This window comes from Nelusetta ayraudi, unplaced genomic scaffold, assembly GCF_046127955.1.
Source record: "Nelusetta ayraudi isolate G7.1 ecotype Tasmania unplaced genomic scaffold, CSIRO-AGI_Nayr_v1 ptg000063l, whole genome shotgun sequence".
Lineage (NCBI taxonomy): Eukaryota > Metazoa > Chordata > Actinopteri > Tetraodontiformes > Monacanthidae > Nelusetta > Nelusetta ayraudi.
In genome coordinates, this window is record NW_027466113.1 from 1,474,235 (window position 1) to 1,535,182 (window position 60,948).

A 60,948-nucleotide genomic window follows, 5' to 3' on the forward strand; every position below is an offset into this window, starting at 1 on the left:
TTTGAACATGGCAGGAAGGAGGAAATTAGGGAAGGAAGAGTTGTGTCCTAACAAAGAGGAGGAGGCCGATTGAGATCCCTTGTAATGGTTTTAGGCTGTCATTACTATCATCATTATTATCATTATTACCATTAAAGCGCCTCTTCTACGAACTGTTTGCCTGTTTCATCAGCACACCCTGGGGTGACTGGTGCAGCGCATGGAGCCGGTTGAAAACGAGCATGTATGCAAACCCCGATGTGAGATATTCGCACGGCTAATTGAAAGCAGCCGCTGAAGGGAGGTTGAGGGAAGTGTTGAAATCCACCTCCTCTCCACCTGCTGCCCTGTGGACTGAAGGAAAGCCGGTGCTGGAGCGCTCGGCTCCGGGCGAGCTGTCCGCTCAATGACCATTGGAGAGTCAGAAGAGCAGGGGGACATGAATGAGGGTCCGGCAGCTCGTCCACACCGGGAATCCACTCCTTCAAACTCGTCATCGTGCGCCACATCCTCTGTGGCCGCATGCCCGAGTTGAAATTGTTCATTTTCTGCATTCTTCTTCCCATTCGCCGCCTCTGTTAATTGTTCGCAGAGTCGTCTTTGGCGGAGAAAGGAGCCATTCTCCACGACAATATGGGCGTCATTCCTCCCTCACTGGCCTCGCCGGGGGAACTTAAGACCCCTTTTCATCGTATCTTCACTCAGCACTTCCCAACGCTCCCGGGGAAGTACCCTCCGAAATTCTTCTCCCACCCAGCAGCTCTGAGGAAGGGGCATTGTCTCATGAAATGTCTCCACTCCGGTATGAATGCAGCAAGGGAGGCTTCGCTGCTGCCGCTCCCCCTTTGCACATTAAGTCATTCAGGCCAAAGAAGTTTAACGAATTGGAAGCTTGTCCACATTCATGGGAGACGGGAACACGTTTGCCGGACAAGCCCGGCCTGTGACGGGAATGAATGTTGAACTCACGTGACGTGGCTACAGTTGCTGTTTGTTTACGCCGACGCCTGCTTGCCCTTTCCTGTTTTCCCATAGCGTCTCTACATGGCGTTGACAATGGGCAAAAGCAGTTTGGCTGAAAGGCCAATGGTAGCCACCATCTTTTAATCGGATCCATAAAGAAAGCCCGCTCCTTGTTCTCCAGCTGGACATTACCAGGGCAACCACTTAGTTTGTTTCTTGGGCTGGTCACTCTGCTTCTACATTTTATTACATTCATGTTTTTGGTTTCACTTACTGCCAACCCCTCACAATGTTCGCCTTGTGTATTCGCCCCATGGAATGGATTTTTTTTTTATTATTATTATTATTTTTTTTTTAATAAAGTTAACGTCAACACAGCAATGAACTCTTTCCCTATTGCCAGCTAAACATTGTTATTTGCCGACAATGAACTTTATCTTGACAAGAGTCTTAATTTTGACAGCTTGTTTCAAACTTTTTCGACTCTGACAATAGCCGGAGTCATGCCATATGTTACCATCATGGTTGAGTCACCTGATGCTGTTATATCTGTGAAACAGACGGTGCTTCAGAGGGCTCAAAACGTCTTCTGGAAAGTTTTTTATTTTACTTCCAGATAGAGGAAGGTGGGGAAGGGGGGAGGGGGTGTGTCCCAAATTAGGGATACTGTATGTCAATGCTAGCGTCACATGGCAAGAAATAAGGCATCATCGAGGGGGAAGTGGGAGGCACACAGTGCGTCGCGTCAGCATTGTCACAGAGAGCGGCCTGTCCCCGCTGCACCACCGCAATGGTTGAAAGTTGTTGTGGCTAAAGGCAGGAACACACAATGATGGCATTCTGAAGGCTGGCTAAGGTCAAAGGTTAAAGACGTGACCTTCAGACTTCCATATCTGAGTCCGTACACATACGTTTGTCGCTGCCGGGCAGCTTCCACGCCACGATAACAGGTTATTTTTATATGAAACGCAGAAAAGGCGCACATGCCCACTTCTTCTCAGAACTTCTGATGTCTTCTTTGACCTTATGTGCTGGCACCGTCTGCCCCGTGAGGGGTGAGATTTTTCTTCTGCAGCCCCCAAAATAAGCAGGGGGAGAAGCTTGATATGCCTATGGAATGTTGCTGACAGGAAGGGCCGGAGCTGAAGCCAAGAAAACAGAGGCCTTGACACCGGGGGGCGTAGTTTGAAAGGACGAGAAATGAGCATTAAATGATGAAGCACTGAGACATATTACAAATGAGGATCGTCACATCGATTCATATCTCTGTTTGTTTTTAAATGCACGGGAACCTTTAAGGCGGCGAGCCTGGCTGTGTTTACGCGGCCCTGTAGTCACGTCTGTCTGGGGAAAGCACAGCTAACAGCGTCCCAGCAGCTGTTCCTACACAGCTAATCCGAGGATCATCGTGTCTTCCTCTGTAATTTCTTTTCTTTTTTTTTTGCTGGGATCTTTTGGGAATCAGAACGAGTTAGCAATTACCAGATAACAGGAACCGATGTTTGTGTTTGGATGGGTTTTTCTCACTCTCATGGATAATCCTGAAGTTGCTTTTAAGGCAAATTGACAGAATTTTTTTCTTCATCCAACCCCCCACACAAGGCTCGATGATTTAAATCCCTCACATCTCTCCCGGGACATTTTGAACATAAAGACAGGAAAGCTTCTAGACCGGAACTTGCTTGCCGTTTGAGGTTTCTTTGAGATGATTGAGAAACGCCTTCAAAAAGCAACAGAATAAGACTTTTATCAGCTGGTCTTTGTCATATTTTGTCAGTCATATGACCCCCGTGTTGACCAATACATTCCTGTATGAGCTCCGGATGATTTATGGTAACTTTTGCCAGTCTGTTCTGGAAGCCGAGGATTATGCAAGTATGGGAACCAACAGCTGATAAGTGGGGGCGGAGGGGCATGTGGAGTGTGTTCATACGTGATAATAGACACATTCGCGTGGGTGCGTGTGTGTGTGTCTGTGTGTGTGTGTGTGTGTGTGTGTGTGTGTGTGTGTGTGTGTGTGTGTGTGTGTGTGTGTGTGTTTGTCCAAAGGCACGCACACGATCTGAACGAGTACCAGGCAAACAAATGGAACGGGTCCTCATTGTGTGTACAATACATGTCATATCACACACACACATACTGTCTCTACAAGCCCCTCCGGTCACTGCGTCACAAAAGTAATAATGTGTCAGTATCAGCACTGTGCTTTGCAGGAGAGACAATCACTGACACATCAAACCCTAAAATTGGTACTATGATGAGGTAGTTTTTTGTTTAGAAGCTGCCCGTCAATAAAGAGAATAGCCTTCCTGTGGACTTAATCTCTTTTCAGTTCATCTCGCATTTCCTTTCCCACTTCACTTATCTGACTTTTCCTGGCACTGACGCAGGAAAGATAGACGTCAGCAACACATTGCAAGGCGTTGCTGGGAAAGAACCGCAAGGAGGGCAGGGCTCTTTAGAAATAGAAGCACAAATTCAGCTATTGTTTTTTTTTGTTCTTCTTGAGGAAAGCATTGAATTGCTCATTAATGTAAATAATGTAATGTAACATGAGATGATCTTGAGGTTGCACGCAAAAATGATACTTTAGGCTTCGCAAAGTCTCTCCTCAACTTTTGTGAAGGGGTTGACACAGTTTAAGGTAACTAGGTCATCTATTCAGCATCATCGTAAAAAACTGCTTTCAATTGGACAACGAGGTGAAATGTGATTATAGTGCATACATACATGCATACATGCAGACATACATACACAATCATTTTAGATGGCACATCTACTCTACTGTCTAAGTCCCTGCTGAACCTCTGTGCACCACTGCAACACTATGATCTTGCCTTCTTTGATGAGACTTCATCAGTCATGTTTAGAACAAGTAGCCAAAACAGAGAGAGTTGTTTCTCAGCTACAGTTTGTATAACCTTCCCACAAAGGGCAAATCTAAATAAATTATAGCAACAAACCCAAACGTCAAGAGAGAGAAATTATAAATAGCAGAAGTAATACTTGGGTTTTCTTCCAGCATTCAGTGTGGATAATTACAGGAATCTTCACTGCTATAAAATACAGAATTTGAAGCAGTTCCTATGCTTTTTTTCCCCCCACAGTTAACAATTATTTTTGTTTTTTGACTGGTAAAACTTATTTTTTGGATTCAAGAACTGAGTTTGTCAAAATAGACGAGTTCCTCAAATTGTGCATTTACAAAAACCAAGTCGTGGCAAAATGAAAACTTGATCATTTTACTTGTGGTGCGATGTGCCTGAAAAGTTACGTTTTTCCAAATGTGATGATACAGTGACAAAACTCAAGCGTCTGCTGCGTCATTGTGTCGCTTCTGACGTGAGAATCACATGGACTGAGGAGTCTGGAGGAGTCCAGATAAACCATTCATCAGTTCTGTGTCTGGATATTTGAATGGAAACTCTTCTGCTTATTAGTCCACCCAAAACTCTGTGGTTTTTTTTGTATATATAACCTTTATGGAAATAACCCTTATCTCTTACTGGAAAGTAAGAGAACGCGAGCTGCTTCAAACCAGACGTGAATCAATTTTTTTTTTTTTTTGAAGTACAAAGTGACACAGATGAGATGAGTGTTTAACTCTCCAAAGATCCCTGTGTTCTCAGGTAAGTGTGACACTGTGCCACTTTGAACTGAACTTCGCTCTTTGTCATTTTTGATGTGGCCACGGCTGCTTTTGGGGTTCCATGTTAACACCCCCGCCTCCTTTCTCAAGGTTGGCGTGTGTGTACGTGTGTCTTTGGTGTACCGCACACATCAGATGTCGCCGTGCTTCGCTTCAAGTGGTTTAGCCTTTCAGCAGGAAATAAATGATCCTGGTTTTGCTTTTGCATCCAGACTCATGGAGCAGAAATCTTACAGGAGATTGGAGTTAACGCAGGCCAATGTGTTGACAAGTGGGAACACTTTTCCATGGTTTAAAACATATGTAGCCACGTTCAAATAGGTCACTATCCTCTGTGACAGATGTAGCGATACATCCGTGTGGACGTCTCCACCAAGTCTCCTGGGTGTCACTGCGATCGCAGCTTCTACTTCAATCCAAAGACGTTTGTTTGAACTAAACAGGCACAAATAGGACTTTTCCATAGTTACAGGACGTTTCCTGCAAAAGACATTTTGAACATAGTACGTTCAGAGAGAGTATTAGCCAGCATTAATCATGCAAGGACCAGATGTTAGAAAGAATTCCATCTGCTCGTACGGCGTCATCCAAAAGTCTGGAGGACTAAGTCGAGAGATGTTTTCTTGTGATACTCTTGTGTTCTTGTCACGCTTTACCAAGTATAACAAATAAGTTGACGTAGCAATTCCCATAGTGCGCTAGCATGCAATGTTGAGTGCACAACTATGTGCATAAAATTACAAGTTTGCAGATTCTTCCCTTATAGTGCATACAAGAAGGACCTCAACACTTTGTCACGATGCTGCCTGTTATGTCTTCGGCAAAGTCTTTTTATACTGAAGCCCAATAAACAGAATTTTTAGCTTTTTAGCTTCTTGAAAAATGTATTCATTACTTTGAAATATCTTAAATCTAAACTGAAATGACCAAATAACTGTCAGTTGGAAGGGTTTGAGGAATTTTCCTTCTTCTTAATGTGTTCATATTTGTAACCCAATTTCTATTCCTATGGGTGTCAGAATTCGTATCCTGTCTCCTGAACACTTCAATGGCTGCTTCCCAGCACTACATCCAGTGGAAACACAAACATTTCCCCGGTGCTTTGGGTCCACACACACTCTAATAACCTTAAACTATCTGTGTCAACAAGTAACTGCAATCCAGTTAGCCGACCTTAGTCATAATTAATTCACAAAGCAAAACACCTGTGGGCGACTATTAGCCTCAGTTTCACAGGTTGTTACAGTGTCACTTTGGATGCTGACATACTTTATGGTCTCATAAGGTGAACAATGGCACCATTCATTTGCCGAGGCTGAGGTGTGTGACAGGGGCCAGGTTGTCGAAGTACAACACCACAGCTTGTAAAACGCTTCCTCTCATTTCTCAGGATGGCAGGACAGGAGAGCTCAGCTGGCAAAATCATCACGTGCACGCACGCGGCACATCTGCTCAAACACTCCAGAGTGCACAGAGAGAAAAGGCAGAGGTGTTTTGCTCCAAGGGACAGGAAATTTCGGATGTGGCGTTTTTTAAAGGCAAAAAGTTCAAGACCTGGGTTGAATAACCCTTCAAAAAGGAAGAAGTTTAAAACTACAGATGAATGACAGTGAAGCGCAACTGTCAAAAGACGATTTTGCTGCAGATTGCAAAGATTTCTGAACAATCGGAGGAGACTGGCGGAGCTGCGAGGAAGCAAGAGCTCATCAGTCAGCAGAACACGATCTGCACTCGGTGCCGCCCTGTGATTTCCCTGATGCCGCTCCTAATCTACTTCCTAACCTCTGCAACTCGGCCTCTACAGCCAAAACTAAACCCCAGAGAGGGGCGAGGGGGCGCAGAGGGGGAGGAAGCAGGAGATGAGAGAGGAAGGCGGGGAGGTGGTTCTCACGCTGTCTTCAATTTTGCTGCATATAGTTATAATTTTCATTTTTTGCCCCCCCCTTCTATAATACAAGGGTATTAAGTTGGTCTTTAATCATCTTTGCCTTTGATATCAATGCTCAAATGATTTTTGGGGAGCAGATCAGAGGAATTATGCCATGCACGGTAATAAATCACGTCTGGGGCCAGTTCATTAACGATAGCAATGTTTTCTTACATGCATGGAAACGCTGGCAGATGCATTTAATAATAACAACAATAATAATAATAACTTGAATTTATATAGCGCTTTTCATAACCCAAAGATGCTTACATAAGAAGGGGGCAGAGGGGCAACACATACATAACAGACATTGCATACAGGTGTGCACATACAGACACATAGATAACAAAAGAGAAACAGTCCATCAGAGAGTGGAACAATAAACGAGGGGGAGGGGGGGGGGTGTATTGGAATGTACTGCTGCTGGTGTGGGCTTGGGTGAAGAGGTAGGTTTTGAGGCGGGAGGACTTGAATACGGGGAGTGTGGGAGAGTCACGGATGGACTGGGGGAGGGAGTTCCAGAGTCGGGGGGGGGGGGGCACACGGGAGAAGGCTCCCGGATAAGAACAATCTCTAAATGAGAATCCATATCAAAGAACACACCATTGAGCAGGGTTGTCCTATTATTCGTCACATTGATCTTCTTCATTGGCCCATTCCTGTTCTGTGCATTCTCCTGAATGTGCACTAAGAACAACCCAAAACCGTGCATCTGTTAGAAGGCAAACTTTTTTTTGCCACTTGATGCTAAATCTGTTGAAACACCTTCTTTCACCCAGTGCAGTTACATGGATGCTTGGAGTATTGCCTCACTTTGATTAGAATCAGAGTTTTATCATGCATTTAAACACCTTACTGCGCTTAGGAACTGGTTCATCGGTAATAAAACAAAAAACCCGGGATAGAGTTCCGCCATCGTGACTATTTTCAGCCGAGGATTCATTTCTGACCGTGTCACTGTGAGCACACGGGGCTACAGGACGGAAAGCGTTACTCAGATTGGGCTCATAAAAAGATACAGTGTGTGTGTTCATGTCACACAGAGTATTATGTCCTATAGGGTACATATAATGGTTTTTATGGGTAATCACCCTTTTCTAACCTTCCCCAAGCAGGAGTTACAAATCTGATATGCAGCCTCAGATTTAGGTTTTAATTAAACAAGAGCACAAGTGGTGATGCATGACTCCTCGGTGCATCGACAGATCGGGCAACTATGGGGGGGGGGGGGGGGGGGAACACATCTCCTGGTATAAGATGGTGAAGAAATATACATTTTATTTACATCAATTTCTTGAAATACTTAACTGTTTTTTTTTTATTATTGTTTTTTAACCTGTATTTTCAGATTTCTTGACAGAAAATCGAGGAAGGCTTGTTGCAGTGCCCCGTTCTATAGTAGCTCTGAATGTGAATTAAGATTTCCTTTATAGCTATGTATTGAACAATTTTAAGGTCAAGAAACACAATCTTATCACAAGCGAGGTATGTCAGAAGCTGAGAAAGAAGAAGTTCCGACGAATTCAGGCCACTTAATCGCTGATAAGATAAATACAAAGAGGAAGTGAAACTCAGTAAAAGTCAGTTTTGTGCTACTGCTTTAATTTGTACGGCGTCAGTTGATTGAAAATGTGCAGGCTTGTCATTGGATGTTCCCATGTCACCTTCCTCTCAGCTCTCAGACACTCAAAGTCAGACAGATGTCTCTGCGAACACAGAGGACTGATCGACCATGTGTACCAAATGTAAAAATAGAGAATTTTAAATAACTGCAGATCTTATGCTTGGAAATCATGCTCACATGACTCGGTCATGCTGATCATATGTCCACACAGACATATCACAAATCAGACGGTGCCGGTGAGTCATTTATTTGTAGTGTGGATCCTAGTAGCACATTTACATGCGCAGGTTTGTGTATCTGCAGCTGTGGCATTGCCACCTAGACTTTTCCATGTCTCAGTATACAAGCATGGGATTGACTTGATTGGCGAAGAGAACTAACTGTGTCCACTGTGGCGGCACAAAATCGGTCCAGATTTTATCATTTCAGTTGTCAAAGTAATGTATTTTGCATTTCAACGGTGCTGTGCTTTTTTGATTTGTTAGTTTCATGAGCCTTACCCACTCATTATGATCACAAGCAGTATAAATAAACACAAATCATTCATTCATCTTCTATACCCGCTTATTCCTATTCAGGGTCACGGGGGTCTGCTGGAGCCTATCCCAGCTGTCTTAGGGCGAAGGCAGGGTGACACCCTGGACAAGTCGTGAGTTCATCGCAGGGCTAAACACAAATACTAAATGAAAAAAGATTGATAAAACTCAACTGGTTTTGCACATTTTATCTGTTTCAGTTTTTGCAATTTATGCTTTTTTGTTCTTGTCTACAACGTGAGTATTCAGTTTTTGGAACTGGGACAAACTGTTCATTACAGCTTAAAAACACAACTATTATACTGTAAATAATAACTTTTGGAGAGATGTTTCTATATTTCTTCTTTTTTTGGAGATATTTGGAGGTTTCAATTGTGAGTTACCCGACTAAATTAATGGAAAGAAACATAGAATGGTTTACTGTAGCGAGATTTACATGTTTGAGTCGCCCCAGGAATTATACATGCCAAGGAGCTTAGTTCAGAGTTCAGCATTGATGCTCAAACACGCCCAAATAAGAAAGTTCCAACAAATTCACTAAATGAAATGACACATGAATACATGAAAGAGTGTGGTTTTGGTTGAAATTTTGGGCCTTATTTAAGTTGGCCACCCTTCAACCGCCATCACTCTCAACAGTGAAATCATTGTAAGGCGTGTGCATGATTGCATACAGAAGACAAATTTAATTGTGTCTTGTTGTGAAAATGGTGAGCAGGCAGCCGTTTGAGTCTCACGAGTCGAACGATGGGTTCAACCTGACCTCCTCCCTGCGCTGCCTGCGTCGCTCCTCATCACTTGAGCACCTTGATGTTTTTGTCTGTTGAGCTGAAACAGATGCTATGCGGAGAATTTGCTCAAGATGTTGTTGAAAATTGAATGAACTTTGTTTTGTGTGGACCGTGTCATCTTGTGAGAGGGGGGAAGGGGGGGTGGGGGGCCTGTTAACAATCGTGTATTGTTGAGAACAGTTGGGTGGTTTTATGACAACATGGGCGTTGTTCAAGTCGCAAACATACGAACACGCCCTTTGGATTCAGCGGAACATTCTCTCATAAACTTATTGCTGCCTGGTGGACGTTTTAAGACTTGAACGAAAAAATAAAAACATGAAGCAGATCCCTTTGGAATCTATTATAGGAGATCTGATGTTGGAGAAGAGGTAGAATTGCGACTCTTGGCGGTGATCATCCAAGAAGTTGATGCTCAATTTCTTTCGATGATTTGTGAGCCTTTTCTTTGGCTGGTTTGGAAGCTTCATAGCGGCACAGAAATGAAAGGCGCCCACTTTAATTGTATATGGCTGCCAGCTTTTCTGTATAATTACCACCATCATTAGCCAGGCTGAGAATTAGGAGAAGACGCTGGCACAGAAAAAACATTTTTTTTTTTTTTTAACTTTCCAAGTTCAGCTCCAACAAAAAGTGGGGTGGGAGGTGTGTTGGATCTTCAAAGTCTGCAAGGCTTCCTACCATTTGACTGGCTTATGGAGGGCACCTATAGAAAGTCTACTCCTCCGCCCCAATGATGCTGCACAAGGCTGTTTTTTCTGCACTACCCTGTGTATGCAGTCAGTTAAGGGTACAATTAATATCCTTTAAACCCAAGTGTTGGCTGCTTTTACTGATGTCAGCATGTAGGGGTGAGTGTGCTGCAGTTCAAAAATGACTTCCTGTGTGTAGAAACTGCCTTATATAGCTAACCTGGCCTGATCAGTGATGTTCTATATCGTTAAGGATGAAGCTAACGCATTAGCTAGTGCATTGGCTAGCTAATGTGTTGGCACCAGACCTGCAGAATGCAAGATGGCGGCCCATACATTTCAATGATGTTGCTCAACCAGCGCATACGCTGAAAAAGTTTTTAAATTCCTCATTACTGGGCCCACAGAGCATGCACAGTAGCATCACTTCCCATCATGCCTCTGTGACTCATATGATCTATTTGGCCAATTAGAATGACTCTGGAGAACGTCACTTACAGACATGTCAGGATGCAGCCAATCAGAGTGAGCTGAGACGTCACGCTGGGAATAAACTCTTTTCGGGTGATTTTCTGGCCTTTATCATTTTTTAGACGGTTAAAAGACTACAATCTACAATAGAAAGATTTGCCATGAATCACGTTTTAAGTCAAATTCGTCTCGCCAGCCATTTCAAAGGTGTTCATTTTTGTATTGTGGTCTACGGGAAAAATGCTCTTCGGCCCATGGAATTTTTTTTCTGCAGTACCTTGGCCACCGTGGCCACTCGGAAAAATCTGCTCGCCTCCATACAAAACTATTGTTTACTGGCTTGCTCCGAGTGTTGTTCTGAATACAACTTTTTGCATGTGGCAGTTGAAACAACATAGTTGGTTTAACTTTCACTGCTGGTTGATGAACAGGGGTTAACATACAGTCTCTGATAGTGAGAAGCAAAACACAAACAACAACAACAACAACAACAACAACAACAACAACGTTATGCTTTCTTTTTATCTAAGTTGAAATACATAAATTAAAAAGACCCTCTGCAGGTGGTCTCAGGTTGTTATGGAAATGTCATGTCAAATAACACAAGTTGTTTCTAGGTTACTGCATTTTCAGCTGATGTGGTAAGGGCCTCTAAACTCACACCAACACACATTTTTTTTTTTTTTTTCCAGTTTCGTGTCGGCATGATGTGGTGTTTCCACACTGGCATGAATAATTTTTGTTAGTAAAACGGAAAAGGGAGGATGAAAAGTAACAAAGCTGCAAGGAAGTACTTGAAGTGGTTCAGTGGCAAAGTATCAGAATAATTCAGCGGTTGGAAAACTAGAAGTTGAGGCACACATGAAAGGTTAAAGAAACGTTGCAAATGTGTGTGGGAAAATATTTTTCAGAATACAACAATGATAATAATGAAAGAATAATCAGTAGCTTCCCTTTACTGTCCAGATTGCTGTGAAAGACAAGCAGTCTATTTAATGGTAGAAGACACTTCATTCCCCTCTGCCTGACTGAGGTGTGTAGCAGCAGTGAGGAGTGGTTTTGTTTTGGGTGGATCATCTCTCTTCAATGAGTCCCAGTCAGTTGGAAAGTTTGGCAAGTTCCCAGCAGTAATAGGTCCCCGTGGTGTTGTTGTGAAAAATGAGGACAGTACGCAACACTTAAAGATTGGTCACACCCCCCCCCCCCCCCCCCCCCCCCACCAACCAACACCAAAAAAATGAAAGAAATAAAATGTCAGCCTGTCATTTTTAAAGTTCTTACTTGTGAGAGAAATTGTGCATGTAATTATGAGCAAGCGGAGGTTTTGGCTTACAAACAGGAAAAATTAACAGCATCCTGAGTTTTCGGTCCAGTATTTTGACTGGCTGTGTGCTTGGCTGTGGCTCTTGCATTCATTCTCATGTCCTGCCTTCATGCGTTTTTTGGATACTCTACAAGTGGCGGAGAAGCTTCCCCTTTTCCTCACATTTCACTGGCCTGTGACAAACAGAGTGCACAAGCAAATGTGCTGTGCACGACTGTGGTGACTTGGGTGGTTTCATGTCACTTTTGGCAGAATGCTGGGCCGAATGTCTGTGAATGCAACATTCTTTGGGAGTCTGTGCGCGCGCGAGAGGGACGCAAAGCGGGACGTGGCTGTAATTTCAGCGCAACAATGACGGCGGTGGTTTAGAGAAAGAGCCTCAGTAGCATTTAGCTTACACTCGAGATTGTTTTTTTTTTTTAAAGACTGCAGTCTAGACAGTGTGAGCACTCGTGTCCTAAACATAAACACAGTTGTAATATTACGTAAACACACTTGTATATCACACAGCTGGACGGAACCTTCAGGGCAACAGTATCGAATGCAGTTTCGCTGGCTGATAAAGTGAGTAATTCCACAACAAATAAACATGGCCAGAAGTCTGTGGACACTCAGACAGAGTGGGAAACCATCCAGGCGCTAATCGCGTCATACGAAAACACGTTCAGCTATCTATAACCTTCAGATAAAGGCCTCCTTTCATCTGGTTCCACTTGATGCAGCAGATGCTGCTGAGGCCTGGCCTCTTCAGACGTTAGACTTTTATTTTGTCATTTAAAACATTCACTTCCTGTGCACATTAAATAACGAAATTCCGACGCAAGCGACTGCACAAACAGACACTGACAGATCTGTTGAAAGAACTCAATAATGGTAATATGTAGCCTATGTACAAGAATACATGTGGGTATGAATATGCTTAAAAGAGCAACAGGAGCATTTAAAGTGCAAATGGAATGACAGTGTACATAGTACAGGTGACCTGGAACCTTGTTGTTCTGGTCCGGAGGCTGGTGAACCTCTTCCCAGAGGCCAGCAGTGAGAACAGAGTCCGTGATGGGTCTGGGAGGAGTCACTGCTGATGTTGAGCCCCCAGTCAGGCAGCGCTGCCCGGCCGTGGCCTGGATGGGAGGGAGAGGAGTACCGACGATTTTCTCCGCTGTCTGCGGAGAAAGACTTCCGTCCAGCAGCACTTGCATGCTCCTGGGCCTCGGGGTGAGCTCCCAGACAGAGGCAGCAGCGTTGGTGAGGTTGGGTGCTGAATTTGCAGCTGGGTAAGACTTGCTTCACACCAAGCATTCTAGGACAACCGACTTCCAGCTGTTGTTGATGTCTCAGTCTGACCGGTCAAGCACCGGAGAGGCACTTCAGCCTTCACGAGTTGATCCCGTCGCTGTGAAAGTGAATGTCGCACACCACCTCCAGGCTACGAGGCAAGCAGGTCCAGGAGAAAAGAAAAAGAAATAAAGTCACTTATGAGTATTCAAGTTTTCTATTCTTCATCATTTCACTTGGAAAATCAAGCGAATACATGAAGATTACATGGACCATTTTACTCAGACCGTATTTGGTATGTTTGTGAAGATTAACTTTGATTTAATTGAGGTCATTAATTCCATATGCTGATGGATGATGGCAGCTTTGAAATTTGGTGCACAATTATATTAGCTGCATAACACAAGTGGATTTAAACTACAGTCATTAGTTAGTAGAAAGACATTAGTTCATACAATTGCCTCCATATTTGTATTGTGTGTTCTTTAGTAACCGTCTGTCTTTCCCGAGAGAGGCTCCATCTTCTCTGGCAGTGAGCCATGACAGTGGTCAGAGGCTTAGTGGAGATCAAACACTCGCATTAACCTGAGAAGACAAAGCAAAGCTCAATTAGCCCCTGTGTACACAAGCATCAGCTGACTGCAATCACACCACAAGGGATTTACAGTGAGGAAGGACTCGCCTGAAGACAACTGTGTCCTTTGTGCTTCTTCCTTGTGGTTTTTGGAGAAGTGAAGGGGACTGCAGTTGGAAATGACCATGTATTGCCCTATAAATGTTCCACTTGTCTACATGTACATGTGATATTCAGCCTGAGGAAAGTTTTATAAATATTAGAAGTACATTTTCCACGGGATCTGTTTTATGGTAAGTCGCGGCTGCCCTGTGGCTTAGAATATAAGCAATGTGTCCCTGCTTGTATCACTTTTTCTGCCTCTACCAACAAATTCACATATTAATGAATTAATTAAAGAACACATTTCTAACAACAACACAGTTCAACTATCAGCTTAAACTTTGCTCGATCTTCTTTTACACATTTTCTCCCCCCCTCAGAACCAAAACGGTTCAACGTTTTACCAAGTACAGCCCTGTAGATGTACTGCACATTATCCTCTAATGTCGTTTTCTACCCAGCCAGAACCTCGCTCGGATGCAGGCCCCTCTGAGAACCGCTGTTGTGGTCAGCTGAGTTTTCATTCTGGCACTCGCGCTGGATGCTCAGAAAAAAGGTTTCCTCCCTTTTGCGGAAAACTCAACAGAGGAATTTAATCAGCCATCATATTGTGTAAATGTTCTTGGCTTAGTGCGCTCATGCGTTCAGCATGCATAGATTCCCCCAAAAAAACTTTACCCTAAACACTGAGCACTTTAATTTGTTCCATGTTGCAGGCAGGCAGGCCCGCTTGCTGCTCGGCCCCTCAAGTCCAGTTGGCTTTGCACAAAAAAAAACATGTTTCAGTGACCCAGAAGGGAGTGTTGTACAACAATGGGGATTGGGAACATGTTTTGTGTAGCATCGTGATGAAAACCACCGTCGAGTCACTTGAAACTGAAGGCCGGGGTCTTAAAGTCAAGATCAAGCGTTGATTCAATGTGTTTAACGTTGAAGTGGCTGCGCGGCCAGCTGCTCAGTTCTGGGACGGTACCAAGCGTTAATAGGCAGTGGGGTTTGGGCAATGAAGTGTGGCAGGGCATCATGGTGGTCCACATGGGTGGACTGGGTGGGACCATCATGTTGCAGTCCGTGGATGGAAAAGAGACACGCACCAACGCACTCGGCGCTACATAGTGGTACATCATTACAGATGATGGATTAGTTCAGCCCAAAGAAAATAAAACACGACTTGCTTTGTATGCTGCTCTTTTAAGGTTGGTGTAATTGGGAGCGAATATGCTATTTTTTTTTTTCTTCTTCCCTGCTATTGTAATGGATATCATACATTTAACCTTGAACAGCACCTGAATTGCTAAGATTTCAACTCTAAAACACGTCTTGCAATGTCTTTCTTTCAGTCCTACACAACAAAATCCACCTTCTTTAAGTTGAGGCAAAACCAGGAAGTAAGAGAGAAAACAGGATATATTCAAAAGTTTTTTTCAACAGGTTTTTAACTGGTCCAGTTGTATGCCGGACAAATATTAGGTAGCACTACATTTTCCCCGCACAGTTTCTCTCTTTCACAAATTCCGTAAGTAAGCCGTCATAAAATTGTTTGAATTCTGCAAAGCTCGAGGGCCCTGAAGTAACTGGAAGAGATCATGAGCACTAACAGTAAGTGCTATCTTTTTATCAATTTCCCAGAATTGTGTCCCCTGGCAGAGAAAGGTGTTTTTCCTCCTGCATGCAGGCAGACTTTGCATCTGTTGCTGCTGTTTTGCAATTGCGCTTTTGTGCGTACGTGAGGAAAAAAAAAATCCGGTCTGACCACTTGCCAACAAAATCCAGCGGCGAAACAGACGTCGATGCGCACATGCGCATCATATCCGCATACATAGCGTAAGATTCATTCCTGTTTTGTTGTTTTTCAAATAGGCACTCCAGACTATTATGAGTGTGCTTGTACTGTTTCAAAGCTGCCACCTTTGAGTGGCTCCTGAATTAGATTAATAGAATTTTCGAAAGGCAGCCTTATCTGTGACATATATCTACACATAAAGGAAATCTGCGGATGTGTGAGTAATGCTTGATGGTAACTGTAGCGTGAAATTTAATGATGGCTTGCACAGAAACTTACAAAAAGTGGGTTCATAACAGACAAAGACAAAGAGAGACGAGCAGGAAATTACTGAATAAAAGCATTTTTTTTTTTACTCCATGCAACTTCACGGTATTTAAGACACTTGGGAAATCTATGTAAGCCTGAAGTTCCCAAAACAGCGTCACAAATGTAAAACAAAGTTGCTGAAAATCATTACATGAATGCTGCAAAGCTGTCTTGATGCCTCTGGGACGAGAGCCAGCCATGGAGAAACACTCTGAACAGCGGTGAAAACCCAGGGGTTCATCTTCCACAACATGTCAAGACAATGGAGGGCACAACCGACATTCATGTGAGGGTTGCAGTTTGCGAGCCACCGCTAACCCAACGCAAAATACAGCATCATTCTCTCCATTCCGTCCCATAATTGTAACTCATTTTTGTCAAGCGTCACGGAGCAATTTCGGGCTGCGGTCATGCGTTGTACACTTTTAGACCATTGTTACACAACTCATCAAAGTGTCGAGACAAGTTTCCGTTTTGTCTGCTGCACTGTTTTCTGTGCGGTGCAACGCAGGGGAGGCACGAGCGCGTAGCCTGCTTCGAAATGGCAGTCAGATCGCGAAAAAACAAAAAAAACAAACTGCATTTTTATATGTTTCTCAATATTTGTGCTTTGTCGCTGCACCTGCAGCAAGTTAAAGACATCTGAAAACGGTACACTCTGCTATGTAGTGGCAACACTAGCTAGCAGGCTAATTACAACTAAACATGAGGGACCGGTAGCGCACCCATTGTTAGCAACGGTAAAAATAGTTTCTATCTATTTTCCCCTAAAAATGATCTGTGACAACGGCTCTTTTTTTTTATTTTTTTTTTTATTTTTTAAAAAAGAGGTTTCAGCAGACGGAATGGCACAAATGATCAAGGTCTGCCTTGTTAACACTTGTTGCAAAGCACCTTCCCCAAGCCTTCCTGAGGGCCAAGCTAGCACCGTCAGGCCTTTCACACATGTGCAGCGTCAGCACTGAGGATCAGCCTGCGCAGTGTGAACACAACACACTGACCTGCAGCTGTGGCTTTCGACTGTAAATTATTCACCGGGCCGTTATTCCAGGGTGACCTGGAATTCAGCAACATTTTTAAAACCGCACTTCCACCTGTGAGTTGGGAGGGATTCGTGTTTTGCGTGTCTATTCTGTTGTTGTTTTGCAGTGAGACAGCTAAATGTGAAGAAGAGAACGAGCCATTAATGGAACGTTAAGTCTAAGTCGCTACAATTTTAAACAGGAGCGTAAAGTGGAGCAGCAAACACACATTCAGTGTCCAGCCTCACTCCAACCATGCTTGCACATAACAGCCCCAGTCTGTTGCACCGCAGCCTCTTCAAATCTGGCCTACTTTTGATGTCCAACCTCTGCTCTCCGTTGCCCTTTTCTCACTTGCCCTCTCACCTTAGTCCTCTTTCCATTGCACCCCTCCGTTGATCCCTCTCTCTCCTCTTCGTATCTGGTGTTTGTGTCTGTTGTTGGGCCCATCCCCATGGCGACCAGTGTCTGAGTCCACAAACACGTCGGCGGGGAAAGAGTGGAAAGGAAGAGAAGAGAGAGAGAGGGACATGGAGAGAGAGAGAGAGAGAGAGCGAGAGAGAGAGAGAGAGAGAGAGAGGAGACCGAATCCAACACGCTTTCAAGACATGGCAGCAGCAGAGTACATCTGTCTGGGAGAGCGAGTCCAACTCTCCAGCTTTAATTATCTTTAAAGAGGCACATGTGGATGGTGGAGGCTTCCAAGTCGCTGGGAAGAGGAGAGAGGCCAGAGAGGTTCGTCTGCGCGCCAACAAGAACAAATACTGTAGACGCACGCAGACAAAACTTGAAAGAAGTGGGGGATGATTAACAGAGGTGAAGGGAGGGAGACGGCGAGAGGATGAAGAAAATACATCACCAGAGAATGACATGAAATAAAAAATGGGGGTTCTGATTCCTGGAAGTAACCTCAGCCTCTTGTTCAAGGGTGGGCAAACTTTTTGACTGGTGGGACACAACGGGCTCTAAAATGTGACAGAGGAGGCCGGAGCAGGAGCGGATGGATGGAGTGTTGAGAAGAACAAAATACATCATGGGATATGTAGAAAACATGTGCTTTAATGTCATTTGAAAATGAACAAAAGCATTCTAACAAAATTTTTTTGTCTGTCTTTGAAGCCCCGTGGTGTTTAGCTCTTCATTGAAATGACTTTTAAAACACTGGGGGGAAAAAAGATGAAATCAAGCTATTTTATGACTTGGTTACTAATAATATTTCAAGTTTGATTAAAACGCTTAACAGGCCCCGGGCCACAGCCAGCCCATGCCTGCTCTAGTAGGAGATGAGAGCCGTTGCAGAAGCACCTGTTTGCCAAGGAGCAAGTGAAGCCTCCACCCTGGATCGGATCGACAATGAAATCATTGTTGTTCCACAACCTTCGCCTGTCGGAGCTCCGCTGCGTTTGGGAGGCGCCTGCCGGGGGTTTTACTGCACTTTCCAACGTCACTCCGTCTCCCTCTGATAAATCACCACATTCACACGGCAGCCGTTGTTGCCCTTTCGCATCCAGAGGCGGGGATGCAAATTTTGACGTGATTTCTCTCCCTCTTTTTTTTATGTTTTCATAAAAATTGCACCCAATGCAGTGTTCCAAGTCATAAACGAATAACTGCCGTCAAAGTTTGACTTACTTGAGCCGGTGTGTTTTTAACACGGCTTTTTTTTTCCACTGACAAGTTGTTCTTTTTTCCCATATAAATATGGGCTGATGCCCTAAATTTCACTCTCTGTTCAATATTCTGTTTCAGTTCATTGATCCGTCAAGAAAATAAATATTCATTTGCTGAAGCTCATACTGTTTATAATGAGGAGAAGTTGAGTTTGCGTACTTGTGAGAAATATATATAATGTAGAAGTATGTCTGGCTTTCCATTATATATGAATTAAAATAATACTCATCTGCTTCTACTGTTTCCAAGTAACAACCCAGTTATTTGATTTCTAGCTTGTAATCTCCTTCTTTCTTTCTTTCTTTCTTTCTTTCTTTCTTTCTCTCTCTCTGACATTTTTTGGCTGCCTTGATTCCCAATATCATACTCTCTCTTCGTGCAGGCTGTCGATCTGCAAAACTGTGGAATTCTAATAAAAGAATCCAGGCCCATAAAAACAACATATGGTTCCAGAATTCACACCCAATAATAACTGGCCGAGTTCACGCATTCGTAACGTGACTCTCATAGATCAACATTATTCACATAATGTAAACAGCGGTGGCACTGCCACGAGGTTAACAGGCTCCTAGAAAATTATCACCTGCTCCTGCAGCTCCCTTCAGCTTTACGAAGTGTTACATATGAGAGGCGAGCTTCAGCTGTCCAGCCCACCATTTAATTGGAGCTATTTAGCCACTTTCATTACATTGTGGCAACAAGCAGGCAGCTACTTTTAGAAAAAGAAAAAGAAAAAAAGGGTCCGGTGTAAGTCGACGCGAATCCGCCCTGGCAATGTTAATTTAAGCAACGGTGACTCATGAGCCATTGGTAAATAAATACATAAATACATTTCTTGAAAATAGCATTGAACAACTGATAGTGGCTCGTGTTGTGCGTCAGAACTTGGCAGGAAAGAATTGCAGCCTACAATAAACAATAACCTCACAATACTTCTCTGAATTACAGGCAGGAGAGGGTAAAGGGAGAGGAGAGAGAGCTCATTGAAAAACTAACGTGTGAACGCAGTCACGCTAGACAGGGTTTTGGCTGGGATTTTCCCCGGACCTGTCAAGGTACTAAATCATCTTCGCTCCTCCGGGTGTGAAAAGCATAAAGGAACTAATCTGATAACAGCTTTTAAAAAGAAATGCGTCGGCCGTTGTTGTCCCTGGTTGTGACTCACGGTCTAGTTGAGAATCGACGTCTCCTACTGAGAGAGTGCGGTCGACGTCGCTGCAGTTGCACGACCGCAGCGACGCTGACGAGGAAGAAGCTTCTTCTTTGTTCGAAGATTTTTGATTTGATTTGATTAGGACAATGCGCTTCAATTGACATGCCAGCGAAAGCGTCGACGTAAATATGCCGGAGTTGGCGTAAAATGCTCATTTTAATCCGTTGTCCTAAGGCAGATGTTTAAAAACATAGAAACAATACATTATACATACACAATACACAGTGACAAATTGATAAAACATGCAAAGTCGACAGTATCTTTTTTTCTTTTCTTTTTTTTTTTTCCAATTGCCCCAAAATTTCAAACATTTGTGCAAAGCAGGGAGCTCAGAGCGGGAATCGATAACAGGCCATTAATGTTGCAGATAATCCAGAGGTTAGAAGACAGAACAATGCTCACAATTCTAATATATACATATTTTTAGCTTCTGAAAATCAAAATAAGTAACAGAAAAACAGGATTGTGGTCAATCAGATTTTATCTCGGTAGCTGGAAGGAAGTCCACATTTTAATTTGCTGAACTCTAATCTGTGATTTCCTGATTTACTCATGTATTCCCTGCCCAGGCAGTGACTCTCTTTTCGGGTTATAAAGGGGAGGTGGTTCGCCAAACATTCAGTAATGTTTAGTGACAGTTTTAGCAACCATGCCTGGTTTGAGGACATGTGAATCTCTAATTACTGAAGACACAGAACGACGCTCTCACAGCATAGCTGTGAGGTATCTCGCCCTGTGGCTTGGAGAAACCTGCTCCTTCTGTTTCCTATATAAGGCCTGTACAGTCTCGCTGAACAGAAGGAAGCTCCCTCATGTGCTCTGCTCTACATCCACACACTGGAACATGTGATCGGACACACACTCGCCAAAGCCCCATGCGTGCGCTTCCATCGCACACAGAGCGCGCTGTTCACCGCTTCTTTTTTCCCTTTTTTTTTTCTCTCCATGCGACTGAAATCCCTTATGGAATGAACAGCACGGGGGTCGCGTGGCCGGGGTGTCGGGGTGGGAGGTCAGAGGTCGGCGGAGTCAGATGAAGCGGATGATTGTGCTTGCAGGAACAGAAGGCCCGAACATCAGAGCGGAGTGAGTAGGTGGCGAAGCGGCAGAAGCGGCTGGAAAGGGCAGCGAGTGCGATGAGCTAATAAACTCATCTTTGTTGTCGTTCACTCTCCCTCGCAAGCCCTCGAGCCCGGGCTACTCCAAGGCAAGGAGCGGAACTCGCACCGTTGCCCTGTGGCGCACTCTAGTGGTGCACGTGTGAGGCGCAGGACGGAAGGAAACTCTTCTGCAAAGGAACTTCTGACCGACGGCGCGCATCGTCTTGAATCAAACGATGACGTCACCCTCAGGCTGTTGATGATGACTAATTATTGACCGCCATTTCTTAGTTGGTGTTATGATTTACTGCATGTAGCTTTCATTACATCGAAATCAAATGTGACTAATGGGAAATGTACTTTTAGATGAAGTCAAATGATTTGAGATCGGGATGAAGACAATGGCTCAAAACTGAGTGGAAAAACAAAAACATTAAGTATTATTGGCCATCAGATTATCACAACTTGGTATTTTAAAATTTTAGACACAAGATTAGCATCGCTTTTCACAGTTTAAGATAAATAAAAAAAAAAAAACGCAATTCGGCATTCATCAAATGAATGAACGAATGAATGAATGAATGAATGAATGAATGAATGAATGAATGAATGAATGAAATCACTGCCTCGTCAGATATATTTGACACCACAAGAGGGCACCCTGACCATTTCTTTAGAATTAGTTGAGGCCACAACGCTGACACAACTCATAGCTCTAACATTTTACCCATCACATGTTGCTCCCGGTGCTTTCTTGTGTCACTTACAATATTTGTACCCCGCACCCTGCTGTGCTTACTCATTACTGGTGACATAGCTGTGCAGTGCTCACTGTAACCTTACAGCAAGAGGTGGGTTCTGTGCCGGGCCTGTGGTTTTTCTGAGTGGAGTTTGCATATTCTCTATATGTCTGTGTGGGTTCTCCCGTGAATTGAGGACTCTAAATTGTGTGAGTGCGAGGGGTTCTTTGACTTTCTACGCAGTCCTGCGATAAACTGGTGACTTGCCCCGGGGTTTAACCTGCCTCCACCTGAGGACAGCTGGGATAAGCTCCAGCGTCTACTTCCTGAGAAGTGGCGATATAAGGGATGGGCTCTGAGTATCAACGGAGCGTAACCTGCTTCTGACAGGATTATTTTCAGGTCATCAAATGTCACCCACGTATTTTTGTAGGTTTTCCAAGAAATAAACATGTTTTTTTTTCTAGCCCCCCCCCCAAAAAAGAGGCAAGGAGATCGGCCTTTGACTCTAGGAAGAGGGTTTTGATATTCATGGAGGTTGTTTAGAAACAGCAGGAACAGAACATGTAGTACAATGAATCAGCCTCAGTATAACATTTTCCAAATGACTTGATTAGATGAATTGGTGGTAAACGTATGCATTACTATTGCACTCAAAGCTGAACACATTCATCAGTTCCCACTTCATCTTGAAACAGATTAATCAGATATTCCTGTTATTTGCCTGCAGTACTTTATGAGAAGACTGACAAAACCTTTTTTAAAACATTTTTTTTTTAAATTTGTGCTAGATGTTCTGGCAGTGCTCAGAATAGAGTAGGCAATAAAAGGAAAACATTAGCTGTTTTCCCCAGTATTTGGTTATCAGGTTTGCTGTGGGCAGCAGCCAACACTCACACAGTGGGCTATTAAATATTGGTGGGGAAAAAGAACTCACTGTTTGAGTGGTTTCAAACTAATAGCCAAACTCGGGTTCATGAAAATGCTTCTTCGCCTTTTTGCAAGTGCAAACTATTTCTATTTTAGCTCTCTGCCTTAGAGGGATTTGTCCTGCTTTCACCGCTGAATGACTCAGTGCCTACTAAGTGTAAACCGAGTGTGACTCGACCCATTTGTTTGAGAAGTACGAGACATATTGTTGTATTATGGCTGCTGCCTTTCTTGCCAGGAGACATTTTCTAGACATTGTGTCTTTCTCTTTTTTACTACGATTATTTATCCAGGCTCACGTCAGATGTAAGTGAACACCTTTGTTGTAGAGTTAACAAGGCATGAACGTGACACTTTTGCATTGTCTTGTCTTCCCAACCATCCATCAGCGAATCACTCTAAGGCTAACTGTGTACTTAGTTGGTTGTCTTGACCTTTTAAATGTAATAATGTAATAATAATAATAAAAAAAAAAACAACTTCCAACGATAAAAAATAGTAAAAGAAAAGATATGTAACTTTTCAATGGACTCATGTATTCCCTACTAATGCAGTGATTTTCTTTTTGGATATAAAAGGAGGTGGTTTGCGAAACATTCAGTTTCACTTTCTTGCTTTTACTTGAGTAAAGACGTTGAATCAGTACTTGTCTGCTTTTTACCAGATTCTTTCTTTCTTTTACACAAGTCTCCATCATTTTTTTATAGTACAGAGTATGAATCATTTTGCCACCTCTGTACATTTCCCCTGTCGTCACAGAAAGAACACAGGTCGTGGGATCACGGGGACGGAGCAGTCACGGCCCTTCTCAGTCCAAGCAAACTGATCTCCTGAAACGGCCGTGCTTTTACTTTGAAACCCGTTCGTTTCTTTTGCTTTCTCACTCCCCCACTTTCTTTCTCAACACAGACGCGTGGAGTCGCGCGGTCCCCGGGGAGGAGAGGCCGGCGGGTTTTTGCTCCAGGCTGCCGATGAGCTTCAAGTCTGCGGTGGACCAACCAGACTTTTCAAATTAAACAACGTGTCTTGTGAAGCGCTGAAAGTTTTACTGTGCATTTCTTTCCCCCCCCCTCCGCCTCCCTTGACTGACAACTTTTTGTGAGAGGGTCGCTCGCTCGCTCGCAACTTTGACTGCACTGCAACTTCAGGACCACCGGCAGTCGGTGTTGAGGAGGACCTTCCTTCACCGCCCCGCGTTGAGAGGATGTCTTCGCGGTGAAGCAAGCACCGTGGACCGGCCGGAGTGGAATGAGCCGCGCCGGGGACTCGAACCATGGTAAGACCGCTGACGTTTCTCTTGACAGCCGAAGCGGTTTGGACTCAGCCAAGTGCTGAGTGAGCTCGGTTTTCTTTTCTTCTCTTTTTTTTTTTTTTTTTTTTTTTTTTTTTTAAATGTGATCTGTTGATGTGTTTCGAGTCACGACTCAGCCTTGAATTAGAAGCATCCACCGGCTCTGGATGAAAAAAAACAAACAAAAAAAAAACACAAAAAAGTTTGGCTTGTGAATCTGATGTCTGAAAATGAGCTGTGCATCTTCTAGAAAACCCAGTGCTGCTTCCTCACTGCAGTTGTGAACAAAAAAAAAAAAAGAAAAGAAAAAATTATTTCTGTCTTTTTTCTCGGACGCATCTCGCACCTTCATGAAAGCCAATCACATTCACAATGTGGACCTAATTAAGCCATGTCTCGATATGTGCCTCCAAACGAGGCAGAACGTAGCCGCCCGCTCATGGTATGTCTGCGTGCGTGCGTGCGTGTGTGTGTGTGTGTGTGTTCGATCGAGAGAAAACTGCCACATGTCCACATCTACAATCTACATTCCATAAGATGCTTTGCGGCCGTACGACGGAGAAACGCTGTTGGCTCACTGAGACTGGCTGAGTCCTGAGCTTCACTCTGCTGCAGCCTGGACTTCATTCTGGTGTTTTGAGGACCAGGACCTGGACCCCCGGGGTTCTGCCATTGCATCCATCCATCCATCCATCCATCCATCCATCCATCCATCCATTTTCAATACCTGGTTGCAGGGGCCTGCTGGAGCCTCTCCCAGCTGTCTCTGGACCACTCAAGCCTTCATTTCTCGTCACTGTGAGATCGCAGTGAACGAGCTAAAACAAACAGCCTGACACACAACGCCGGTAAAGATATTCATCTGACAGCCGGATGAGAACCGCTTTGGCCGACATCGTCCAATCCGACGAGCGGCGGAGTTGATTACATCCGAGAAAACAGCGGCAAAGTGGCGACAGCTGTGCAAACAGGTGGACAAAACACCGCAATATTGGCTTTGCCGCGCGCATCGTGGCGTCTCAAGACATTTTGCTGGGTTTTAGTGAAGAATCCTTCACTAAAAAGTTTTTTTTGTTTGTTTTTTTTTTAACTAAGCTCGGTTGGCACATAGAAAACAAGTTTTTTTTTCTCTCCCATATCTGCCGTCGGCCGATCGGCTTTCGCGCGTTCCCCACGGTCTCGCATTTCAAATTGGTACCATATGTAGAGGAGACGGGCTCCTGTTTTGAGCGGCCAAATGGAAACCAAGCGGGGGAACTCTCTGGCCTTTCATCTATTTTCGACGCATCAGACTGTTTTGCTCCTCATCATAACCGGAGCTCTCGCCAAAGTTTATTGTGGGGAAAACCTTGAACGATTCACGCGGCTGACGAACACAATGATTAGGGTCAACGACAGACTCCATCGCCGCCGCTTCATTTCAGCCGTATCGGGCTGTTCTGCTACCTTTTGTTTGACAAACCTGCCATTCTCGGGTCTAATACCTGTATTTACTCGGAGGCATGTTGGAATTTCTTCCCTCGGCCCTCAAAAGCCCTTCTCGCCAACGGCGTCGTCAGCGTTTGTAAGTTAAACACCGGGGACTCCGAGCTCGTTGTGTTCTCAGCTGGGCTTTCCTGTTCCCTACGCTCCGAGCCTGCCTGCGTGGGGACTGAAAGAAAAACACAAAACAGACATTCTTCAGCTGATAGGAATGATTGGGCCCTTTCTGAGGTAACTGTGCCCCAATGCGCTGCCTGAAGTATTGGAACTGGTGAGGGTGGAGCGCTGCTGCAAGCAGGCTTTGTTTTCTTTTCAATGGATTGAGGAAACAAGAACTTTAATTTCACGTGTTTAATTCATTATCAAACGTGTAATTCATTAATCTATCACTTTCTACCGTCATTTACCTGTTAGCTGCTTTACTTAAAACACAAAGTAGCAGCTTGTGTTTTTGTTATCATTGGTTCTGCAGACTTCATTTCACTTCAGTCGGCCTTGGAGGTTCAAATGCAGCGCGTCCCGAACTTCAGTTCCTGGTTGTAATGAACAGTTCAGCCTCAGGCTCCACCCCAGGCGGAGGGCGGCTGCTCATTTCCACACCTACACATTCTGCTGTATGAACGACGTATTCCTTCATTACATTTAATCACACGATCATGCTGACGCACACACACATATTCAGCTGGGTAGATGCTTGTTTTACATATGACTGGTAAAAAAAACTTTGAGTCTATCTCCTTTTGATGTTAAAGCCAGTTTTGTTTTGAAAAGCTAAAAGACTATTGTTAGTATTTTCCCCGTTAGGCACAGCATCATCTTCAGTCACATTAAGCTGCCTGTAGCAGCTACTTTAACTTGTCTATGTGGCATAAGCACAGTGCAGCAAATCAAATTGATGTTTATATGCCGGAGATGGGTGGTTGTTTGTGAGAAGATGGCTGATTATCCTTGAAATATATATTTTTTTCGACCTGACACTTGTGAGAAAGTCATATTTGAACGAATATTAAGGTCAGAGTCTGAAAGATTGAAGGGGAAGGTGCAGGGATGCTAAAAAGTTGGACCACTTGTTGAAATCCTGAGCGCAGAACTTAGTAAGGTGCGAAGAAGCACAAAAACATTTTCAGTGCGAGTGTCTGTTTTCAATTCAATTATCACATCAACATGCAAAAATAAGTTGTAAAAATGTGAAACACCTTGTGCTTCATTTCAGAACCAGCTTAAACAACAATGGCAAAAGATTTAAAATTGACAGGAGATGTGGAAATGTTTTGCGCATCACAATAAGCGTCCGTATGAAACACAGCAGTGGAACCAATGTTCAGAGGCGACGAAATTAGGGGAAAGAATCTTCCAATCATCCGTGAATGCAATCTAAAAACACCTCATCAAGCTTTAGGGCGGAATGTTTTTTTTTTTTTTTTATATATATAGGTAGGAAAAGAGAAAGAATGCACAAAGTCGCCTTGTGTGTAAATGTCAGATTGTCTGATGTCTGTCGGGAACTTTGCCACCGTCAGTCTTGCACATCAATAAAAACCTCCTGGACCAACAATGAAAGGAGAGGCGCCGTCTCAGTGAGAGTGACTTCAGGGACACCCTGTCTTCCCACTCGCTGCGGCGAGAGTGCGACTCGGCTTGCAAGGCAGTAACGCCACCTATACAACTCTCCGTGCGCGTGGGTGATTTGCGTGTCGCTGAAAACCTGTGACGCTCCGCTCGGGTTCGTCGTTTAAGCGGAGCGAGGCCGTGGGTGGCGCAGAGAAAGACAGAGGAGACAGTGGAGGCAGGGGGTGTTCACAGGGTATAAACAAAATGACATGGAAGGGCCGGGGTAAGTATAGTGAGTGTGCTGTTTATAGTCACTGGTGGTCTTTATGATGGGGCTTTAATAACAGCCCCCCCCCCCACTGAAAGACATTTGCCCGAACTTCAGATTGTGACTGCAGCCCCGTTAAAAAAGAAAAACCCTGCCCTTCTCCTCTTTCCTCCTGGTGTGTGTGTGTGTGTGTGTGTGTGTGTGTGTGTGTGTGTGTGTGTGTGTGTGTCTTTGCGGGTTTTTTTTTTTTTTGCCAAGCTTGGTCCGACCACCGTAAAACCAACATCTGTAAGAGTTTTACGTGCAGGTGTGAGAATTAACAGAGAGTCAGAGATCAGGAGCGTGGGACTGTCGCTCACTTCCAAAATAAGTCAAAATAAGTGACTGACGTCCGTCTCACTATTTTCATTTTTCTTTTTTCATTTTCTGTTATTTTTTTGGTTATAGTTGTACCTCCGAGCTATGATGATATACCACTGAATAGATCAGTACGTTTGCCGGCAGCCTCGATTCAGATGCACACTGGGATGAAGTGGGAAACCTTTTTTTTTTTTTCTGCAGACTTATTGTCTCTACAAGACATTTGTCTACATTCAGGATGGGATGTAGTCCACACATCCAGACCGAGCTAAACAATGGCAGTACTTTTTCATTATCAGTAGTATGGCCAGGGGGATTGCAAGACTTTTCGACTACTCCAGCAGTGTAAAAGGGAAAAACATCCTCATGGTAGAAATTATTAGCACATTCCTTTACAAAAAAATAAAGGCTTGTTTTTAGGAAATAGTTTTAAACTACTACTATTACTACGTACGGGGTCACGTGACCAGTTCACTTCAGGTAAAAATGGCGCTATATGTTTAGACGGAGGAGGAGGAGGAGGAGACGGAATATTTTTTTGTACAAGTAATCAAAAAGAAAAATAGGACAACCATTCTTGACAGCAAAGTCTTGTAAAATCTTGTCCCGTGAGACTTTACGAGAATTGCGGCTTGTGCGCTTCGCACCATTCAATGGAAACACCTGCAAATCGCAATTGTACTTTGTCGAATTTTTAGAAATATCGCTTTTATTTTGCAGAAAACTGTAATGAAAGCGCAGCTAAGAAAACAAGTTGTTCATTGAAAAGCAAGCAAACTATTTGCACTTGTTATGAGAATATGCCCACAACCAAACACAGCCAATTGTTGTGCTACCTTAGTTACATTGTAAGTTGCAGATGATTAGAATTCATAGCTAGCGGATCTCCGAGTTAAGTTCAGATCTTCTTCAGACCCTCACGACTGTTCAATGTAAGACCTTGTGGCTGCTCTTGGTATTACAGACTCGAGATCTGGATGGCTATCACCACTGACTGTATCCATTTACTTGCAGGAGTCTGTTCTGTTGATTCTGAATGCCTCAGGCAGTTGTCATAGAAATTTCAATGAAATTGGATTGGATATAAACTCGTATTATACCTCAATGAAAGCAATTCATGAAGAGCCTAGACTTGGAATTTTATTTCGACATTTATGAAAAAAAAAAAAAAAAAAGCTTTTTTTTTTTTGATTATGTTGAGAGAAGGCTTTGCTGGCCCTGATGGCTCATTAATGCTGTTGATGTGATCGAGCAGAGGTTGCATTAATTGAGGTTTTCATCTCCGATTTAGAAAGCGCACACATTTCCTCATGTTTCACTGCATAATTCTGCATCGATTTCCAATCGGAAACCCTGCAACCCTGCTGCCACCACTTTGTGACATCGTTATACTGTCGTCATCGTGTTGGTTCATCAAAATCAATAACGTCCTCTCGTTGTTTGAATCATAGTGAAAATTCTTCTCAAGAGCACTTGCTCCATTTATATGGGTTTATGGAAATAGTCGCAACATTCAGGACAGCCTTTATGGCTTCTAGATTGAATATTAATCTATTTGACATGTGTGCCAGTGGGAGTTGCTGAAAAAAAGATCTTGATGGAATGCCAGTGTGTAGAAATCTATTGTTTCCTGCAAATCCTTGATATGTGTTTTTGTACTAAGTGATACGTACTGGGATCCATTCAAACGGTTCCCGATGTTTTTCTGTACATCATCCTGGAGGTTAATTAGTCAGAAATACTTTATCTTCTTTCAAACACTTTCTCACCATGTTTTTTTTCCCCCTTTCATGTTGCACCTTCTTCTTTTGGGAATGGAATGTGCAATGGGAAACAGATTTGGCCACGTGGAGTCTCATGGCAGCCACATGAAGTGCAGATTTGTGCCACAAATTAATTACTTTCAGAGCTATGATCTGAAATCTTGGCTGCATTCAAGCATTCATACTGAACCCTTTATTCTTTTGTCAAAGGAGAGAAAAGATCCACCTTTATTTACTGTCAAAAAAAGGTATTTTAAGCCAAGGGCTTTTCATTGAAAGGTGAGATTGGTTTGGTTTTTCCAAACAAGGTAATGTTTTATTGCTGCTTTTGATAAAAAAAAAAAATGTTATTCTCAGGGAGCTTTTCGAAAGATGGGAAACCAGCCCCTACTTAACAACAAATGACTAATACTAATAAACCTTAAAAATAAATGAGGACCAGATGAGATGGTGGAAAAATGATGAAAGCTTGAGTATGAACTAATGAAGTGATTTTAAATGTATGTAAACCAAATCAACAGATGGCCGGCATGTTTTGGATGAGATCACTTCCTTGTGAACATTTATAAAATTCTGCAGCTCATTGTGATAACACTCAAAAAACTGCATTGTATTGCTGCATTTTATAGAGAACACAAGTATATATATATACATATGTATATGCATATTTATACACTCTACGCTTCTGCACTTCGTTTGACCGACCTAACATACAGTATACAGTATATGTGTATGCAAGCAGCGTCAGTCGCCGTATTTCCTGCCGCTTTTACCCTTACATGTGGTCTGTGGATGAGACACATGTTGTTTTGTGCACTGGTTTTATTCTGCAAATATTGTCTGGCCAACATTGTCTTAATTGCCTTTTGTTGGTTCCTTTAAAGTGGTCCATAAACTTCACTTTTAGAGGCTGCTTGACGTCACGAGTCTCACTAACACGGGTACACTTCTTGCGCATTGCTTCCAGTTGCGTCCAAATGGAGCCACATAGCAAGCACGTATATGTCCCCGGTTAAGCTCCAGCTGTAGAGTCATAAAACAGATGTTTCACCCTTTTGATCCTGGGGTGCAGGTGGGGTGAGAGTGACACGGACGTCTGCTTGCCACTGTCTGCTGATGCTCAACCAAAGAACTTGGCTTTCTTCCCGAGGGAAAAGAATCCACAAGGAGGGCGCTAGAACGCTGCTGTGTCAAGTCTTGTGTCAAGAGGAAGTCCTGAGTCCTGAGTCTTTTTGGGGTTCATTTTGAGATTTTTTTGTTCTAACAGTTGGAGTGTGTCCCTGTGTTCAATTTATCAAACATCCATCCAGCCATCCATTTTCAATACCTGCTTCTTCCTTAGCTCGGGGGCACGGGGGTCAGCTGGAGCCAATCCCAGCTGCCATAGGGCGAAGGCCAGTTCATCGTAGGGTCTTTATCAAACATGTAAAACCATTAAAAATCAGATTAAGTTGTTTGTCATACCTGGTAATAGTGTCCATAATCACTGACGCGAGGAATTTGGGAGTGATCCAACTTAGCAGGGCATCAAGCCACATACAGACATTCTGTGTTGTCTCAGTATCGAGTTCAAAACTGGCGGGTTGCGTGTGGATATAGGCCTCAGCGTTGGCCCGACTTGCTCTTGTACTTGCATACTGCATGCATTCGGCACATATGTGTGCTGACAAATCCTTACGACACCGACAAACACACACACACACACACACACACAAAAAGGTCCCCAGTGGACACAGGACCCTGGATGTGCACACGCGCCGTCCCTGTGGAGACACACTCCAATGCACCAGCTGGCCAGCCGAATGCCTCTCAGCAGGAAATTGCCAGATTGCAGACGGTCACACACCAGCTACCCGGCTGACATTTGACTGCAGACGGGTCACTGTGCAGAACACAGGTCGACGGAGGACAGCTAGGTTTCACTCCCACACTCTCCCTGTGCGGGGGAATATTCTGCATTCAACGAGGGAGAGGGGCCGTTCAGGCCAAATGACATATAGACCTCAGTGCTGCACTCATGATTAGTGTGACAGCTGGGTCTCCAGGGAAGGAAACAATAATAAGTTAGGCTTTTTAAAGATAAGCATCAGGAATGAGGTGAGTTTGAATTTAATTTAATATTTATTCATTCCTGAGAGAATAAGAATCGTGCTGCGCTGTTTCCCTGTGACAAAGGCCAACATCATGAATTGTAGTAATCAATTCTCACAGTCACAGCCATACCATATTTTTGTTTTACTTGCATATTTATAACAGTCCTGCATTCATTTTTCTTTTTTTTCTTTTTTTTACATTAATCCACAACATTCCACTTTGGAACCATCCCAAACTGATGGAATTCACCCAGGTGCTCAAAGGCAGTAGCAGACATTGTGGCCATCTGGTAAAGTGGATCCAACGAGGCCTGCTGGAGACTGATGGATGGCACAACATCACCTTCTCCATTCTGGATGTTGCGTTTTCCACTGCCTCGTTGTTTCCCTCCCGCGCCATTATGCTTGAATTAAATATTGTCATTAAATTAGGCACTGTAAAATTGGAAAGTCTGCTTGTGTGCGCGTGTGGCGGCAAAATAGATTCAACTTAATGCTTTCATTAAAAAACAATCAAGACCAGACTGGTGTTAATCCAGCTGGACAGCCTCCCACTTTTTTTGCATCTTTTTTTTTCATTAAAGACACCCAACAGTCCTGGTTCTGTTTCAATGAATCAAACAAAGTTACATAATGGAGCAGTGAGAAAAGGGTTTTTTTTGATACCCAATATCACACTGAAGTCTTTATGCGCAATTTCTTTGTGCAGTCATCCACAACCCACGTGCTCCCTCCTGCACCTGCACTGTTCCCTTCAGGTCAAAAGCGGGTGTTTGAGTAAAAGAATATCCCTTGCCACACACCCAGTGCAAGTACAAGACTCATTTGTTATTATTCTACTTTTTGATCATGAAAAACACTATGAATTTGCATTTCATTGTGTCTCATGCAGTTTGCTGCTTCAATGCTCTTTTGAAACACAAGATTTTTCCACAAATATTTCATAATATTTGAGATTATTCATTTTTTTTGGGTGTCCAAAGACATTTTTTTTCTTCCAAACAGGACTCCTCGGTGCACCTGTGGTAACTATAAATTGCCTTCACTGGACAGCCACTGCTTTATAAAAACCGCACCACTTTCCGTTAGAACCACGTCCCTCTGGAAAGTTCATCGCTGGCTTATACTCTGTCACATTTCACTGTCGCAACGCGGCCCTTCCTTCTGGGAGGGTCAAGGAAGCTGCAGGAGCAGGTCAGAGGTCAGAGGGCTGCTCGTGTTTCACTGGATGGATGGAGGGTCTCCGTTTCATCAGGGGTTGTGGTGGAAGTCATTGGACACAATTTTACCGCTGGATGGTGAAAGGTCTTCACTCTAACACAATGTACGGCAGTCTTTTCTAGCACATTGTAGCTTCCTACAATTGTAATTTCCAGCTGTGTGAACATTCACTCCTGCGAGTTCGTGCTCATGTCTTATATATAGCTTGATGTTCTTTCAGCTACTCCACATTTCATTGATGTGTTCATTCTACTGGGCTACTACATTTATCGCTTAGTTCCTTTGGCAGCGAAGCCGTCTGTTTGATAATACCGTGTTTTCAACTACATTTTCTGCCCGCTGTGGAAGCTCCGAGCGAGCTGTGGCATTACGTGTCTGGCCTTTGGTTTCACGGGGTCTGTCTCACTGAGCAGTGATGCGGCAGCGTCGCGCAAAAAGATGTGGAAAGAAACGGTCATGCTGGTTTGGAAGTGAGCTGGAACTAAGACGGTTAAAGAAACAAACGAACATAAACTGCTGAATGATGAATGGGAATGTGTAAATACTTATGTTGATGTCGACTAGATTTCTTCACACTAAAAGCACAGACTGAAGGTAGTTAAAGCCATGAGCCATGGGTTCTGTAGTGATTCAGTTTGACTTAACGTGATTTGATTCTTTATCGATACCAAACGTTAGCACACCAGGTACTTTTTTTTTTGTTTTTTCTTAAATCAAAAACTGAGTTTATTTAGTCAAGGACATCTTAGTGCTCACAGTTAAAGGGATGTGAAAAGACAATTTTTAAAATTGCGTTTTGAAATTGACCAGGTGCAATGTGCATTTACTTTAAACACCATTTTGTTATGCAGGCCATTCTCAAAGATACTACCCTAATTAAGTTTTCCTCCACAACTGTTGATCCAACCTCATAGTTAGAAAATGACACACAGTTACATGGACCCTTGACAGGCTGTGCTATGCCATAATGCCTGTAATGCATCACCATACCCATTCATTCAGAAGGATTTAGACCAGAAAGCACTCATAAGAATGTTGTCTTTGCTAGACTCTCTCTGGTGTACACGCCAAATAGGTTTCTACTATCTGTCCACTTGATATCAGGCTGCTTTGTAACGCTGTCCACCCACTTGCTAATACTGTAATTAAAGATAATTAAATCAAATGTCAAGACACAAATGTCCCAATGATTGATGACTTGCAAGAGAGAACATCACCAGAGCTGCATCAAGAGCTCATGCTCCTCACATCTTTCTAAGCTGCCATCTCCAGAAGTTTTCCCTTTAAATTCGTTCTCGCCCTTTGATGCAAATATTTCAGTCCGCTCCGCGTCGCCCAGAAAACACGTTGCAGTATTAATAAGACAAGATCTTTAACTCTTGTCTTCTCTTCCTATGGCTGAAGTGCGTTTGAAATCGCCCGCGCGGAAACACTAAAGGGTTTCCAGCAGCGATCTCCCTGGAAAGCTCCCCTCCGTTATTTCACATCTTTCATGTGTTGTCGTCATCCCCCGGACTCGAGCAGGGGGAGGAACGCGCGGCACTCGCTGAATACGATCTACACCTCCCGACATCAGTTTGCTTTTGTTGCGCGGCTTTTGCATGTCTTTTATCTTCCTTGGAAGCGGCGCTCCCGACTGTATCACTGCGTGAACGATGGAGGGAAAGAGGCGACCTGACTGCTTCCATTATGGTTCGCTCTCGGCTGACAGGCAAGCTCTGACAGCTAAAGGCCACACAGGCACGCTCACGCACGCACACACGTGCACACACGTGCACACACGTGCACACGCACGCACGCACAGTGTGGCTCCATTTCTTTTTTCTTTGAATCTGCCTGGTAGTTGTCTGCCTCTGTCGGCTTTATCCTCATTATTCAGTCTAAGATTCAATAATGATCTTTTGTTTGAGAACAAAAAATAGATTCAAGATTTTTGCACAAACAAACAGCCTTGGCACATAGGGATTCTTGTGTGGAGCCAAGTTAAAAAAAAAAAAAACGAGCTAAAGAGAAAAACACGTCTCAAAATTGAAAGGTGCTTAAAACGCTGAACAACAGTAATAAAATCAAATAAAACTGCTGCCGCATCTGAAATGTAGAACCATAAACTAGGACATAATCAATTCTGTGAGTGTGGGTTTTGAATACACGATAAGAAACCTTCCCTCTACATACATTAATGTTTGATTGTGTTTGACTGAGCATGTCACTTCAGTGTTGTTCAGTCGTACAATATGTGGGAACAAAACTTGAAAAGTAAAACATATTTTTCTAACCGCTATTTTAACAAAATTCTTCAAGAGATTTTCTCTTTAGCGTTACTGTGGTACACTTGACTAAAATTCCATTTTGTGCTCTGTTGGTCTCTATCATCTCTTAACACGTCTTAATCTGGCCAGTAGCCCCAGTCTTATTGTTCTCAGGGAAAGGTTTTTTTTTTCTCTCTCTCTTTCTTCAAATAGCTGGACAAGTTTAAAGGAGGAGTTTAATCACTGGTACCGAGCACCGAGCGGCTCCAATTGTGGTGAGCTTTTCTGAGCCAGCCTCAGTTAGAGGGAACTCCAGCTCCACAGACACACCAGCCAATTCACACACATCACAAATTAATGCAGACTCTTCCGCTGGTTAAACTCAGTGCTTATTAATGTCCCATGTTCAATGTCTCCATGCAATATGTTGCTTTTACTTTTCTTCCATTTGGGTTCTGCAAGCAGTCGCATTGCACTTTACCGCACAGTCACAGAGCAGCCCATCTGTACTGGTCCTACTGGTCCTGCTGGGATTGTTGCTTTTCATTTTCATTTTCATAAATATTCCAAAACCTTTTCGTTCTTACAATGAGAGTGAGAGAGTACGGCAGGAGAAGATGACTTCCTCATCCAGCAGTGCCTATTGGTCCGGTTCCATTCCTATATTTGGGTCAGATTGCATTCACACCTACAGGGAACTGAACTAGGGTTCACTTGGAAGCACTAATTCCAATCATTTTTGGTTGTTTATGATGTGCTGCTGACCTCTTGGCCAGGTCAAAGAGTGAGCTCTCAGTTCCAACAGGACTTACATGGTTAAATAAAGGTAGGAGGGAAATGATTAGCATTCTGATGTCAGCTTTGCAATATTTCAACTCCTGGCTATCAGCAAATGTTAGAATGCTAGTACTTTTGATTCCTACTATATGCGTTGGGCTCTGCCTTTCCCATGCCGGTCTGTGGTCCAGCCAGAAGTGCAGAGCTGCTGGCAGACATATTCAGGAGGAGATAGATGAGGACTTCAGGGAAGAAGTGGGAGCTATAAGCGGAAGGCGGATTCGATTGATCTGCAATTTATCATCGGAGTTGTGTGGACTGTTTCAACAGATCTACCTCCAGTTCGACTGCAAATTCTGAGTCCGTGCGAACAGTGTGGCTTTCAAAATCTTTGAATTATTTGTAGGAGCCTGGTGCTTGTTGTACAAACTTTTAACTGCAGATGGAGTGGGTAACTAGCTGCCTCAAAAGCTGCAAATGAGCCACTAAGGGGTAAGGAAAAGAAAATTGTTTGGCCCAAGTGTGCAAGGCAGTGACATTTTCAGGAATCGTCACTGCACGTATGAAAAACACAGCCTCACAATGTGCAATGTTCTACAGTGTCAAAAATCGACAGGCTTACAACAGATAAGCCAAATAGTTTACATTCATTTGTCGGGTGTGCTCCGGATTGGTAAGTGCTGTGTAACCTGAATTCGGTTATCATTTGTTCATTGGTTGTTTTTACGATGCCCAATTTTGCGCTCAATTGGGCAATGGAAAAAACGGATAACGGGCGATTATATAATTTGGATACCCAGATTTGAGGCTTGGCATGTAAGCTGGAAGTTTTGTATTACGTCTGTGCTAGAAATAGCAGCAGACATCACAAAAATGAACACCTTTGTGTCTTTCAGACAAAGTGATGCTGAGACCGGAAGAGATGAGCACAGATAAAGTTGGTTTTATCTGCAGATATTGGTTTATTATACACGGACTAACATGCAGGATTCTCGACATCTCTTACTCCATGTCACACACAACACGGCCTGGCACTGTCCTCCATGCTACAGCACCCCCATTAGCTCGAGGAAGATGCCCATTAATACGCTGATGATGTCCTTCTCTCCAGGGACTACAGTGTCTCACAGATTGAATTAAGCCAGACTGTGTGAACCGATTATTCTCCAAGTCTGTGGATCTCCTTTGATCCATTTGCAGAGATGCTTTGTGTGTCCGTGCATCAGCGGTTGAGAGTGTGAGTGTGAGTGTGCGTGTCCTGGCTTCGTGTGCGCTCGCGAATAATTGAAGTTAGCCCAGACAGAGACCCTCTGACCTCATAAACTTCAATGGTAATTCCAGCTTTGATGCTTCTATTACGGTAATCTTGACTACCAGCTCATTTAGACACTGGTTTGTAACAGAAGCTCTCAGAGGACCTTCTGTCTGCTCATTTGCATGGCGGCCTACATACTTTCTAATGTCCCAGATATTATCGGTCCACACTCAGTAAATCCCATGGCAGAAACTCAATGGACTGAAACTCGTTGAGGTGTTGAAAGATGGCTCGCAGAAGTTCACAGTGAGCAGCAGAATAGGTTGGTTGCGTGGTTGTCGGTGTTGCTGGTGTTTGACTACTGTGATTTTCAGACACCACGATCTCTAGAGTTTACAGACAATGGAACCCAAAAAGAGAACATTTTTATTTATAAATATAGTAGTTGGTGTAGCTGGATGGAGACCATAGAAAGGCAAACGCAGCTCAACGACTGAAGTGTTCAGGATAGCTGCTATAAATGCGCAACCAAAGAGCTTAAAGCCGCCTATCGATACTTTATCGTTTTGTATAATACGTTCTTATATGATAATATCTAAATCTTACCTATAATGCTACAACAGAAAATATTATGTTGTGTTTTGAAGAGTCTACTCTGTTGATGATGCACTCTCCGTGTATGAATTGAAGCTTTTAACAACAGCTTAAATACCAGATGGTTGGTGAATTCATTTCTGATTCGGGCAACTCATCTGAATTGCACACTGAGACCTCGAGTGTGTGAACGCAGCTTCCACTGAAGTTCCGCCTGGGAAAAGGTTCCTCGGCGAGACAGTTTAATGATCGAGTTTTTCCAAGCACCTATAACTCCTCCCCTCTGCCTACGGCCCGCCGTCTGACTTCAGCACCTGCAGCGTGTCTCGACCCACTGCTGCACGTCTCCCCTGCAGCTCTCAGCTGGATGGGGAGGGGACTTGAGGAGGAGACCAGAAGACACCTGGGCTGTCAAAGCAGGCATGAGGTCGTTTGGGTGGAGAAGAGGCGTTGGGGGCGGGGGAGGGGCAGATGCGTGTGCACGTGTGTTGTGTGCATATTTTTATGCTTTGCAGGATTTGTCTTAGCTGCTGGCTGTCGTCGGAGCAGCGCCGTCAGAGCAGCGGAGCCAGACAGAGTGGTGAGACCGCACACACAATTAGTCTGTCAGGAGGAAAGTAACCTTGAAGAGAGAACCACAGCGTGAAATCTTCAGCTTGTCCATCAGGGTTTGGAAATCAGATGAAAAGATTTAACACCGTAGAACCTAAGGGCATTTTTTGATATTTTTCTGTGAGTCTTGTGTGTCTTTTAGTCGTTGACGACAGAAATGTGTTCACACCGTCGCACTGTGGAAGACCTCATTTTTACGTGTCAACACAAACGTGGTTTTAAAGCTCTTTTTCTGTTTTCTGTGTCTTTTTTTGTACCTGGTCAGAGTCTGTGACAGCATCATCCTCACAAAAGCGGCACAACTGACCTCGGTGCGCGAAGCGTTTATTGTGTTTGTCTCCAGCTGTGCCTCTGTCTCCCCTGCCTTGACCTTTGCCCTTGGCTGAGACCGCCCGTTTGTTTGCTGTGGTGTCGAGGTGTCGAAAGCAACGGGGCTTTAAACGGTAATCCGCCGTGTTGACACGTTCACGCTAAGCCACGCTGAGCCGCACATGTGTGGACGCTAATTAGCGACGCTCGGCCCAAACAAATTATGGAGGGAGATGCAGGATGGAAGCAGAGGCCGGCCGGTGGTTTAAACACCTGTGAGGGTGTTTAGTTCACATTTAATAATCACTGACTTGGGGTCTTGCTTTTGTGTTAACAAGCATACGTCAGGATTTCACAATATGCTCTGCATGCCATGATATCTGGTGCACCTTGCCAAGACAAGGTTGGAACCAGTTTGCCTTCAGAACCGGCTCACCCCTGGGTAAATTCAATCCTCAAAGAATAAAAGTATGAAAATGCCAATACTGAAATAAACACATTTCAACATTATTTTCACACTGGTGTTTACCGCCACTTTATTCTTGCTTTTACAAATGTGTGTGTGTGTGTGTGTGTGTGCACTCAACTTCAACGTGAAGAACTTTACTTTCCTACGTTCTTCATTCTTACCTCTCTTCACATTTTCACATTTTAATCCATCCTTCAATCATTACCTAAAAATAAAATTTCAATCTATAAATATCACCAGTCATACGCAGCAGTTTTTTTTTTTAAGCTCTCGCATCCAGTGACAGGACAGCATTTCATCGTTCCTTCATTTAGAACGTTTGCATCTTCAGGTCCAGTTTCCGCTCTTTTGTTTCACTGCGGTTTTAAATGCACTCCACGTGTCAGATCTGGGGCAGATCTGCTGTGAAATCCCACCCAGCGGCGTAAAATACATAGATGTCATTCCGGGGTCAGCGTGGCCGGTCCCCTTTGCAATGATTGCATTTATACAGCGTGACTTAGCTCCGCGCCAAGTGCCATTGCGGTAATAATTCGATGGCGTCGGACCACTTCCAGAGCTCTGAGCTCCTGTGGACTGATTAGTATTCAGTGTGTTGTCTTTGTCTGCGAGATGCTACAGATTCAATATTATCAGCACCGAGGCGCTCCTCATTGAGGGATTCTCAAGTGATTCTCACTGAGAGCCTCTCTGGGGAACTTCTGTGGGGGGAAAAAAAAAACCCAACAAAAAAACAAAACTCAAGAGTGTTAGGATGCGTTCGGCTCTCTCAGGGTTAAACAGGACCAGGACATTCCAGTGAGGTGGAAGAATAATGGGATCCTTTCAGGTGGAGAGATCTGGGAATGTTGTTAACAGCTCTTAAAACGGGGAGGACGTCTCATGGGTGCGCAGCATTCCTGCACTCAGAGTTCACCTCAGTGTGGGAGAAAGGAGAGCGACGAGGAGGCGGGTATCTGGGTCAGGCTGGTGAGAAATGAAAACGGCAGCTGCTCATCCTCAGCTTTGTTGGCAGGCCAATACACCGGAATTGGACATTAAAGGCAAAACTGTGAAAATGGCACAAACTGCGCAAGGTTCAGCGCAGGTGAACATGGGCAGAAGTCATTTTGGTCCATGATTTTCTCTCGTACACTACGGGTACATTGTCGCGTTTAATGAAAACCATTCGCACTGTCTAATTGAAAGTGATTTAGAGAATTCCAAGTGTGCAAAACACTAAAGGTTGGCTGCTTTAAAGAGCCTAAAATATAAACCACCATGCTTTGTTTACTCTTATATGGTTTAGCACAACATAACCAAGTGATTATGATGCATTCAACTTCTGTAATAATGGCGGCATATTGCACACTTGACATTCATTCTCTATTGTCATATTCAATTCGACATTGAAGGCAACAACTCTCAAAGCCATCCCATAATGTGTTCAGCACGTACTGACTGATTTTTGTCCGCTAGCGAAATTCTCAGAGCATTTCAATAGATTATTTTATAAAACTGGTTATAGTGCAGTTTAATGCGAGTCAGTGACCCCAACATTTGAACAATACTGTGTGAGTGTGTGTGTGTGTGTGTGTGTGTGTGTGTGTGTGTGTGTGTGTGTGTGTGTGTGTGTGAGTCTCGGCCACTGTGACTGCAGAGGTCAGATGTCATAGTGGCACATTCCAGCACTAACAGGTTTCACCTTTGTAAAACTGCAATTGTATTCATTTGGTTTGAGGCATTAAATGAAGGAGGTGCCTGATGTTTCACTGCAAGCTGAATCCACTTTAAATACGGAGCCGTTGCCTGAAGTTCCCTCGACCAGATTTGCCTTTGAGAAAGGCCTTTCGGCGACGACGCGGCGACGGCGGAGTGTGTAAAATGTGGCTTTATCCCTCACAGCGTGCTCGTTGTCGCGCCCGGACGTCAGCCCCTGAATTATGGACGCGGCACAATCGTGTTTGTCTCAGCTGGCTGAGTCCGACTGTGCTGAGAGCCGCTGGAAATGCAGAGCAGCGGAGCCGACGCGAGCTTCCCGCTGCGCAGTTGTGCGCGTTTGAGCTGTGCTTCCTCTCCGTTGCTGCTCCGCTTTTCCTCACATTTCCATTAAAACGCTCAAAGGTCAGGCAGCGCTCTCGCGCTCTCGCGCTCTCGCGCTCTCGCGGCCTCCGGAACCCCGGCACGGTGCACGGCGGTGCGCGGTCCAGTTTTCTCCCTCATTTCTCTGCGAGGAGTTTCGACTCGGGAGCTCCTTCCCACAAGGTTTCAGTGCAGCCTCGGGATTCCCAGTGCTCCAACATGTTATATTTTTTGTTAATAATCATGTTTTTTTTGGGGTTTCCCTGCAACTTTTCTTTATGTTTCTTTTATTCTTTACATCTTGCAGGCCTGGCAGTTGCGGTCCAAAACCTGCTGCGGCCAGAAATGGCTGCTCCTCCTCCTCTGCCCCGCCTCCCTCCTCTTCCTCACCCTCTGCGTGATGACGCTGACCCTCCCCCTTCCTTCGCCGCCTGGTGACGGCGACCGACGTCCGTCCCGGGCCCTCAGCTCCGCTGGCCGGTTCCCGGGACCCCGGCTGGGGATCGCGGAGCCGCCCCCTCCGAACGCCGCCCTCCGGCAGGCGCACTCTGATATCCGACGAGGGGCCTCAAGCTCCTGGAGAGAAGCGGCTCCTAAACCTTTCAGGGTCCGTGCAGACCCGTACAGGGTGGAACACAAAGGCCAAGGCTTGGCTGCTAAGAGGAAGGAGACGAACGGCGCCGAGCGGCAACGTCTCAGCAGACATCAGCGATCCAAGAACAAAGGGCCAGAACCTAGAATTACACCCAGTAACCGCAGCACTGCTGCGAAGAGTTGTCATCCAGCAAGGAGCCAAGGAGCAGAGCAGCACGCAGGGCAAGAGTCAAGACATGGACGTGGGAACACCCGGAAACTGGACGGGCGTCACAAGGCTGAGAAGAAACAGAGTCAGCAGCCGAAGAGGTCGAGCAAAGCCAGCAGGGAACATCAGGCTGTTGAAGAGGCCTCCAGGGATCCACCACCGTCTCCCCATCAACCTTCCAGAACCAGGGAGACCACTGGGCCGCTGGGCCCCAGGAAGGACTTGCCCAAACTGGACGAAGCTTCGCAGAGCGGACCGTGTCTGAACCCGGCGGTGCAGGACTTCCCAGAGGGCGACCGCAGGCCCATCCGGGTCGGCTCGCACCTGCGGCCGCTTCCCTGGCTCAGCGAGGACGACCTTGAGAAGATGGCGCTGCTCGCCGGCGCCGAGGTGGTCAGCAAGGTCAAGGTGCCGGCGCACGGCCAGGTTCTGCAGGTGGCGCTGGAGCCCCGCGGAGCGAAGCAGGTGACTGGGGGGCTTGGTTTTGTTTTCGATCTGGACTGACTTCACAGAAGAGCGCACCACTATATTGTGGCTGCAAAGCATAGCATTGACGCACTTCCTCGCTCTTGGCTGCCACCAAAATATTAAAAGATATGTTTTTCTTCTTCTTTAAAAACAATTACCATGGATATTTTCTCATTCATGAAACTCCAGAACAATTCTGTTGCTTTCCAATAAACAGCACCAGAGCCTCAGTCCACAAAGGGGTGGGAAATTACTGGGTGATTTATTAGTTTGAGGTGAACTAACCATTTAAACCAGATCTCTCATGTGGCCTTGTTTTAGAATAACGTTTTGGTTTGGTAACACACGACATGCTCATTGCTGTTAATCGAGGCACTAAAATGTTGGATGTGATCAAATGGTCCGTTTCTCTTTTGTGCAGCCACCATTAAAGAGCTCTTCATCCCAGCACGGACCCGACCGCCAGCGGGACGACACTCACAGCGAGCGCTGCCTGCAGGGACGCTGCTCGCTGATCAAACGCACCGAGGACTGGTTTGAAGTGTTTGCCTTTCACCTGGACAGGGTGCTGGGGCTCAACAGGAGCCTCCCCGCCGTGCTGCGCGCCTTTAAAAATGAGATTCTGCCCTATCGGTACATCAGCGGCACCCCCAGGCCCGCTGTGTGGTGGGATCCGGACATTCAGCACCTGGCCAATAAGGACAACGACCAGAACTCGGTGCCGCTCAGCTGGCTGCAGTACCAGGAGCTGCTGAAGGTCCACTGTGGAGCTGATGCCGACCTGAAGACGGCGCCGTGTGTGGGGATTCAGCACTCGGAGTGGGGGAGGCTGGCGCTCTTTGACTTCCTGTTGCAGGTAATAAGATCCTTTCACCTTGTAGCTTTTGTCTCACACATGAGTCCCGAAACACACAGATGAACGCAAACCAGAAACACGTGTATTTTACTCAGAGATGGCGAAAGTATTGACATTCTGTACTTGAGTAAAGCTTTGGATACTTTTAATACCAATAAGTGATGTTATTTTCAGCATGTTTATTTTTCTTTATGCTGAAAACGTAGTGAACAGTGACCCCAAAGCTGAGTTACTCGGTAAGATATCATCTACTTTCATATTGGACTACACAACAGCGTAGTTCAAATAGCTCCACTTCAAGCAACTAGAATGATAGCAACTTGGTTATTTTTATCCAAAGTTGTATCTGTCGTATGCTTTAAAAGTAACAAACATGTTTTTCCAATGTAAGAAGAGAGTACAGATATTTGTGTACAAAAAAAGTTGCAGTCACAAAGTATTTGTACTTCGTACAAATTAATACTGCATCAGTATTAATGAGGCGTGAATGAATAATAGTTTCTATGTAAGCTCTGAGGGGGCCTAAAAAAGCCTAACCTAAATCCCAATATTGCCACATCGTTGCTTACAAATGTTTACTGGCAAAACCCTGGTAACTGAAGTACTCTGTACTGCAAACATGGCCGTGCAGCGAGTTTTTCTAGTGGCCGCTTGAGGTACTGCAGCCAAAATCCCGTGCGGCCCCAGAAAAGCTTTTTCCCCATAGACCGCAATTCAAAAATAAACGTCTGTAAAACGGCCGACAAGAAGCCTCTGACCAAAATCATAGTTCTTACCAAATCTTTGTATTGTCCATTTTTAAATTGCAGACTTCTAATCTCTCTACAAAACAAAAAACAAAAATGTGATACATTCTGAGTTGCAGAGGCACGATGGGAAGTGACACAACTGCACTCACAAGTAAACCCCAGAAACCAAAGACCTTTTTTTTTCGGCCTTAAGCGCTAGCTCAACTCTACTGAAATAAATGGGCCGCTGTCCTGGACGTCTGGTTTTCGGCGTGTACATTGCAACAGCTGATGGTGACCACCTGGCACGTCCTTGACACCTTGTGAAATGCCAGTTCTGCTGTCAGCGTCAGATAGAAGGGGGACTCACTGGGGGAAAGTCTTTCGCTTTCCCGCCGCCTGCTTTCTCTCACTACAGCACAAACTCCCAAGTAGAAGTGCATGAAAGGTCAATATTCCCAGCACTTGTTTTCATATTCGACAGAAAAAGCACGACATTGGGAAACGGCGACGTCTGTGCCACAGCATCTCTTGCGTGGCACTGTTTTTTTTTTTTTTTTTTTTGTTAACGTAATTTATTCAAATGCTTGCAAATGCACATGGCTGCCATATGCACAGGATTGTGTGCCAGTTGCTAAAGTGGCGCTTGAGATGTTAATGAAATTGAGTCACACCGATAATGAAAAACACAACGAAACTATGCATGGGCAGAGAGGAGCAGCGGCGGAGGTGCATTAAGAGTGTGTGCAGTCGCAGTCGCAGTCCAAAATTATGCAGTCAGGTACGTAATGATGCAGCCATTTTAATGAGATAACGACAGGAAGCTTAAACCTCTTTGACACCTGGAACGGGTCAAGCAGTAGACTTGGTAAGTGCAACAAAAAAAAAAGAAACTTTTTTGCTAAATCCCATGTGTGCTCTTTTTAGATATTGTTGACTGATGTTTTGTTGTCTTCTTTTGCATTTATTTGTCTCTATATAAAAAATCCTAAAAAAAACCCAAAACATTTTGCATAGCTTTTCTCATTTATATTTGCAAAACTAGATATTCCAGTATTTATTTTGCGAAAATGTAATTTTGACAAATATGGCTATTATCCACCGGCTTAGGTGAGTGATGAGATTGTCATCTCTATCTATTAATAAATATATTATCTGAAGATAGTATCACACTTTGTCCCAGACCATGAACTGAAAGACTATTTAAGATTAAGATGTGATAATATTTAATAATAATAATAATGATAATAATAATAATAATAACAATAATAATAATAATAACAATAATAATAATAATAATAATAATAATAATAATAATAATAATAATAATAATAATATGAAAGTTGTTGAGCAAATGAATTGCAAAGTATAAAAATGATACGCTTTTCAACAAGTTCAGAGTAGACACGTCATTGGATTTCCCAGAGGCAGGAGATAAAGATCCATGTACATGTCTTGGATTCTCCATCAAAGCATACAAAACATACGGTTCTAAACAGCTGCTTTTAGAAGGATACAGAAAATGAAAAAAAGAAACATTTCTTGTCTCTCTTCTTCTTTTATGTCACACACACACACACACACACACACACGGACACACCAGATGTCCTTGCTGGCAGGGCCATCAAATGTAAATTAAGGCTGTGATAAAAGACCATCTTTAAGTGAATAAGGCTCCACCTGACCTCTTTACAAGAAGCACAGAGCCGTTAGTGTAAATCCTCCCTCTCAGTAAAAATGTTTCCCTTTTTCCTTGGAGAGAACTGTGCATAGAAAAGAGGAGCATCAGTGCAGCATGTACACCTATGTGAGCGGGGCATTAATTGCAAATGTAACCAAACAGCAGCGTTGTTTATCAAACGATGTTTACAAAAGGGGCAGTGATGTGATGTGATGAACAAATGTGTAAAGGGGGGGGGGGCTTTGTGTCTGGAGCTTGTACGTCTGCATGTAGGTGTCTGCCTGGGTTCTCTACGGACACTCCGTCTTTCTCCTACCGTCCAAAGACCTGCACATTGGGCTAGTGGCCGTTGTAGGTGTGATTCTGAAGCTACGATAAAACTGCCCACTTTACCAGGATGTATCACACCTTCACCCCAGTAGAGATAGATAGATAGATAGATAGATAGATAGATAGATAGATAGATAGATATAGATAGCCCCTGTCACCCAGAGATAATAAGAAAATGTACGTGTGGATGACTCAACGATGTTGGAATAAAGACAGTTACCCTCGAAAAATCATAGAGAAAATGGTCTGTCATGTAGAGTCTGGAGCTGATGAAGGTCTTTGCCTTCCAAACGTACACGATCCCTTTAGAGCACGATTCCGAGCCTCATTCTCAATCTTCATTCTGTTGCGAATCTGTCCCATATAAATGTGTTTTTACACAGCTCTTGACAGAACTTCCACTGATTTTCTGTATGAATTCTATTGTAGCAACTTTGGAAAGGAAGTAGACTCCCAAAACTGTGAAATCTGGGAGGTCGATCTCATCTCATCTTAGGTCGAGCCAGTAAAAATAAAGACTAGCGGTCATCCGGGAACCTCGGGGGCTGCAAGCATTTCATCTGTTATGACAGGCGATAGAAACAGATTATCACCTACAACGTGGGATTAGCGCAGTTCAATTGTTGTGACAAGCCGAGTGACAACTGGCTGTCCTGGCCTGGTGTGCAGGTCGTGTCCACCTGTCTGTCTGGGTGACAGTTGTTTAGAATAATAAATGTTTTGAACGCAAGTGGCAGTGTGATGATGTGTAAATTGCACATCCCATCTCAATAAGAAGCTACATCCCTTTCAGTGCGTCAAGTGTATTTGGAGCCACGTTGCACAGGTGGAAAAAGCTCGCCTGGCCTTTTCGCGTTGAACACTCTCCAAGTGCTTACTTCCAAGGTTCACACAAAGAGGATTTGACTCGCTGTGTTCGGGGGGGGGGGGGTTTCAACCTCTTTCGCTGTTGGTCCGTTCAGCTCTGTTCACACTAAGGATCGCAAACATCAGACTCAGCCACAGGCCAGTTGGGCAAAAGTGGCTGCTGCAATGTACTTGTGTTCTGTTCATCTTCGAACATATAGTCCTGAGGAAAAGCCCACCAACCACGATACCCCTTCATTCTGGGGAAGTCAGATGACCTTAAAGCAGCACCTCGCTCAGCACTGATTAAAAGAATGTAGAAGATAAAGGCACATTTTAATACCCAAACTTCAGAGGGGAAAAAACACACAATGGTTAATTAATCCTTAAAGAGGCAGAGAGGTGCGCTGTCACAGCTCTGTCCTCTGTCTCCACCAAAGTCATTTGTTAATCCCAAAACTGGCACTCGTCCCGCCGGTCTCCCCTTTTTCATCGCAGTTTGACGCAGTATTTGTTCAAAAACGTGCCTGCACTGACAAAATGGCCTCAGAAAAAGGCTGCTGCCACCAGTGACTCGAACCAACCGAGTCACTGGAACAGGAACTGGATCAGTTGGCAGAGCGGCTCTCCTACTGATTCAGGGTTGAAGTAATGTTGAGGTGTTTTTGGAAAACACATCCATGGACCAGTCCACATTGTCCACCACTGTTTAGTTTTCTTGCCCCGTGCCAATAGAAGCCAACGTCGTTGTTTTCCAAGTGTCGGTATCTTTCGTTAAACAGTCAACCACAATGCTATGCAGTACAATGTGATAAGAAGATAGAGACACAGGGGAAGAAGGAAATATAGAACATCATTCACAGCAATGTTTGGTAAGCCATGGGAAGCATCCGGAAGCTTTGTTTGTCAATGATTTACCGAGCATGAGAAAGAAGAATATTTTTTCTAATGATTACAACCAGTGAGTAAAACTGAGAAATTCCAGCACTAGTCTCCTTAAAATTGTGGAAATGTAAGATTCTCTAAAAACTGCTGGCATTTTGTCTGGGTTGGTGGATTCACACTCAATCAAAGAAAGCTATTCAATCGCTCCGACTGATGATGATGACGATGTTGCTGACTTTAATGACGATGATGATCTTAGCCGCTTTATCTCAGTTATCGGCCGTCTCGGTAGCCCAGTCGACAGCTCATTCGAGGGCAACGCAATAGAAAAAACATCTGAGGTTAGTCTGTGTCAGAAGGCAACTCGTCAGTGCAACGATTCTGTAAAAATTGAATGGCACGTAAATTGTAATAAGTCACCTTGTGTTCCAACACAGTCAGGACATGCCCAGTAATTGCGAAACTCAATTCATTCTGGAAAGAGGAAAACAAGTGAATCAGCAGCTCGTCAGCAGCAAACCACAAATGTGAGAATATGGTGTACATCACGTCATACCTCCAGGCCGCATATGGCAAATTGGCAGTCTGTGTTATGCGTTCCTATTATTATGGCGTGGCTCCCTATTTTTCTCGACTTACAGAATGATTAAAAGGTGGCATTCGCATGCGGGGAAGTGCATTTTTTAGAGCAGCCACTACAAACAGCGGGAGAGAGGCAATCGTCTGCGCACGGTGGAGTGCACACTCAGAGCTGCACACGCTATAATCCTATTTACAGCGCTGGGAACGCCGCTGTGATTATCCAGAGAGAAGAGCGTTTCAGCCGAGTTCAGCCTGAAGTCAGTATGAAGTTTCCCGCTGCTTTAATGGAGCTCGGGACGGAAATTATCTCTCCCTATAAACGCAGAATCTGCACTGAATTATTCACCATCCTGACATGATTGAAAGCGCTGAACGTTGTGTTTGTTAGACCCTGCGGTGCCATGTCAGCACGTTCATTCACCTGCGGGCTCACCGTCAGCGCTTCTCCGTTATCAGTTCCGGGCTGGCAGCAATGAACTTCATGAAAGGATTTTAAATTTATCAGGAGGAGCGGTGAATGACATCAGCGATGATGCCTGGTGATTTTGGAAATAATCGCCTGTGAGTCAGTGGGGGATCGCTCTGTGCCAATATCAGATGGCCCTGTACCTTTGTATAAAGCAATAAGAGCTGGTGTAAGCAGAAGCAGCATGGCTTCATTTAGTGGATTACCAGACTGTGTACAGTACATGCTGGAAAAGTGAAACATGGTCGACTCGAGTGCAACTGGTGGGTGGAAAGGCTAAATACAAACAAATGCAAAAATACAAATTCAGTTTTCGAGACAAAAAATATTAGTAGTGGGCGGTCAGGGCAACCAAGGACTTCACTTCGAGTTTTAAGTTGAAATTTTGTGAATAAAGTCGAAACTTTGTGAAAAAGATGAAATTTTATGGATAAGCCATGTTCCTCTTTTGAGGTGAGAGTAATATCTAAGTAAATGTAAATGCGTTGTGCCTTCGGGACTTTCCATTGATTTCATTGATTTTGAATTAAATGTATTTGTTTTTCTTGTTTTCAGAATAAAGTGAATTGAAGTTTTTTTTTTCATTTTCAAATCTGTAAAAAAAAAAAAACTTAATTGTTTGTGTTATTGAAAGAAAGAAAACCATCAATGATTTAGTCATGAAGGGAGAACAATAAGCATGTTTTCTTGTAATGTCGTAATAATGCAGTGTGATTCTGAGATAAAGCCGTTAGAAAGTAATTGGCCCCACAGGAGTTGTTGTCTTTTTTAGATGAGTGAATAGCAACATGAGAAATCAGACGGCATGACATTCCCTCTGTCAGTAGATAAACAAATAAATAGAGCTAATCACATCCAGTAGGTAACATTTAATCTCAGCGGGACACTGAGATTAGAAAGATTAGACAGTCAATTGATATTGAGCACCTTATTCTGCTAATGCTAATGCTAATGCTAATGCCTGTTTGCAACACTGGCCCGTTCAAAGCTCCCTGATTTCCCGCGAGGCTGTGCTGCAACACGACGAGCCGAACCAAGAGCTGATTAGTGTTACACAACCGAGCAGCACGATCAAACAACTGACTGATGAGTCAGCTGAGAACATTTCTCTTGTTTTGTGTTTACATTTTTTTTTTTTTTGTCATGGCGTATTGATTGCTTTCCATTCCTTTGAAATGTCGGGTGTGTGTCCCAATGCAGTGAAACGCTGTAAAATGTAATTCTGTTAAAAAAAAATACCCTCGTGGTAGCATCCAAGCTAACCTTAAGTAGCACAGTTCACACTAGCTTCTTGGTGTTTTGGGCGTGTCTTTAAAGGGATGCTTGATACAGTCAGCACTGAAGCTGCATCAGCTAATTAGCTCGTGACAAAGAGTTCAGGTCAGCTGTGTTTAGAACTAGTGCTTTAAATCATGTATTTAGTTTTCTCAGCTACCGGTCACATCTGTGCTTTCGTGTTGAGCCGGTGGCCTTGCCTCCCAGCTCCACTGCGCACTATTATTTCCCCATTTCACCTCCTCAGCGGGAGTTCAGCCCACACTCACGCTGCCGAGGCCGAGCAGCACGCTCCTGAAGTGTCCGCTGCTCCTCTCCGTCCACACACGTACACCTCAGGTGTATGTAAAACCCATCTACTGTGCGTGCGTGAAAGGGGGAGGAGAGGGGTGGTATCGAATATGAATAACCCATGAGGCAGCTCTCTTTGCCAAAAGTCAATCCCTGTAACAGGGCCAGGCTCTAATAGCCTCCTATTGATCTGCTGAGAGCCGATGAGGGCGCCTCTGAACACTTGTTCCTGCCGGTTCCCCCTAACACCTCCCTGGGCTCTGATAGCCGGAACCAAACACCAGAAGCACAGGAGGAGCAGCGTGAAGGACACACCTGCAGACACACACACACACAGACACACACACACACACAATGGCAGTAGAGGACACCCGAGGGGAGGTGTGGGAGGTGAGACTAAGTACAGTTTGAGTGCAGGTTTTTCCAGAATCAAAGCTTTGTTGCTTTAGGCTGCCACAGTGCACTTCCTGTCGGAGGGCCGGGAGAAAAACGGACCCGAAGGCCGAGCTCGCTCGCCATGACTGCCGTGGGTTCAAAGGTGAGGTCACAGCCAAAGAAAGTGGCAGCTGCCACCTTCGTATCCAAGGCAGGGCGGAGCAAAACGGCCTCATTCGTTTTCCACGGGAAATGCTGCTACGCTGATGACACTACGTTATATTTAATTGTCAGTTTTGGGATTGTGGCGTTAATAGAGGTATGCAGGCGGCATGCATGAAGATAGCTGGCCACATTGTCACAGTGCAAAAAGTCAATAAAGCGAGCGAGCGGAGGTCAATCGACAGGATCTCATTCTTGCAGAGCTCTTTATTCAGTCAGAGCCAGCGAGGAGTTACAGCTATCACATTCTCTTTATTCCCCTGGAATCTGGGCAGCCGTAGGCGCCTCGTGTCATTCACAATTCCCTCCCTCGCCCTTCGGTTGTGAAATCATTTTTTAAAAAAAAAAGAAAGAAAGCAAGCTGATGTGTGGAGAGATCTTTAAATTTGTAAAATCAGGGGTCAGAAAGTCAAATCCCCTGAATATTAATGTACTTGTCCGCGTTAACGCTGGCAGTTCGATAGAGACGACACTGAGAGACGGATGGACGCAAGCGTCCATATAGACAGCATTTGCATTCACGTTTTTGCTCCTCTTGACTTGGCGTTGACAACGGAGTGCTCTCGTGCCGCAGCCTCAGTCAATATTGGCTCGGTCTCCGCAAGGCCTCTGGACCCGACTACACACTCGCTGCACTTCAGTGTGGGATGCGGCAGGAGGGTGAGAAGCCCTCTGAAATCCCGCACTAGCGTGAGGAAAGAGCGAGGCTGCGTCGCTGAAGAGCCCCCCCGAGCACCTTCTCCAGCCTCTCTCCTCTGATTGGCCAGCTGGGGGTCACCTGATTACTCCCCCCCCCCCACTCGCTCTGCTTTTGTTGCTCGCAAAACACACACACACACCCGACATGTTTACAGAAGGAGAAAGTAAACACGCAAAGCACTCGGCCGGCGAAACCCTCAGGGTGCATCTCAAGGTTGCCTCACTCTTCCCGCATGTGTGTGTGTGTGTGTGCGCGAGTCGGCGTTGCACTTTCACACCGGAGGATGTGTCACGCGGCAAGAGCCTCCTCCTATTCTTTACCCAGCATGCCTCACAATTCCTAGAAGCAGTGCGGACGTTGCTGTGCCTTTACGTTCAGGCAGCACAGCAGTGACCACGGTGAAACATCCTGCCATTTATTGGTGAAATTTAGGAATTTGTTTGTTATTAAATAATCAGCAAACACTTCATTATTTGAAAAAATAAATATTTTGATTTTAAACCGTTCAAAGGTGGCGCATATTAAAAGCTGGTCTTGCAATCTCCGTTCAAAGTGTCACTAAGAGACAAAAAGTAAGTTGACCAGATCAAAAATTTTCAGCCACATTAACTATTTAGAGCCAGTACAAAGTGAAGGTTCTGATGAATAAATTCATGCCGAGCGATTCATTGCTCTCTGTTGTGCTGTTTTAGAAATCATGACTCAAGGCTGCACTTCACTTCGTCAGCAGCAGAAAAGTCCTGACAGACTTTTGACAGAAGGTGCGTTAAGGATTTATATGAGAAACAAGTATTTTTCTTCTTGGTTAATTCATTTGCTTGCGCATTGCTTGTTTGAGGAGGTATATTGGTTTGAAAAGTGCAATTTTTAAATCTTCAAATAGTCTTGCATCGATCTAAAATGAATAACAAAACATGTTGACGGATTCTTTTTGTTCTCACTGTTGCCGCCGTAAAAAATATAAAACTTGAGATGGTTTCCGCCCCACCCCTGTCCCGCCCTGCAATGTCCGTGAGCCTCTCATCACTGTGGAATGTAGGGTTTATGTGCTGTGGTGGTGGTCATCTCTCATCTCTGCATGTTAAGTATTACCGGGTGGCTTTTTGTTGTAAATATGTAAATAGAAGTGGCTGCGCTTGATTGAGAGGGAAAGGAACACAGTTGTCCTAGGAGGCTACCAGGCTGGAACATCTGCAGTCTTAAAGGGATAGTTCAACATTTTGACAAATTTGTCCTAGATCCGTGCTCCCTATGGTCATGTGAGTTGGTACATCCCCTTTAATTGTCAGTGCATGTTGCTTTGAGATTTGAACAGTGCAGGAATCCTCAACTCAGTCCAACTGCTCCAAAATGGAAAAGTTGGGACCTGACCACGCTATGAAATGATAATACTCTATGTGATTATGTAACTACTACACATGAACCAAATACTCCAAACCACTTTCTCGAGTAAACCACAGGGCGGAGTGACACAGTACCACCACAGACAGCACTGCAGTTGCTTACATAGTTTTCGGCTCATACAAATAAAGTTCTGGGTCTCAGTTAGACATTATCATTACGATCCACTATAGTTGCAAATTTCTCCTGGAGATCAATGAAGTATCTATCTATCTATCTATCTATATATCTATCCATCTATCTATCCATCTATCTATCTATCTATCTATCTATCTATCTATCTATCTATCTATCTATCCATCAAGTTTGTCAACCATGAGCAGTTGTCGGCTTCTTCCCAACAAACAAAAACAACAACCAGTAATAACTAAAGGGGATGTACCTACTCATATGAGTTATGTCAATAGGCAAATATGCCAAAATGTTGAACTATCCCTTTAAAGATCTGCTGAGCAGATGTCTTGCAGGATGGATGGAAAGTACCCCAAACCACAGGCATGTCCTGAGGTATCACAAATGCTAACTGGTTATTCCATATTCTTGGCCACGCTCGGCAAGTGGCCAAGGCTTCACGATCGCAGCTCGGCCACTCTTTTAAATACCAGAATGGACCCAAAGCTTTCGCGTCAGACCAAAAATAAACACGGAGAACTGGTTCATTCTGTTCCTCCCTACTTATCGCTTCATATGGTAATCTGTCATCTGCTTCTGACCGTGGCAGCCAGAAGCAGAATTTTTTTGCATGAGTCTAAATAAAAAAAAAGGCAAATCTTTGTTTTGGCTGCATAATGTTTTGAGACATTTCCATAAACGCTGCGATTTCCCGAATGCCAGAACCGGATTGGAGCGCTAGTGGCGCTCGGCCAATCTGGCATTTATTTACACCATTAAAATCAAAACAAATGGTGATTATTTGTTAGCTCGAGCTTCGTCCGTCGCAAAGGAACTCAATTTTTGTGTCTTTCCTCGCTGGCGAAGGTCCACGACCGGCTGGACAGGTACTGCTGCGGTTTCACACCTGATCCGACCGAACTCTGCATGGAAAACCTTCTTCGCAACAAGTGCGGGAGCCCAAAGGACCTGCTGCTGGTTCACATCCTGGTACGTATCGCTGCGCCGGTTTCATTCAAAGACATAAAGAAAAATTGGATTTCTGCCGTCATTATTATCAGTTTGTTTTTCAGTGACCTGCCAATATTTTCCTCAGCAACCTGATAGTTCAGAAATAACTGGGAGTCGGGCCAAATCCATCTGGTTTCCATCTTATGATAAAAGACAACTCTATCAAAAATATTTAAACAGCTGATTATATTTTTCCCCCGATCAAAATATTTTAACCATGATCATTTTTCTTTTCTTCACTTTTCCAACTTTTTCACCATTCCAACGCCTTATTCTTTTTTTTTTTGCTTAAGCACTTGCAATACATATAACATGACAAAGAAATGTATACATTACTACTATCACAGCCAAAAAAAAAAAAAAGTTTGGCGCTTTATGTTTACAAGTCATCCTCTATCTGACATCGTGAGGCCGGATTGTGACAAGTGAGAGTGCATGAAAAGTAAACTTCCACTCGCGAGTGTGTCGTTCTGTTACTGCCATCAGGAGGAACGGATGCAAGGTGCAACACGTGCAAGTCATTAGTCACAGCACGTGTTGCAGGTGAATTCGGCTGGGAGGTGATGATTATGTGTGATGTCAGTCCACAGCTAGAATGTGCAAAAACAGATTTTATATATATTCTCCTATGTATGAGAACCATTCTGAGGGCGAGAAACCAAATTACTTTTAATAGTCTGCGAGTGTAGACTTTTAGTCATGTATTTTATTGGCAGTATATTCAGCTTTTACCAATATAAAAATCATAAAGCAAGCCAAATTTTACACACTGGACCCTTAAACAAGCGTCAATTATGATATTCTGTTCATTTAGGTAATGGTGTGACACTGAGTCAACCTCAGCAACAGAACTTTTCACTGCGGCTTGACTCATGTGCGAGCATAAAGGACCATTTTTATGTAAATGGTTTCAAAACAAACCTGACAAACCTACTCTGCATAATCTGCATACATTTGTTGGCTGTGTCTATATCTACACACCATATCTGTCCCTGCAGGAGCACGTGGAAAATATAAATCAGGCTGTTGCTCCGGTGGATCAGTTCTAACGACGGGACTGTGCGCCTTTATTTATTTATTTTTTTTTTTTCATTTTTTTTTTTTTTTTTTTGACGTGCGTGGCAGATAACACAGGGGAGAAAAGTTCAGGACCAAAACTCCAGCCCCGCCTCCGTGTGTCTCGCCAGCCGCTGCAGGAAGTGGGTGCGGCTGTCAAGGTGGATCAGAACGGATTCCCATCGGATTCCAAGAATGGAATAACTTTTATCTGTCGTCTGTGCAAGGAGGAAGACGATTTTGTCACGCTCATTCTGGTGTCAACACCTGGAGGAATAATAAATACTTTTCTTTATTTGAACTGGAATGAACAACAAATTGGTGATTGTGATTTTTAACAACATAAATTGCCAGATGGGAAAATATTACACATATTACACATTCATTATCATCATTATTATTATCATTATTATTATTATTGGGAGGTACAATTAACACCCATCAGTGGGATTTTTGTCTTGCCAGATTTCAGCCTACTGCGTTGCACCCCCCCCCCCCCGAAACAGGCTAATGGTTCACATCTGAGAGCTGAACTACGAGCAGATCTTTAATGTTCTAATGAGTCCTTGGTGGGCCCTGTTCAGTGGAGACGAGCCGCCCATGGGAGACACGAGTGCTGCTGCCTCTGTTTGTTTAATGTGCGACGGGTAAACCTGCTTAAATTCACACATTTACTGGACCGTCGGCTGCAAGCGCTGCGGTTTTCTGATTATCACTGCGGCGCTTCTCACTCCGCACTCACAGACGGCGCGCTGCTTGCTGTTCTGCGGAGGTGACGAGCCGAACTGCCGGCCTGCGCTGTCCGATGAAGGCTTTGCAACTTGATCGGACGTGTTTTTCGCGAGCTCAGTTTGGGAGGACTGTACGTGTGAATTCCTTTCACTTTTGTGCACCTGATCTCGATGGAGCACACTTCTGGAACCGGAAACACAGCCAGCGTTCAGAGATTCCGACGCATCCGTTCCCGCACGGTGGCAGGGAGGAAACGTAGTCGGCTGCGTTTGGTGACGGGAAGAATCATGAAGGCAGTCGGGCTCTGTAATATCTCCCACTGAAATCTTATGGGCCTTTGTTGTGTCGTCTGGCGACAAACTGCTGGCAAAAAGTTAACCGCAGTCGGTGATCTTGGCAGAGGTCAGAACACGTTGATTGCCCCCTGCTGGTAGGTTGCAGCGCAGGTCATCGACACTTTCTCACCTTTGAGTGATACAAACCAAACTCCCAAAAAAAAACATGTTCAGGTGTGTTTCAACCTGATTTGTGTTTCAGTGTTGCTTCCCTGATAACTTTGGATGTGATATATTTTATTCTGGATAGCAGCGGCATTTGCATCTCCCTACTGTATATCGTCTTTATCTGCTGCAGTGGGATGTCATGATGACTTACGACTCTCACGATGCATGCTGCTGTATCTACTACAGTAGCAATCACGCAACTGAAAGTGGTCCAGAGGATTCATGTTGGACGGTAGATGGTAAAGCAGACAACACAAACCTCAACATGGTGATACAGCCAGAGGCTTTGCTACGTTTAATTGTGTCGAAAACATATTCAGATTGAGAAATACCAAGTATGTGATCTGGATTCAAGTGCTCTAATTTTTTTCCCTCCTTTTTTCATTAGCCTTCGGTTCCCATATATTGACTGAAACAAAAGTAACATAACTGGGCGCACTGGGCAAAGAAAACAAAAATATTACTTGTTAAGAGAAGTCTAATCAGCTAATCAGCCAATGACATGGCTGCTACTCAAAGCATTTAGGTAGAAGTTCAAAGCATCAGAATGAGGAAGAAAGACTTTGTAGCTTCATCTGTTAAACCTTTTTGTATGCGTGAGTATCTAATACAACTGTTTTTGCTTTATGGTGTGTGTGTGTGTGTGTGTGTGTGTGTGCGTGTTTGTGTGCGCGCGCGCTCCCAGGTCAGGAAGGCAGACCTCTCCAGACTGGTGTTCATAGACAACGCCGGCAGGCCACAGCAGACCAGCGACAACCTCAACCTCAGGCTGCTGGAGGGCATTGACGAGTGAGTACAACGTGTGATTTCATTTGCCCCAAGTTGCAAGTAAAAGCTGCGCTCTTTGCTTTACAGCGACGCCCGATCGATGGCTCCACACGCAGCGCAGTCGCCGAGACGTCTTTGTGCTCAAAGGAGGAGAAAGTAAAACGCGATAGCATTTTTCCCCCAGTGGAAAGCCATCAAATCAGCTGCACTATAAAAGTCCGCTGCCAGCCGGTTTTTCCTCGATGTCCGTTGGATTAGATTAGCGCGCATTCAATTAGCCCGCAACTCGGCGCGCAGAACGAATCGGCTCTGATTGAAAATCCACTCTGTCTATCTCATTTCTGAGCCGCTGCCCTTGTAATGTATTTTTAGATATCACAAGCCTGGACATCAATTGAACTGGATCAGTTGAAATAGACGGTATTATTTTCAAATAATTCAAGCAAAGGGGGGAAAAAAAAAACAGGGAAATGTTATTTTCCAGTGGAGCGCTGCTATTGGTAAATTCACACGCAATTGAGCGCACGACTCTGTTGATTGATGACTGGTGATGTTAATATGTGACACTTGGGGGGGTGAAGTGAATGGGGGGGCTATTTACGGGTACTGCGTGTGACAAATGAAGCAAAGAAGGTTTTCATGTTCCAGCGGTTTCAGGCATTTACTGTTTCATTTCTGTGCTGCCGTCATTCTTTGAAAAATCATCTGGATCTGTAATTAATTCAATTCAGTTCATTTAGTAAGGGCGGCACAACAAATATCGTCAGAATGTAATATGGCTACAGCATGTTTTAATCATGTGGCAGTACAAATATCACATATACAAATACACGTACAAATACAACACAGAGATTTAAAAAAAAAAAAAAAAAAGCTGTCATATGCAATTAACGTGAGAATGAAGAGAAAGAGGGAATAAACAGTTCTGTTGTCCAAGTGTTTACTTCTTTTCTCAAGCTGACGTCACCAAGCAACAGGACAAAGTGTTCCTCTCATAATAGCAGTTTTATCAGATGCTGCTGCTGCAGCTGGGGTCTAGTTGATAGAGTGGGTCACCCCATGACAAAGGGAAGGGTTCGAATCTCTTCTCCAGCTGCCCTCAAATCATAGTGTCCCTGGGCCTTGAACCTTGCATTGAAAGCAATGCATTATTTTATACATTGTGAGTGGGTGAATGAGCGCTTAGACAGACAGCCAGATAGATAGATAGATAGATAGATAGATAGAGAGAGAGAGAGATAGATAGATAGATAGATAAATAGATAGATACACTGTATTGATCCTAAATTGGGAAACTACATTGTTGCAGCACTAAAAAAAACAGTACAAAAAATAAACTATACAGTAGTTACCGTCGTTACAAAACATTCAAATCAATCTATGTACAACAAACAACCAAAGCGGATGTGCAAAAGACAGTCAAACTGTGCAGAGGACAGGATAAGCAAGGTTTTCAGGTTTTCAATCAATGCATTATTTGCCATTGAGTTCAGGAAAGAATGTCCAGAACGCGATCTGTCACACAGCGGGGAAGAGTTCTAGAGGGTGTGAGTAGGGATACAGAAATGCCAGTCTTAAACCAAATCTACTCATACCAAGTTGTGATCAACAAAAACGATCAACAGAGATATTTGGCTCGGAAGGCAGGCAAAACGGACTCAACGTTTGCAGCCGCTAGCGTGCAGCAGCGCTAGCAACACAGAGAGGTTCCTCAAGCTCGGTTTCACTCGACCCCACATTGACGTCGCTCCAAATCTTTTTAAGCTGTCTGATTCCGGACCCCTGCGGCCACTTCAAACATTGTTTTATTTTCTCCTGTGGAACTTTCAGTTTGCGTCACCGCGGTGACGTGATGCGAATCAGATGAGCTGAGCTGGCGGCAAGCTGCTGTTAGTCGGCTGGACCCAGACAGACAGACAGGCAGGCAGGCAGGCAGGCAGGCAGGCAGACAGATTTCCATTTCTACACTGATGGGTTGGAAAGCCCTCACATCCACTTCGGGGGCCGTCTACATGAACACGGGTGTTGATGAAACCGTGTGATGACATGAAAACTGCAACGTAACACTGCGGCGATAACCAGTGAGGTGACTCCGTTGAGACTCATACAGCGTTTCTCAACTGGTGGGTATCAAGCGATATCGCCACCCACCGCTTTGGCATGTGCATTACATTGCTTAAGGTGGATTTTGCAGTTTCATTTTTAAATGTTTAAATCACACCGTTGGTGTGGATGGGGATTTTTTTTTTTTTGTAACCAGAGGCCAAAAAAAGGTTGGTTTCAAAAAATACCTGCGTTCGTATGGACTGGACCTTAGTCCCTGCAGTAAAATCCAACTCAGTGTGTTGACTTGGAGACCGTGCCAGTCTTATTTACAGCGTGACGACATCTCGTTCCACTCCGGCCGCTCATAAACGTACTAAATGTGACGCCGTCTCTCTCTCCCCCAGGTTCCCAGCGAGAGCCGTGTCGGTGCTGCAGTCTGGCTGTCTGGAGAGTCTCCTCCTGCGCTCCCTTTACACCGACAGGGAATTCTGGGAAAGCAGAGGCGGAGTCAGAGGTATCAGGCCCCTCATCCGGACCGTGGAGCAGAGAGGAAAGATTCTCCTCCAGCGCGTGAGAGAGAAGAAGATGCAGCTGAAAAGCGACTTGTGAATGAGCCGCCGGCACCGCAGGAACCAACGGAGACGCGGTCGATTCATCACGCCGACCTGCGACCGCGCGGCCCAAGAGGTCATCAGCGCAAGGGGACGCACACGCTGGTGACCTCAGGGGCCGCGGACCATCTTATTACAGAGGCTTGTTTAGCCTTCGAGTTTGCACGTCTCATCGACACACCGACGCTAAGTGAAACAAAGCTGCTGGAAACGGCGTTCACGGTGCCGCGCGAGGAAGTGGACCGCGAGGTTTCGCATTAACGTCGGATCAATTAAAGACTGTCGAGTCTGATGCGTCCGACCGGTAACTGGCCCGCGCTAATTTAGCGCGCAGGTTTGCGCGTTTGTTTGCCGCGTGACACACAACAAGTCAGATAGCAATGTTGCATAAAATATTTAGCGCGATATTTCCTTTTGTGATAAAGAACTACAAATAGACAGTTGACTCAGCCGCGTCAAAGGAGGGTAAATGTTGCCAGGGCATTAATGAAAATAATAAATATATAAATGAATAATCTCTAATTGAATGCAGGGCCTAGAGGAGGTACATCCTTAAATTGCATCGTACTGTTTCAGGTATTTGCTTACAGCAAAGTGACGCTACAGCATGTAGCAGGTTTTGCTGGGTTTTTTTTTATTGCTACATGGATGTAAAGTAAACAAACTACTATTCAGCTTTCAGTTGGTTTGACAAGACGCTCTTTTCCACAGAGAAAAACGCGTTTGTATACACATCCTGATATACAGAACTCACAAGTGTGAATGATTTTCTTTGTCCTGTTAATTAAAGTTTCTAGGGGACATAACACAACCCACGAAACGACACGACAGCAATAAATAAAGAAACTGTTCTAGTCTTCTTTTTAGGGAGTTTTTCGGCAAGGTTAGTTAGTCCTTACAACAGGGCCAACGTATTCATTGTGATTCATTCCTTCATTCTTAGTATTGTTCTTTTCTCCGTGTGCAGGCACCTCAACCTTTAATTACGCTGCAGGGGTTTGATTCATGTTGACAAAAGGCTCAGACACTCACGAGCGCGACATGCAGACTTACAGTCCCTCCATTTGGGTTTTGAGCTTTGCCTTTTTGTTCCTACAGTGCATTGCTGAAACATTGCTGACAGTGAGTGTGTTTACGTGTGCCGCGACATCCCGGTGGGTGAAGGTCATATC

At 44.3% G+C, this 60,948-nt stretch overlaps 1 protein-coding gene and 1 long non-coding RNA gene across 5 annotated transcripts; one reads left to right on the forward strand and one right to left on the reverse strand.

Annotated features, from left to right (window-relative positions):
• Positions 1-11,886: 11,886 nt before the first annotated feature.
• LOC142898301 (uncharacterized) lies at positions 11,887-15,717 on the reverse strand. Of its 4 annotated transcripts, none has more exons than XR_012928566.1 (3): positions 14,335-15,717; positions 13,914-14,043; positions 11,887-13,816 (listed from the first exon to the last, which is right to left on the reverse strand). It is a non-coding gene; the product is annotated as an uncharacterized LOC142898301 (long non-coding RNA). The 4 variants fall into 4 exon arrangements; XR_012928567.1 differs by lacking the exon at positions 14,335-15,717 and having other exon boundaries at positions 11,887-13,382; positions 13,725-13,816; positions 13,914-14,202; XR_012928565.1 differs by lacking the exon at positions 14,335-15,717 and having other exon boundaries at positions 11,887-13,382; positions 13,687-13,816; positions 13,914-14,202.
• A 7,783-nt stretch (positions 15,718-23,500) lies between these two features.
• Positions 23,501-60,631, forward strand: gask1a (golgi associated kinase 1A). Its single transcript, XM_076040691.1, has 6 exons — positions 23,501-23,951; positions 41,338-42,297; positions 42,722-43,156; positions 53,917-54,039; positions 57,037-57,140; positions 59,570-60,631. Exons 1-6 carry the CDS (start codon positions 23,949-23,951, stop codon positions 59,772-59,774), a joined length of 1,830 nt encoding a protein of 609 aa, XP_075896806.1. The 5' UTR covers positions 23,501-23,948; the 3' UTR covers positions 59,775-60,631.
• The last annotated feature ends 317 nt before the right edge of the window (positions 60,632-60,948 follow it).

Bases quoted from the DNA above. Each gene is read 5' to 3' on its own strand.
- gask1a (XM_076040691.1), top strand. The intron at 42,298-42,721 runs GTGACTGGGGGG...TCTTTTGTGCAG, and splicing joins AGCCCCGCGGAGCGAAGCAG to CCACCATTAAAGAGCTCTTC. The intron at 57,141-59,569 runs GTGAGTACAACG...TCTCTCCCCCAG, and splicing joins CTGCTGGAGGGCATTGACGA to GTTCCCAGCGAGAGCCGTGT.